At 40.9% G+C, this 64,700-nt stretch overlaps 1 protein-coding gene across 1 annotated transcript; it reads left to right on the plus strand.

Annotated features, from left to right (window-relative positions):
* The first annotated feature begins 8,718 nt into the window (after positions 1–8,718).
* Positions 8,719–60,701, plus strand: GRHL2 (grainyhead like transcription factor 2). The gene is made up of 16 exons (XM_041412548.1): positions 8,719–8,735; positions 12,572–12,761; positions 15,693–15,760; positions 17,290–17,674; positions 20,154–20,206; positions 23,425–23,581; positions 25,668–25,779; positions 30,801–30,895; positions 39,613–39,771; positions 45,261–45,348; positions 45,435–45,574; positions 47,578–47,609; positions 48,724–48,818; positions 53,863–53,948; positions 59,196–59,260; positions 60,471–60,701. The coding sequence occupies exons 1-16, from the start codon at positions 8,719–8,721 to the stop codon at positions 60,583–60,585; spliced, it is 1,857 nt and encodes a 618-aa protein (XP_041268482.1). The 3' UTR covers positions 60,586–60,701.
* Positions 60,702–64,700: the final 3,999 nt, after the last annotated feature.

Consider the following 64,700-nt stretch of genomic DNA (forward strand, 5'->3'; position numbering starts at 1 on the left):
GGGAGAGAGTTCATTGGATCAAACATGTCACAAGAGACGGACAAGTAAGTGATCGCAGGCACGCCGCTGCGCCCGCTGCGCGGGGCGGCCCGCCGGGCTGGCCGTGCTCCCCTTCGCCGGTGGCGGACGCGGACCCGCCGGGACGGCGCTTCTCCCTCTTCTCCCTCCTACAGCGACGCCGGAGCGGGCGCACAGACTCTCCGGAGAGCCCGCGGACGAGGCTGCGGCTCGCGGTCCCGCACCTCGCTCTCCGCCTGGCCGTGGGGCTGCGCGATTTTTTGTTTAACTCCCCTTTTAGTTTAGGGGTTTTGTTTTGGTTTTTTTGTTTGTTTGTTTATTTGTTTGTGTTGTTTTGTTTTTTTCCCCCCTCACCTCGAGGGTCGCTTTTCGTGAGAGAGAGCTCCTCGCCCTGGAAGAGCGGAGCGGCCTCCGCCCGCCGAAGGCCTCGGACGTAAAGAGCTTCTTGGCTTTTGTGTTGGCGCAACAAAGGGCTTTTATCCCCAAAGGGCCGGGGACGGCCATCTTCCTCCCCTGGGCTGGGGCCGGCGGGGCAGGGGGCCCGGGCGGCGGGAGGAAGGCCCTGCCTCGGCCCAGGTGCTCCCCGGCCGTTCCATGCGGCGCCTTCTGCCTCGCCGTCCTGACCTTGTTTTCCCGGCGGGACGCCCGGGCGGGCCCGCGGCTGCCCGGAGACCGGCGGGGTTAAAAAGTAACTTTCCCAGTAGCGGGGCCGAAGGAGAAGGATGAAGAAGAGAGGGAAGCCTCCCGCTCCTGCCGGCCCCGGGCCCGCCGCAGCCCCTCTCCCGCCCGGCCTGGCGGTAGCGAGGCCGGGACAGAGGGGCGGTGCAGGGGTACTCCCGTTGTCTCCCGGGGCCCCCAGCCGTGGTTCTGGGTCCCCCCCGAGACCCGCAGGACCGCGGTGGGCTCGGTGTCCCCGGGACCGGGAGCACCGCCAGGAGCCGTCGGTGGGCGCGGAGGCCGCGGCGTGCGCCGCTGCTGCCGCTCCGGCAGCGCCCGGTGCCCAGCGGCCCAGGCCGGGGGTGGGTTACTGAGCCCCGGTACATAACTGGCACAGGCCGTGCCGCGCTCCCGCCATGGCGGCGGGTGGCTCGGCCTGGCGCCCAGAGCCGCCGTGAGGCAGCCAGGCGGGAAGGCCATTTTCCCTGCTCGGGTGATTAGTGTTTCTGCAGGAGGCGGCTGGCGAGAGTTACGGGCTAAGGAAGATGGAGGGCGGGAGGTGGCTGTTTTGTTTTACTGCTGCCCTGGTGCAGGTAGGAGTGCCCCAAACACGGGTGTGAGCTCGGCTACCTTTGGTGTTGCTCAGGTGCTAGCCCTGGTTGGGCTGCCCAGAGCCTTTGTGCCAAAGGAGGTGGAGAGGAGGAGCCTGATGTTGGAGGGAGGCTTGGTGACAACCTGCCTGTCAAAGAGTGAAAGAAGGAGATTACCCGACAAAAGAAAACAGCAGGGTTGGGTCCCCCGACAGGGAACAGACAGGATAGGACGGTTCAGAGGGAGAAGAGTAAACAAAAATATTAGGCCTGGCCTTTTCAAACATCAGCTGACAGTGGGATTGTACGAAGGTAGCTACTGACGTGAAATTGAACCGATTTGGGTAGGAGTTGAGAGTGGCATTTAGGAGTTCATTTGAGTTGGGATGGGAACTAATGCCTTAGGTGGCCGGATTAGAGCAGTAAATGATTAAAGTGCAAGGAAGGCAATAACGGCAGAGCCCTGAGGGGTGCGGGTGAGTGAAGGAGCAGCTGAAAGAGCAGTCCTTCAGTTGAGAGGGGAACCGAATTAGCTGTGGAAGAGCTGATAAGCAGTGATAGAGGGCATCCCAAAGCAATGGGCAGTTCCAGAACGGCGTGAAGGTGAAAGGGGCCTGTAAGTTACTTCCTGGCTAAGTCTAGTTGCCAGTAGTTCCAGCAGCCAGAAACTAGGCTGCGGCAGATCAAGAGCAGTTAATGGGAGTGGGAGGGGAATATGGAAAGCGGGGGGTCAGAAGAGCAACTTAGCACCATAGTCGGCTTTGGATCAGAAAAACAATGGAGAGGAAACCTAACTCATGTAAGAAACTAGGGCAAAAGTGGTTTCCCGCTGGGTCTGGGATGCTACTGAGATACTGGACTATCCTTCCTTTCCAACAGCAACAGTATGGCAAACGTGTAAACTACTGAGACTGGAGATTAATGCCCTTCATCCCCTGCTCTGTGTAGTGCTGCTGCTGTTACCACTGTGAGGAACTTAAGAGCAGTGCAGAGCACACCTCAAGTAACAGCACTTGCTCCATTGCAGGTATGCCTGTGATCTGTTTCTGGTTAAGGTGTTTGGAGAATTTATAGGTGATAGGTAAGGGTTTGAAAAGAAAATGAAGAGTAAAGAAATCCCCTGTGCTCTCTATAGACAAGTGTAACATGAGAAGACAAATACATTTGTTTCCAGAAGAGATGACCAGATGGAATGAGATAATAGACTGGTGTGAGGAGTTTGCATAGGAAGGTTTTTAGTGGTGTTTTTTTTTTTTTTTTCAGGTTCTAATTATATCCAATTAGAACCTAATCCAGAGAGTACATTATTCTCCTCCACATGGCCTTTCTTTTACTTAAAACCAGATCTTCCCTACAGGCAAGACTGGAGAGTGGAGCTCGTTATTTTGAAGTCAGTTAATTTGTCAGAGTCATTGGACATGTTTTTGTGGGGCTTGTGCTACTAAAGTGCTGGTGTAGAGGACTAAGCAAGGGTGGGGATATAAAGTGTGGAAAAATAGATTCTGTGGGACTTGCACCTTGCTGGAGAGGTGGTAGAGCCTTCTGTACCACTAGACAGAGCTGCCTGCAGTGTCTGTCTTTGGAGGGAGCAGTGGGGACAGGTTCTGTAGTGCTTTAGGGAGGAAGGTGGACAGTTAGGTGAAAATGCTAAAGTACCAGGTGTTTGATTCTAATGCTAATGAGGAGCTTCGAAGGGGAGATTATCCTTGAGATAGGTGTACTATCTCCCTGTCTTTCCCTTTAGTCTTTCTAGCTAAACTGGGTCTTTTCTGCTTGTTTCCACAAACTCTGGGGTCAGGAGAGATAAGGCATGATTGCACATGCATTTTTCAGAGGTAATATCGACTGAAGCAGGCTATGGCCACTTGTTTCTACCTCTGTTCCAACCTCTCAGCTGTGTCAGTAGAGCTGTTGTGCAGCTGGAGAACTGGCTCAGAGTTGGTGTTATTTTTGACATCCATTTTTCATTGGTCTAGGTTCATATGCAGCAGGGGTGAAAGCAAATGACAGGTGTTAAGAAAATAACTGTTCAAACTATGATCTCTCCGAAAGGAAATGGATGTCCCTCCCACTCTGAGTGTTTTCTGGGTCTGTGCTGCTTTCATTATTATCCAGTTTCCAGATCCTTTGAGGGGAACCGGGGCATTGATGAAGGATGAGGAACACGGGGTGGGAAGGATGGAGCATCCCCTTTGTAAGGTGAAAAGATTATTCTAGGGTGCACTTCTGCATTTATAGGCTAAAGTTGTTCTTTAGTAGCATACAAAAAAAGTGATCAACACAAAACTCCAGAGTCACTGCTCTAGTGCATTAGTGGAGCAAATCAGTGAGTTTGCTACTTGTGAGACTTAACTGGGTTTTAGAAATTGACAGCACTTCTGTGAATGAGGAGCAGCAATTGTACAACCATTTGGGATCTGTCTTGTAAATGCCACGGTTGTGTCCCTGCTGCTCCTGGAGTTGTGTGAAGGCCCAGCTGGGCTGGGATAGCGGTGGCAGGAAGGGCAGGCTGGCGGCAGGCCCCAGCACGCTGGCTGCCCGGGCTCTCTCTGCGGGCTGCCCCGGCTCTCTGCTGGCTGGGAGCTGCCTGCCTGCCCCCTGCCAGCCTCCCAAGAGCCCAGGCTGTGCAGAGCTGCTCAGGACACCAGGTAGCTGGGGCTGGGGCGTGCTCAGGCTGCCCACGCAAAGGAGGCTTTGGGGCAGCCTGGGTCTGCAGCAGAGCGTGTGCTTTAAGTAAATAACTGAGTGGAGAGCAAACCCGTAGGTGGGAATGGGTTCAGACCTGTTCCCATGTGTCAGTGGAGGCATGTTCGCATGCAGCTTGCTGCTTGGTAGTGTATGTGGCAGAAGTTGAAATTGGGCTCTTCACAGCGTAATTTTGATTTACTGTTTTCTCCTCGGTGTATAAATTTACTGCCTTCATCATATTTAACTTAAGCATCTAATGCTGTAACAGAAAGGGTGTTTGTCATTTACAATGTGATTCTGTGTTTTGTTCTTAGTTTTTTCTTTGAGAGTCAAACATGTTTTCCATCAGCAGATATTAAGTAGCAATTAGGTGACAAATCGATTATTTTTTTTTTCCCACAGCCAATTGTATGAATAGGGCATCCAGTGAGATATTAATTTTCCAAAGTGTTACTCATCTGGGAATGAATGGAGAAGCAGGAATTAGATGTGTTTAGTTCTTGTGCTTTTTGAATGCCAGACATACTGTCACAGATGTTCCCTAGAAAACCATTTCTGGGCAAGGAAGGTGAAAAATAGCACTTGCAACCATAAGCTTAGCTAAGAGAAGTAAGAGTATCAAATAGTTAGGACTTGCTGTTTACACTGCTGTCTCTCTGGCACTGGAGTGTGAGACCAGACTGAAGATCAAAGCCGAAGAGGAGGGAGGGGATTTTCCCAGGTCGCTTTAAGTTGATTGTAATGGTCACATAACGTCTTCCCTGTGGAAGGGTCATCAGGGACATCATTGTCCCTGTTTTGGCTGGGACATCTGAAGGGGAAATGATATTACACCAGTTGACATTTGTTGCCGAACATTTTCACAAATATTAATCCAGTGCAGTGGTTACCTTAAGTATTTTTTTATTAGGAAGCAGCCAATTAAGCTGCTGTTCTTTGTACACACACAAAATTGCACTTTCAAATGCTGATCTAGGAATTAATCCTGGGGTAAATCTTCATTAGCTTTTTGATCAGTTATTGGGACAGTACTAGCTAGTTACAAGAAGTAATTATTTCAGACATGTTAGTATGCAGGGATACTGTTCTGTTCTTCTACAGTGCTGACATAATAAAAAAAGACAATAGTTGCTTACAAAATATTTAACCAAGGGAAACATATTAAATACATCTGAACTGTGAAGTCAAATATTGCAATGTATCTATAGTTTGAAAGTATGTCTTGAACATCAAAGATTGCGTATATAGATTTCTTTTATATATATGTTTATCTATTTATAGCTATATATTTTTATATATAGATGTGTTAATTTTCCTGATTTGGGGAGGCAATGCTATATTCCATAATAATGTAATTAAGTGCTTCTATAAAGTATATTTTCAGGTTTGTATGCTTTTAAAAAATACTTGTGGGAAATCTTGACTCCCAGGTTTGCTTGTTGAATTCATGTTTTCCTTCTAGCTACATAAAAGGTTTAATATCCTGAAAAAACAGCAATCAGTGCTATCAGTGAAGTAACTATTCCATTTCCATTAACTCTGTGGAAGCAGTGAATGAACAAGGACCACGGGGCCAAGGGTCAGGTTAAATTGTAGGAGGTCTGGGCTGCCTTGTCATGACCTGTTCTTAATTTTATGCTTCTAGCTTCTTCAAGCCGGCTAAAACAACCTCGGGTGCTATGCACATGAAGTACTCTTCTTAGGAAAACAGTATGGCCTGCCATGAAGCTGCTAAATAATTGCTAATTCTGATCAACTCTGTCAGCTCCTGTAGAAATGCTGTGAGCTTTAGGTTTTCCTTGTTTTGATTTTTTTACAAATGTGCTGAAACTTGTCCTTTTTTTGAGACTCTTTGTTTTGATTACAAAAAAAAAAAAATAAAAGCAACAGCCTTAGTACACAAGTAACACAAAATTATCTGGTAGAAATAATATTTTATTACTAGTGAAACACAAAAAGTCTCTGAAATCATAGGTATAAAAAGTCTGTCCCAGAGTAATTGCCTATTTGAACTAGTCCTCAGTAGGCATTTATTGTATGTATTTAGTCTTTGTGTCAGATTTCTTTTTCATACTTCCGCTTTGACATAGTTAATAATAATTTTTTGTCAATGTTAATGAATCACCTATTTGTTTTAATCTCTTGATCACTGCTGCATGCTCAAGTTATTTTGGTTCAGAGTAAAAACAAATAAAAACTCCTACTAGGCATCTAATTGTTAAACTAGTCTGTTTTGCCATTCATTGTTGCTATTCTTAATATATTATTTTACTTCCTCTCAGACTGTTTAGTAATGGTAAAATAATTTCTTTTAATCATTTCACGTGTGTAATCTTGTTCAGATTCATCTTGTGCTCAAAAAGTATAATTGTCCCAAAATTGCAAGAGTCCCAAACTTGCCTTCATTAGAAGGCAAAATGACTCAGCCTCTTTAATGGGATTTTTTTCCTTGATATGGACTTGTGGGCCAGAGGGCATCTTACCTTTTTGTTTCCTGGTGGTCTAAATCCTTTTTTTTTTTCCTTCACTCTCAATTCATTTGTATATTTATATAGTCACTGGATTGGGTTAAGTACATTTTGGAGACCTGTTGTGCTTCTGGGAATGATGAGATTGTCAGCTGTGAAAGACAAAATGCTAAGACACATGGGCCGTAATTTTCCTGTTCGTTAAATATTTGTGCTCCTTTGTAGTTTTAACAGAACCCTATTGTCTAATTGAAACAACAGTATTGGAGACTGTTTAATTATACCTTTGGCAATAAATCCTGACGTGTCTCAAGTTGTGGGGTTTTTTTTAATCAAATAAATCAAAACTTGCAGTGAACCACACAAGTTGTGGGGGTTTTATTTGGTGGTATTTTGTTTGGTTGGTTTTTAAATTTTTTGGTTTTGTTTTGTATTTAACTTGATGTCAGGTAGGCAAAGTAATTTTCTGAAAGTAGTAAACTTGGGCCAAAACATTAGAATCTCTGAAAAAAATGGTTTCAAGTGTTAGGACTAGCTTTGATTTATACTTCTCTGTGTAATGAGCACAGGCAGACATTTATGATCTGGAATCTGAAGTTTAACTTATACGGCTGCTGTGGGATCTGTCCTGCATTTTAAATGGTCATAGTACTTCATTTTGTGCCTGTGAATTCATATGTATGTGCATTAATTTTAAGACAAACTGCATTAACATCTGTTCTAGATCTGTTTTATAGTTGTCTTAGAAGTGAACTAAGATTTGTGTAAGTGTAAAATAAACTTACAGAGGTTTTGAGAGCTACTGAAATGTTTGTACATGATCATACTCTGCCCTCCTTGGTTGTGTCAAAACTGAAGTGGGAACTTCTGCTCTATTTTCTGGTTCTTGGATGTGTCTGGAGCATGCTCCTGTTCCTTTTGTCACACCAAATGAAACATGGGTGTTCTACAAGTTCACCATTTCTGACTTTGCACTGGAGGAAAGACCAGAATGCACTGTGGTGTGTGATGTATGTCTGTGTGCAAGAGAAGTGGTCCCTTTGGCTAGAACCTTGTTTTAGAATTTGTGTTTCTCCCAGCATTTGCAGATTGGAGACAATTGCCCTGGTCACCTTCTTATCATGCAACTAACAAGGAGCTTATGATAAATATGTTATGACCTTGATGTGCTGGGCTGGAAACAAGGGTGATGTGAGTCTATCTTGCCTTTTCCAGTTATTTGACTAGTGCTAAAATTTCTGGGTGTTTTATAACAGCTGTATGGGCCAAAGCCCTGTGTCCCTCCCTTCTCTTGAAGGAAGAGTTTGCAGACGATGTGTGCAGAAGTGCCTGGTGCTTTTTATCTCACCTGTGTAAGAATGGGCAGGCTCAGGCCTGGGTTGAAACCTGGGAATTGGGACCTCTCCTGTTCATTCTCCTGCCTCACAAACATTACTTGTGTGTTCCCTTCTGGCATCTAGCCTTTGCAGGGAGGGGAAAGTCTTCCTGCATTGTCACAGGGTGAAGAATTCTGCAGGTATATTCATGGAACATCTTGATTGTAGCTGTTTTTTAAAAAACAAATGCAATGTCAACAAAAAAAAAAAAAAAAAAAAAAAAAAAAAAAAAAACCCAAAAAAAAAAAAAAAAAAAAAAAACCCCAAACAAACAAAACAACAAAAAAACCCAAAAAACAAAAAACCCCAAACCAACCAAAAACCCAAACAAAACAACACCCCACAGTTAAAAAATGGAAATGCCTGGGCTGGGTGCCCACCTTGGCAGTTTACACAATCTGCTTTGGATTTCAGGGTTGAATTTCCTGAGCAAGGCCAAAGATGTGGGGCAGGTAGGAAGAGGCTTTCTTTCCCACTAGTTCCAACTGGATCAGGATATAATGCTGAGCATACGATGCAGCAGGATGCAGATGTACTTGATGCAGCATGGCTGCCTCAGTCTGCTTTATGTTCAGTGGCAGATACAGCTGAGAAGTTGAGTGCTGCTTGAGCTTTCCAAATTAAAAAGAAAGCTCTTGAGCATCAAAATTGGATTTGAGAGACTGGCAGGCAGGACACCTTGTTTCTGAATAAAAAGGAAGCTCTGATCACCAAGCCTTTTACGACTGTTCATGAGTGTGTTAATGGGCAGTTCTGATTCATTGTGAGCTAATTCGAAAATTGCATCAAGTTGGGTGAGAATTTGCCTGTAGTAGGATTTTGTAGCCCCAAGGGCTGGCTCTTGTATGTTCATTATCTTTAATCTGAGGAAGAGCTTGAAAGGCTGGCCTTTTCCATTTAGCATTATTGATGTTAAGTACGATGTACCTCTCCAATTGGTTTGTATGAACAGGAAAATCTCTACTAAGCAGTGGAGAGAAAAAAAAAAAGATTTTGCAAAATAAAGGCCGTCTGAAGTTTTAGTTTTGACATAAATGCTCCCCTGCCAGAGCAATCTGGCTCCTAGCTAGACCATTGCCCAGAAAAGACCTTTCATTCTTCCACACTTACTACTGTTCGACATAATACAGTGGAAACATTTTGCATTCATGAGGAGCTCAAGTGGCAGCTTGAAAGGAAGCATTTACTTTTTAGATACAAAGTATCCTAATTCTTCATCTCTTCCTCCGCGCTAAAACGAGGATGTGCTTTCGGCTTGTGCAAGTGTGTCCCGCGCAGCTGTGTTCTTGTTAGCACATCCTGACTCCCAGATAGAGGGGTGGCGGGCTGGCCCGGGTGAGGAATGGGCACAGCAGGGGTTGCTCGTGTTCTCTGCTCTTTAGCAGGTTTTCAGGTGTGACTGGAGCTACAGCGGGTATTTGCTGGTGTTTCTGGTCAGGTTGAGTCTTGCAATCTTGGCCTGTTCCTGTCTTTTCTTCCTTAAGTGTGTGGTTCTTGGTGGATGTGGTCACTGATGGATTTTCAGCTTTTGATAAGATTCATAGATCCAGGGATCTGCTAATTGCAGGCTCCAAATTAGGCTTTTCTTTCAGCCGGGATGGTCAGGGCAGCTCTGTCGTGGGATTGCTGTTACTTGTAGGTGTCACGCTTTGTCTTGCACACAATCCAGGTACCACCAGAGTCGCTTCCCTCCCAGGCAGCTGCCAGCTGTCATCAGTTGCACAGCTGGAACAGCTGGGGCTGCCCTGGCGTGGAAGTATGATTGACAAGACCGAGGAGCTTGTCTGTGTGAAACCTCACTTAGGATGTTGGGGTTTCTTGGTGTATATTAAAATACAGTGTATTTATCTCCTCTGGTTATGCAGGACTCTGCTACCCCTCTGTCACATTTAGCTGAAATCGTCCAAGGAGGTTCAGCAGTTGTGCAAAAAGGAAGGGGAATGTGTGTGCATGCACAAGTCTCATTTCTTCAGAGAAACTCTCCCTCTCATCCAAACAGCCTTATTTAATAGAGAAGTTTCCTTTAAGTGAGCCCAATTGTTTTGGCTGACTACTTTGGCTGTAATCTTTGAAATTATTGACTATGTTAAGTCATGATAATTAGCTCTGACTATTAACCTCCCACAGAGCTGATTACAGGGATAGGGGTGATGAGGAAGTTTTTTATTTTTCTTAGTGCTATTGTTTCAGTCTGTTTGCAGAGTAAACACAACGAGTGTGGCAGTTGATTATGCTGCAGACCATCTCTCAAAGCAGAGGAGACAGATTGACTTCGTTGTCAAATGAGAAAACCTGAGTTTTAGAAAAAAACGTTCTGGAAAGATGTTGGGAAGGCTCTAGGTCTATGCACCTGTGCCATTCCAACCATCCCCACTGCTTACTTACTGAGTTGTTGTTTCTAGAGCATTTATCCCCTTTGCTGTGGCTTCTCCCCTGACAATCAGATATGCACCTCTGAGAGAGGGGCACTCTGGTCATTGCTCTAAGATCAACTTGACTAAGTTAGAGCAACAGAGATTGACTCCTCCCCTCCAGCGTTTTTACAGACAAGCACAGCCCAAGTCATAAAAGGTGTGTTTTAAAGGTATCTTGTTGTCTGACTGTAATGCTCATAAATCAGTTATGACTGTTGCATGGTGTGAGTGCTCCGAGAACAAAAGGCAGTTATTGATTTTAAGGGAAGATTGCTACAGGAGGAAGGGTGAGCGGGATTTTGTGCGCTGCAATGGGCAGCTGCCCATGCGGTGAAACAGCCCAGATTTAGCTGAAGGGGAGCTTTGTTGAGGAAAGGAGAATCCTTGCTTGGAATAATTGCCTCTGAGCCAGTGAGAATTGACTACTCCAGAGTGGAAACAGGCCTTCAGCTACCTCTGGCACAAACAGCAGGGCTGTTGCAAATCTGATTTGAGTTGCTAACAATAAGGGATTGAAAAGGCAGCAGACCTAGCAGGTGCCTCTGTATTTCCTTAGGCTCTTCATTTATGCTCAGCTACACTTGCTGAATCAAACCTGTAACAACACAAACATATATGTGAAAACAAGAGGGACAAAAATCTTCAGTAAAAGGCCAGGCAGAAGTGTTGTCAAAAACAAAAAAAAGCAAACAAAAAGGTAGTTTCCGAAATCCAGTTACTTTATATGAAAGGAAAATAGAACCGGTACTGTAATTTGCTGTATTTTCTGATATGAAGCTATGAAATGCTCTCTTCCCCCACAGAGGTCATAAAACTGTGCTCTGTGTACCAGATGGATTATTTTGTTTTTCATTAAATAAAGAAACTTGTAAACAGTGCTCTGTACCATAGAGATTATAATCTCCACCATCCCCCTCTTCTTCCTTAAGCACTGGAGCACTTTGCAGGTTGGGCTTGCAAACACAGTTCTGGTGATACCCCAGCCTTCTGCTGGTCACTGCAGCTTGGGAGCCAGGCAAGGCATGTTCCCAGCATCTGAGAGCATTTACTCTGTGGGTTCAGTTGTGCTTTTATCAAATCCTATTTCGGAAAACAAATAAAAGTCTTGTTTGCACAGTTTAAATGCCACTCTCTGTGCAACAGCAGCAGTTGGTTGGGTTAGATCTGTGGAGCTGGCACTGGTGCAGGTAAGGCAGAACAGAAAGAGGAGGCTGACTACTAAACTGGCTTTTATGTGGAAGATGGCAAAAAGTGTTTTATGAAGGTCACCAGGAGTAACTCCTAGTTTTAACAGTTAAGTTGGTATATTTAATTATACTACCATCTCTGCAACTTTCACATTTGTAAGTTGTAATGTGTTAAAAGTTTCGTCATAATTCTAAGTTGAGCCACAATTCTTGACAGTGCTCTTGTAACACCCATGAAGCAGCACACTCCTCACTCCACTATTTCCCTTGCCTAATATGTTTGCCTACTGTCTTATGTAATAGGCCTGCAACCTTTTTTTTTTCAATGCAGTTCTTTTATCAATAAATTTATTGAACAGTTTGCAAAAGCAAGTGCTATTATCTTCATTTATATTTCCATTATAGTGGAAATTTCAGCCGTAGCTGTTGTGCAGCAGCTTCTTATGCAGTGTACACAGGCACTGGTCAGTTTGTACCACTCTCAGGCTGGAGGAAACTGCTCTGGCTGCAAATGCCACTTACTGATGGTCTTGTGTGTGTTACCATGGGTTTATAATTAGATGTGGTGAGTGATAAAGTGTGCATTGAGACAAAAAAAAATATGTTTACTTCTGTTCCATCCACTGGACCTATTGCTCGTGATCTGTTACAAAAAACTTCTCTGAGATTACTGACAAGTTGCATTCTAAAAGCACAGAATAGCTTAATTTTAAGGTGTACCTACTTAATAAATACTGAACTATACTCTGTTTAGTTGAACCCTAGATTAGTATTAGATGCTTTTTCTTGTTTTTCATTCATGTCTTCTTATGTCAGTTAAATGTTGGATTTTTTTCCCTTATCAAGTGTACACATAGCAAGAATACTGGGGTAAAATATTCTTATATTGTTGCTTCATTTTTTTTCCAAATAGTTTAAAAATTTTTGTAGCTCTGTCTGTGTATTAGTTAAAATACATTTGAATTATTATCACAAGATCTGCACGCATTTGAATTTTTCTTAAAAACTGAAGATAGCTAATACTGATAAATATTTATGTCACCAAGTGTAACACAGAGATGCTTGCTTGATGTAATCATATAACTTTAATTTAGCTATTTGATGTTCTTTACCATGCCTTGTGAATAAAGTAGTCCCTTCTGGATCACAATTTTATTCTTCCTGTCTATGCAGTAACAAGCGACTTGTGGCCTTAGTGCCCAATGACACTTCATTCAACACCAGACGAGCCTACACCAGTGAAGATGAAGCCTGGAAGTCGTATTTGGAGAATCCCCTAACAGCAGCTACCAAGGCTATGATGAGCATAAATGGTGATGAGGACAGTGCTGCTGCTCTTGGCCTATTGTATGACTATTATAAAGTAGGTAATTCTGTCATTATCCCTCCCTGCTGCACTAGCAGGGACCACTCATGAGGCATCAAAAGAGCCAGTTTTCAAAGACAGAAGTCACTGCATCTTGTTTTCTCTCTAATGTTTCCATCATGCCCCCATTCTGTTATAGGAAGCCTGTCTGAAAGAGTTTTGATGTATTTAATTCTGGAGAGAAAGAAACAATCTCAGAATTCCCATATTAAATTTTATACCATGGTTGTTTTTTTTTTTTTTTTTTTTGAGCATAGTGTTCTTCCTTTGCAAGAACATTGGATGATACTTGAAATACTGAAGTGTAAAAGGGGAGGCCTTGTCCATCTGTACATTTGTCTGCTTTTCTGGTTCATTCCACACATGTTTTAGTTTGCTCTTTAACTGGGGTATCTCTCATCTGACAATTTCCCATGTTATTTTTGTTTGTATAATGATTGCAGTAGGCTGTATACAAACATACAGCGAGGGCCAGCCCTTGCACAGGCAGTTTGCAGGACAGAAATGAAGCTGGACAAAGCCAGAGATCTAAGTCAATTTACAGGAAAAGCACTGATGTAGTTTCAGTTTGTCATGTTCTAAACCCAGGGTTTAACTTACTATTTTGGTAACTTTTTTTTTTTTAAATATATATATTTCATAGTGTTTAAGTAAAGCTATGTTTGAGATTTTTGATGAAATCAGAGGAGAGTCCTAGAGAATGCATCTCTGTGTAATGCAAAAATGTCATTCTGAAACCCATGCTGACCCCTTGGTACTCTGCCTACAGAATCAGTGTTGTCTCCCAAGCACAACAGTATGAAATAGTGAAATGAGCAGTCTCCATTCCCCTGAAGTCAGCTATGGCTGCCTTGGACAGATTTCTGTGAAAGCCAGCATAGCAATGCCAGGTCCCCTTGTAATTAATGAAGCAGTAACAGGAATGGGAATTAAAAACCTGTGCTTTTAGTATTTATTAGCATAAATGCTTTTAATGAATGGACTCCTCTTTTTAATCTCTTTGCATTAATTGAGTGTTCAGGAGAAGGGGTTGTAGGGAAGATGCCATATACTGACTTTACGGTTAAATATTGTTTTAATTGTTTTGCTGATTGTATTCCTTGCTTTTGTGTGTTGTTGTCAGTAGAGAAAACTGTTCCCAGTGAGAAAGAAAAAAAGGTCCTTTTCTCTGCTTGACATAGTTACCACAGTGCCAGAGTCTGTGAAATTAATACGGATTGATAAAATTGAGGATGTGTATGGGTATCTGGAGTATTGGCTTCTGTCTTAGTAATACCTTTGTATGTAGCAGTTCATTAATCTGATGGATTTTAACAACAAAACCAGAAAATAGCCCTTTTCCTTCTCAAAACCACGTTCTAAAAGACATATCTGCTCCTTTTTCCAGGCAGTTGCTAAAGACTTGGGGTTCAGATGGAAGAAGGTGGGATTAACATCTCAAAACCATTTCCAGCATTCAGTGATATCTATTTTTGTCTTAGATAGGGATAAAATGATAACTCTTTTTGATACTCCCAAACACAAACTTAAAACTTAACCTCTATGCTGTAATGGGGAAGTGTAGAGGACTTCCAATGCACGAGACTCTTGAATTGTCCCTATTTATAATCTGGCTCCTTCATTCTGACATGCTGGATAACATTTTTTAATTACTTTGTCCAGTCAATAGGAATGATTTAAATTTAACGGTTTGGGTTTTGTTTTTTTTTTTAACTTTTCTTTTCCTTGTAGTGATATTTACCTAAACATAGAACATCATTCAGAGAAAAATATATAATCTTAAAAGGGGAACCAGCATATGTAAACTGTGGCTTTTATCCCAGTTCAAAAAATAAATGAAAGAAGTTCTTTAACCAGCAGGATGCTTAATAGGGAAAGGGGATGTCCCTAAAAGAAAGAGCGGCTCTGGATAGAACTCTTGACTGTGCTGCTGTCTTGCAGTTATTGTTGATGTTATCACTGGCTACTGGAGTGCACTGTAATACTGTTTTTCCTCTGAAGTCAGATATTTTTCCAACGTTTCTTTAAAATATTTAAAAGTAAAAAGCATGGCTTTAGCCCATTCTTAGTCTGTTCTTGCTCTTTAATACTGAGTTAATTGCTGGGATGGAGTGGATATGTCTTGTGCAAAATATAGATTAGAAGTTTGAGCTCCCAAATTAATGGCTCAGCAAGAAAAGAAAAATATGGTCATGGCGCAACTTTTCACTTGGTGATTTCATATCTGTGCTGGTGTCAGGACACTGGTGTGTAGGAATACAAGTCTTTAAAGTCACTTGGTGTCAATTCTGAGTCTGTCAAGGGGCCAGATTTGACTGGGTTTTTACCTCTGATAGCGTTTGATGCAATCAGCAAAGCAGAAGTAAGTGTTTCTGATGACATACCAGCATGCTCTGGCCTGTCCCCATACTAAGAAAGGGAAAGATCCACAAACTTTTTCAAAGTGTGAATCCTGCATTCTCCAAGCTTCTCTCTAACAGGAGGACTTACCTGGTTCTTAGGGTTTAATTGAAAAGCCTTTTCTGTCTGAGCTGAAATGGTCTCAGTGCAGAGCTCATCAAAGCATGGTATCTTCCTTCTTATCTTGTTTTATTCAGTGGAGAGTGTGTGTGTGTTTTTGGAATAATATGAGATTTGATTTTGAGATAGCTTGGCCTAGCTTGATATTCAAAAGATAGGACATAAAGAAGAGCACTTTGCTCCTAACTGGTGTGCTGAAGAACTGGAAAAGAAAACAATTCCTATGTTTTTTGTCTTTGGAAATTTTCTTTCTGTTCACAGTCTCCCAAAGAAAAACAGCTCCTGGCATCTGTGAACTAGACAACACTGATAGAGTTACATTTTTCTAGCTGTTGCAGTAGAGCAGTCTGAAGCTGCAAGTGCCTGACAGTTGCATTTACCTGACCCCATGCCTGGTGTTGTTCTCAGGTTCCCAGAGATAAAAGGCTGTTGTCTGTTAACAAAGTGAGTGATAATCAAGAAGACCAAGATAAAAGGTACAGTATTATTCAAAATCATACACCCAGCTACTGAAAGTGTTGATCGGTTGTGAACTGTGAGAGCCTCAGGGGTTTATGATTTTCTTTCAAAAGTTAAAAGAATGAAGGCTGTTTTGGGAAGCACATTTTACTCCTTTTTACTTTCAATTGATAAGAAAAAATGGATAGTATTCTCAAACATGCAGTTTGGGAGGTAGCTGAGAGTTTCACTCCTTGTTTGTGTTTGGTGGTGTTTTGCTGCTGCTGCTGAGATTAGTAAAATCAGATTATCTTGACAGTTGTTGACTTGGCTGTTTTTCTTTATTTTCCTGTTGTAGGGCAAAAAGTGAGTAGCTTGGCCTCAGTAATCTCATTTATAGAGTCCTATTTAACATAATTTAGGAACTGCCCAGCAAATAAAGTAACTCTTAAAGTCATTTGCCTAGAATGTTTTTCTCCTCTCAGATTTCAGCTTTTCTCTGTAGGCTAAAAGTTACTTGAGTCAAAGGAAGCTGCCTCCAACTATTAAGAGCTGCAGAAAAGAAAGAGTGTATATTTTTGTGGAAACAAAGGAGTTTTTACATACTGGAAGGTATCTCCATATAAAATTATGACAGAGATGAGCTATGCAAGGTTTGTTTCAATGTAGCTAATTTGTGACAGCCTTAGATGGTCTTCACTAGCTGTTCTTAAGGTGATTGTTTCAATAGGCAATTGTGTAAATTTACTGTTTCAAAATAGGCTACGAAATGTTTTTTGGACAGTTTTTCTTCTACGAACACCAGAGAAATTCCTGATGTTTGGTTCCTAAATTGAGTGTAATTGACAAATCTGGCTTCAGTGGAAAGCCAAGAGAGAGGAACTGGGCACTGGGTAGTGTCAGAGCATTTCTCCCGGGTTGAAAACAAAACAATGTTACGTCTACTAAAAGTTCTATGAGTTAACAATTTTGTGTCAGTGTAACTACTATCAGCAATCAGATTGCTTTCAACAGCAGCTGTGGGTAGATGTGGGAATGCTGCAGAGGTTACCTTGCAGCCACTATAGTTACTGATCTACTCTCCTACAATGGAATTCCTGGGCTTGCTCTTTTAGAGCAGCGTTGCTACCAGAGTTAAGCAAACAGTAGTGGCCTGTTAACAGTCTGAAAGAGCATGCCATCTGCATATGAATTTTGCTGTTGATATTCTGCCTATTTCATGTGCAAGATATCTACTGTGAGTAATCCATGCCCTGCCTTATTCTTGTGTCTAAAGGCTGTTGTACTGCTGAATTGATTTTGCATCCAAATTATACCCAGAATTTATTGTAACAAATAAAATCAAATGTATTATCTTTCCCCATTTGTTAAAGATGTTAAAGAGCTCTGCACCTCTCTGCTTGCCTCACAATTTCTTTTGCCTAATATTTGTTAATGTATTACTTCTTATGGCAGTGGCTTATCGGAATGGAACAATCTTCTTCCTTGACATCTAAGACCATTAAGCTATTTAAAGAGATTTCCTCTATCAGGACAGTTCATAATATTTTTTGGTTTTGTCTCACAGAAATTGTCTTAATACCACAGAAGCTCAGAATAACATAAGTGGGGGAGAGAACCGTGTGCAAGTCCTGAAGACAGTGCCAGTTAACCTTTCCTTGAACCAGGATCCTTTGGAGTCATCCAAAAGGGAATACAACACAAATGTGTCTGGGAGCTCAACACCCATCACAGGGTCTGCAGTGACTGTGGTTAAAGCAGAAGAATTCACCCCTGTTTTTATGACCCCACAAACACACTATGCAAGAGGAGAAAATGAGGAGCACCGAGGTGTTATCTTTGAACCATATGAAGTGTCCAACATTGCTCCCCACACAAATTATCTTAAAGATGATCAGCGCAGTACTCCTGACAGCACCTACAGTGACACCTTCAAAGATGGAGGAACAGAAGTAAGTTTTTCACCTCAAATTAGCATCTAAGAATGCAATAAAAAGCTGTAAACAAGATAAAGGTATTTGAGCTTGTAAACAAGATAAGGAGATTTGAATTGTCCACAAGAGCCATTAGAAGAATAGTGATGCTTGTTTCAACAAATTAATTTCTACTCCTTGCTGTGTTTCCATCAGTCTGTGCTCTGATTAAAGGGGAGCATCATGAGGCATTTCAGAAGACAATTTTAAAGATGTTATTGAAAATTCTGAGAATAATAAATACTGATTTTTTTTTTTTGTCTTTGGGGATATTGTGTCAAGTAGAAGATAGTTGTTATTCTGAAAGAAGATTTATTTACCATTAACAAGATCTGCCTTCAGAATAGTAAGAAATAGCTACTTTGTAACAGGGAAATTCTAGACGTCCTTTTGAAAATGCAAATGAGTAGCAACAGCCTCTGCTGCTGGATAAGCCCAAGCAATTTATTCAGAAGCTGTTTGTTGCACTAAGCTCTATTCTGCAACACAAGCAAGTGAGAAAAAGTAGCAAAATTAGACTAATAGAGGGGAACAGAGAATTTAACAGACAAGGAACAACTGCGTGTGTATGTACAGGAACGAGGAGGAAAAAAGGCAAGGAGAGCTCCTTCTAACTATTTTACAGTTATGCTACAGTCAAAGTAATTTTACAGTCAGGTAAAGTATGGTGAGTACCCTCTGGCTGCTTTTGCCTGCTGCAGAATAAGGCAAACAAGCTGGAATTGTAGAAAGGTGAAGACAATTTAAAGCTGACAGTACCTCTGAAAATAATTAGAGATATTAGATGGTAAAGCTCCCCTAGGGTTTTTCTCCTCCCAACTCTACAAAATTGTAAACATAACAAAAGTACAAGGCAAGCTACATTAGGGCTGAACTGTCCTGATTTAGTATATGAGAAATTTACTGTGTGTTTGTGTATTATAGAAAAGTACATTGTCTCCATGAGCAACACAGATCCAGGATGTCTGGAGGTGAAATCCGTTTTCAGATATAGAACACATGTAGGTCAACTAAATGAATAAATAATGAAGAAATCTAGCTTCCCATTGTAAAATCAGTAGGATCAAACCTTGAATTAGAAACACTGCTCTGCATTATCAAGTAATATTAGTTTGGCAGTTTTTATGTCACTGGTAAATGGTTCTTATGCTACCATACTCATGGCTTTCCCTGGAGTGCTGTAGCAGAGTGATTCCATTCTATTGGTTTGTTCTGGGATATGCTGCTGAATGGTTCCCAAACAGTCCATCTGCCCTGTGCAGAGAGCTGTCAAACATGCAAACTTGTTAAATTTGGACATAAAAAAGAACTTTACATCTATACGTTGGCTTTGCATCCCAAATTCTGTGTTATAGTAACTTTGTTACATGTTTTTGTAATATATTGTTACATGTTTTTAAAATGATTGGTTAATAATAGGGTGCAGTACTTGCCATCTAGGATTTCTGTGCAGTCTGCGGAGACAGAATCCGTTCAAATCCGCTTGCCAAAAGTGGATGGAGTGGTTTTCTAAGTGCACTCACTCCTCTCCATCTTCCCTTCCCCTATTAATTCTACAAGGGAGACTGGACAATTAACTTTATGACCCCTGCCATAGTTGTTAGGGGAGATGTGTGCCACTGTTTTGGTGGCCTTCTAGCCCCAAGTGTTCACATGCATGTGACATGGGAGCAGTCAGAGCTTTGCCACCCTGCTGCAGCCTCACTCAGCACTGAGCCTGTCCCTTTGCTGCCCAAACCCCAGGATGTGCTTAGCCTGGCTGTGCTCTGGCTGCTCCTCCAGCCACTGTTGTGTAGGTGCAGCTGGATGGAGCAGGTGTGGGGAAACGATAAGGTAAAATGTCAAAACATAACGAAAGAAACTTAGGGAAAGTTAGTGTTTAGAAGTGTGAAGGCAGTTGTTCTTACTAATTTTCATAAGTGCTTGCAAAGTATTTCCTAAGTACTGGTGAGAATGACTGGATTTGGATTTGTTCTAATACTTACTCAGTTTTCAAACACATTATAAATACAAATTTAGGAATGGTTTCAAAGCATTTATGAAGTGACTTAGTTGTGTTGTACTGAAGGAGTGCTGAGTTTTTATAGATCCCTCTAGTAGTGGACACTGGTCAATTGCTTGCTGTGTTCTTTGGTTACAGTTTTAACAATTACAAATACCCTGTTCTCATCTCTTTAATTTTTATTTTTGTTTAGCTGTGCTTAGTTTGTTTGCTCTTTATAGTATAAACAAATTCTTTGAGGTTAGGTAAGTAAATTGTATGTTTTTTACAATGTCAATCTCTAACCTTCATATAAAATGTGACTAGCTTATTAATATCCACTCCAGTTTTTAGGTATTTTGAGTTTTAAATGGTTGATGTTTTTTCTGAGTTATCTTTAAATAAACATAGCTGCACTTTTGTTGGTATTTGCATTTTGATTTTATCAAACAGTATTTAATTGGTCTTATTTTTCAGAAGTATCGGAGTGTGTCAGTGGGGGCTGAAGAATATATTTATGAACAAACAAGGTATGGCATAAGCTTTGCAGCATGTTGACTGGCATCAGGCAGGAATGTATTGAGGAGCAGCTGCCTGTGCCCACTTCCCACCCTTCCTTTCTTCCCCCTGGGGTACCTGCAGGGTTCCCTTGATGCTGCCAAGCATCATTCTCCCTGTACTCTCCGGCTCATGTTAGCTCTTGGATCTGACCGGTTTATATCTTCATCTGTTGCCTTCCCTCAGCATTGCTTTAAACTCATAATTCCTCTGAAGCTCCCCTGCCCAAGATATTCAAGATGAAATCTGTTGAGAAATTGGTTTCCCAGGTAAAAGAGTATAGCTTTGACAACCAGATCATGAAAAATCTTTTCAGGATGGCAGAATGCACAAGTCAAATGTCCAGGACAGTTGAAAAGATTCAAGAAAAAGCTTCAAAAATTAAAGTTTGAAAAGACTACTGTTCTGCCTAAGCACAGAAGGATGTGCATGTAGCATGGGCAAACACTGCAGGGTCCCTTTATCTAGGAAAGACTGTAATCACTAAAGATTTTAAACTGATGCTTTATGTCATACTTGTGAATGGTTCTGTTTATATCTGAGAGATTACTCTCACTTTAGAATCAGGAACATGCCTGCATAGTTTTAGTGGATTAGGCATATGGCTCTGACTGTGCTGAAGGTTCCTTACAGCTTGATATTTTTTCTGAAGAATGTTAAAACAATCATTAACTGCAGTGAGCTCAGAACGGTATCATTATATAGACAGAAGATATGAAACTGATATTTAGCAAAGGCTAGTCACTCACTATACTGAATATCTGTAAAATTGAATCCTGAAGCATTGGTATTGTTAACAATTCTCACACATTTAGGTCTTTCATGCTACGGCCCAGGTTACATTAAGAATGAAACCTCTGAATGCACATTAAGAAAACTCCCAGGAAAGATGTATTTAGTTTACCTGGAAGTGGAAGGCTCAGAAATGAGAATTTCAGATTGAAAAAAGAAGTGGTGAATATGCAAGTAACTGGAAGCTTGCTAGCAGATCTCTTTGTGACTACACAGGGGTTTAGTTGAGACTCGTGGTGAGGTTCATAATAGTATTATAATAATTGAGTGACTGCAATAAGTTTTAAGAGTGAGAGTAATTCTCCTGCTATAGGACATGGTTTTCTTGCCAACTGGAAACAAGAAGAGAAAACTGAAATGGTACTACACAGAGGCTCCAAAATTGGCCAAGTGCAATGTGTCTGGGATTTACATTTTTTGACTGAAACATGCAGAATGCCAAGGAACAGAAGACCAGCCCGTGGCAGACTGTAGGCAATTCTGTTAAGACATTGTGTGTGTCTGACTTTGATCATTCTAAGCTCTTCTCAGCACATATCCCTGTTAGTTCTTCTGTCTGATGTGAGGTTTTGAGGCACATCTCCCAGGACATTCAGTGTGCTTTGATGTGTGTCATGAAGTGGTCTTGAACACAAAATCTGCAGTCCCTACGTGTGATGCTAAATCAAGGCTGTGCCCCTACCTCTAATGGGTGGTCCATCTGTAGGACAAGTGGTGCAGCAGGATGGATGCTGGTTCTGCAGCACTGGTGGTATAGCTCTAATCCACTCAGACGGGTCCACACTTGCTAGTGTTGGCAGTGCCTCTGTTCCCCTTGCACACAGGACAGGGGGCTGTGCCAGCACACACCACAGCAGAGGGCACAGCAGTGCCTTTGTGCTGCCTTCCTGCTGTGTGCAAGAGCCTTCATGGTGGCAGCAGCTGCCTTGTGTGGAAGCACCAGTGCTGCCATCGCTGGTTGGGTAGGTATAGACGAGTGTTTGCTTGTTACCTTAGTTTTGGTTTGACTTGTAACTTTTAAGCAACTAGAAAAATGACTGGATTTCAATTTATAAGCTGAGAAGGAATAATAAGTTGTCTTCATTTGATTGAATGATTGCAACTAAACTGAATAATTGATACTGAGCTGTCTGAAGCTCCTTTTGGATGGAAAGACTGGATCTGTTGTTTTTTTCCTACCTTCTCTTTGAGTGGGGATTTAAATGTAATTATTAGTTACATGTTTTGTTGTGGTTTTTTTTTTCCCATTGGATAGTTAAAATGTCTTTTGTTTTCCGTTTATTTCTATATTGCTATGGCAGTACTATGATGATCTAGAGTATTTGCTTGAATTAGAAAGTTAGGGACACACTGTTGTTTTGGACTAATGTATTCCTCCTGTTGATTCTGCTCTGGCACTGCTTAAATACTTTGCTGAGTTAGAACCTTTGTGAAAATGCTTCCACTGTATCTTCAGTTCAGAAGGACTTTGCATGAAGGTTCCTGTGCAGTTTGAATTTTTTTTTTTTTTTACAAAATCAACATTATTTTAATGCAAGAGAATGTGAGGAGCTTCAGGCATAATTTTTATTGGATTATTGTTCAAGCCCATTATTGGAGGTGGTGGCTGAAGAGGCTCAGTGAGAATTGTTTCCAGCTAACAGTTCACTAGTTAATGGAGCCTTAACTTTTCATGGTTTGAGAAGTGCTTTGAAGTTGGAAAGTTCTTCTGTGAAGGAAGGTCTTTTTAAGATCTAAAATTTCAACACAACAGCTAACTGTTTTTCCCTGACATTTTTCTAAAGGGAGGTTACTTGATTGAAGATAAAGCTAAATGTAGGCACTTCATTCAGTGTGGCTAATTTTGAAAAGAAAGCTTATAAAAATGTTGATTTGCATGTAAACAAATGAACTTACTGTCCATTCTCTTTGTGTTCCTTGTTTGAACTGTGCTGAAAGTAGCAGCTGGACTTTCCATTCTCTGTGTCCATCTTTTGTAACATGTTTTATTCTGGTTGGGTTTTTAAAAAACCTATTTTATTTATCTTTCTGCAACTTTCTTCTAAGTTTAAATATCTGTGGAGTTGATGATTTCCTGCAAATCATACTGAATTCCCTCTTGGTAATTGACACTCTCATTGTGAGGTATGCAGTCTCCTAATTCATAATGGTTCCTTTCAGAGATAGTACAGATCTAGCCTTTGATCCAATAAACTTACAGTCCAGATAGTTTTACGCTTGACTGCGGGATCTGATGAAGTCAAAAAAAGAAAATTGCAATTTTAAATTGCCATGTGACAGTTTCCTGGAATTTTGTTATTAGCGTCTTATTCTTTACTCAATGCAATAATTACATAATAAAAGAGAAAAGGGGAAAGTGATATGGATTTTGTGGGTGTTTCTCTCCTTGTCTTTTCAGCAGCACTTTTCAATATACACTAGAAGCTACCAAGTCTCTGCGTCAAAAGCAAGGGGAAGGACCCATGACCTACTTGAACAAGGGACAGTTCTACGCCATCACCCTGAGTGAGACGGGTGACAACAAATGCTTCCGACATCCCATCAGCAAAGTCAGGGTATAGTCCCATTTCTTTCCTAGGTGGGAATGTAGCTCTGCAGATAGATATGGTTGTGGTTGATTAGCTTTTAATTTAATTTTTTTCTCACTGGAGCATTTAATCAGCTGCTTTCCGGTGCATTTCAGAGAAAACATGAAGAGTTGAATCCATCCTTTGTGACATAAATTTTAAATAATTTTCATTTCATAAGTGTGAGATTTCACTTGACATTCATCCAGAAGTGTAACAAAATTAATTGTTTGCATCTTAGATTCTGTGCGTAGAACTGTAGCTTGTGTATTCAGCAACATCTACCTGGTGAATGGGCCTCCTGATTTCCTTGGTAATGTTTCTGAGTTCATAAATCCTAACCCAGTAACCTTGGAATGAACAATGAGCCCTGTAAATTTTACCCTGAAGCTGGCAGTGCTGTATATGTATGAGGCTGCAAAAATGTTTCCATCCAAATACATGAAGCTCTCTAAAAATGTTGTGACTTTAGTCAAAGGAACCAATGAAAGTCAATGTGAATAGTGAAGCAGACAACAACCTATATATTTCTATCATACGTGAAGTTTAGAGAGACTCTTCCTAAACAGAGGCAATGATTTGGAATCCTGAATTAGCAGTTAATTTTTAGCCTGGTTTCCTTAGGACATTAAGCTGTTGCCTGAATCCAAAGTAAGACATCTCTGTTGCTGAACAATTTCTTTCCCTGCCACCCATTCCTTCCCATTTGTGGTTCCAGCTCTAGCACTTGTAGAGCTGAAACAGGAGTCAGAAGGTCACTGGTCTGACTGAAAACCAGTCCTCATGTACCTGGTTCAGTGCACTACCACATGAGTTTTGAAGCCGTGGAAGCAGAAGGGTGGAAATTATAAAGGAGAGGTGAGATTGCATCCTTCTGGAGGATGTAGTTGACAGAAGATTGTGAAACTGTGTGCAACTTTCACAATCATGTTCTGTTTGTCAGGGCTCTCCTCAAGTGGCTGTTGAATTTATTGCCAATTCCATCCAAAGCTAACAGAGGGGCAAGAGGTTTTGAAGGTATTAAACTTCTACAAGTTCCCTGTAAGTGGTTCATAAAAACATTAGTGGTGTCCTTGGTGGAAAAGCTAGTCTGCACGACCAGTTGTGGTTAGTGCATCAGCTGGCCAGCCACACACACCTGGTGCCACCCAGTACATACAGGCACAACCCAGGACTCCTCCACAGTGTGTACTGCCTCGTGTCCATGGAGAGGAAGATGTGGTGATGGTGTTCACCTTTTATAGGTGGAATGCAGAAGGTCACAGAGTGCATGCAGGGTTGTGTGGTGGTTTGTGGAGGGATGCAGATGATGAATCAATTGTAATCTACCTCCTTGGCTTATAAAGCAGCTTGATAGTGATTTTTTTTTGTGCTTAGTGTCTCAGGGTCAAAATAAAACAGAATATTTAAAAGTGAAGGGGTTTTTCCTCTGGTTTATTTTCACTTGATTTTAATTGTATGATCATTCTTCCATTGTTTTGTACTGTTTTGCTTGCCTACAGCAGGGCTTATTCAAAAAGCCTATATTGCTTGTGTAAAATATTGCATAAAATTCAATCTGTTTCCTTTGAATCATAATTTAACAAAATGAATTCAGAATGTGAATTGAAAACCTTAGCAAAAATCAGTAAATAGTTACACTGAATTTGTCATTAAACACATATATATATATATATATACAAGAGTCCTGCTCCCAAAAAGTGCATTTATGCACTGAATTTGTCATTAAACACATATATATATATATACACAAGAGTCCTGCTCCCAAAAAGTGTATTTATATATACTAAATTGAAAATATCTTTCCTTTAACCAATGAAGGTGACTGTTTAAAACTAAGAATATGATTAATTTTTATTTGGACTGTCAGTAACATAATCCTGGGCCTTGCATTATTTTACAACTGCATTTCTTTTGTCCTGAGTCTTTAAGTACACTGTAGTACTGGACTGATTAAAACCCAATCTTCTACAACCAAAGTACTGTGAGAGTGGCTGGATCAGAATTAGAGACATATGGATATTTTAATTTTTGTGTTCCTGACTATTAATTATTTTGGTGTTGTTTTTCATAGAGTGTGGTCATGGTTGTTTTCAGTGAGGATAAAAACAGAGATGAACAGCTGAAATATTGGAAGTACTGGCATTCCCGGCAGCACACAGCTAAACAGAGAGTCCTTGACATTGGTGAGTGTAAGAACATCTCCAGATGTTTCAGGGAAGATTTCAGATATGGAAAGCTCTGGTGCCTTGCACGGGAATATGGTGGGATATATTGACAATGGCTTCTTGGCTTGTACCAGAGTTTTTAGCAATGGCTCATTCCTGCTAGGACTATGGGGTCTATGGAGCTGGGTAGGGACCATGCAGAAAGAATGTTTTTCAGTATTTACACAGAAGAGCTGCCCCTTGCCATGTGTGTTTAGTGGTGTACCTCCTTCTGGGAAATCAAGGTCTGCACCTCCTCAGGTGTGGCAGAGTGTCTGTTCCCTTTATTTTTTCAAAGGGTGATCCAGTCTTTGATCCTGCAACAGTTATGTTAGCCAATTGATGTGGAATTGCAGCCTGAGAGTGCAGATGTCATCATTGTGGTGACTGCAAAGGAGCGTGCAGGATTCCTACACCCCTAGGGTTTGAGTCTTGTCAGTGTCAGCACTGAGGGAGAGGCAAACTGGTGTGCTATCCTGAGAGACCTGTTTACCGTTCATCCCATCTAAAGTGTTTACTAGCCCATTTCAGCCCCAGCTGTCCTATCTGCATGCTCGGGAGATTTCAGCGGAGGAAGAACACGTACTTGCTGCCAAGGAGCCTGAAACTGTAGTCAGTGGCAGTGTCTAGACATCAAGCGTTTCTCCCCTCCCACGTGCAGTTTACACATGCACCCATCTGCACGGATTCCAGTCAAAGGAGTCGGCAAGACCAAAGCAGACAAAGTCTATCTTGTTTTGACCGCCTGAGGGAACCAAACCATTGAATGGCAGGAATGAGAGGGGGCAGAGAGGGGGGCTAAACCAAAGCAGGGTTACTTTATAGAACACTGAGACACTTCAGGGGCGATTGAACTGGGTGATCAGGGAAGCTGTCCCCAAGCGGTCCTAATCACTGTGCTGCCTGTAGATTTTCAAATGCTGCAGTTTCCACTGAGGCCTGGTGTTATTTAAGGTCAAGTGTATTTTGTCCAAGCAGCTGTTCCAGAATGTCCTTTCTACCTCTTATCACCATTATTCTGTCTGAACTGTTTCATTAACTTCGTTCTTTTTCCCCTTGCCCCCGTTTTCTCTTCTTGCCCGTTCGGGTACCTAACTCAGTAAAACTGCTACCCCAGAACAAATTACTTTTATCATGACACCTTAAAAGAAGAAATAAGCCACGTCACAGCTTTTTCTGAAGGCTGCCTGTTTTTTTTTTTTATGCTAGTCCCTACAAGCTTGTGGTAGTAGTGCTCATACCTTTGAAAAGTATGTGCTGAGCAGCTCGCTGCACTGTAGTGCTAGCACCCTCTGACTCCACTGCACTTGTGGTGTCCTGGCACATTTCAGTTGCCTTACCCCAACAAGTTAACTTATTATACGTATTCTGAAAAATAGTGCTCTGCAAAGTAAGTGCTGTGCATGAGCTGCGTGTTTACCTGTGTTAAAGTGAATGTCTTTTAATTTTCCATTAGTTTGAGGTGAAATAGCTCTGCGCTGACTTTTGAGGCACTTTTGAATACTGAGGTGTGTATTCTTTATTTGCACTGCAAACATGAGCAAAGCACAGTGTAGTAAGACTTACTGATATAGCCCTTTTTGTCAGATATAAGAGCTGTAAGAGCATGGTTCACCTCAGTTTTCAGAAAAAAAAAAAAGACCTAAATGTTGCTCAGTAGAGTTTTCTTGAGAACAACTGAAATATAGCCTTTGCTCTTACAAGTATGGTATTTCTGAAGTACATTACATTTTCTTTGGCACGGCTAACTGGCTAATTAGGCCAGAATGGCTCCCAAGTATCAAGCTGCACTTAGCAAAATCTTCTAGTTTTATCATCAAATAATCTACCTGAGCAACTTAATCCAAATTTGAAGTTGGCCCTGCTTGAACTGATAACCTCCAGGGGTCCCTTCCATGCAAAATTATTTTGAATGACTCTATGAAGATTTCCCTTTACGGTAAAAATTCAGATCCCTGAAGGGATCACTTGGAGTTAATGTCCAGGTCCTGTGTAGTAAGAAAAGAAAATTAAGTGTCCAAAACTCTACATGACCTGTTCCACAGGTGTTGCTCTTATTTTAATTTGATGTTTGTAGCATGTTTAACATCTGTGAATCCTTTCTAATTGTTTATAAATGTACTTTTAATCTAGAGCATGATGTGGTCCTTAGCAGACAGAGGATCAAATTAATTTGGGATGCTCCAGTTCCAGCTGTTTAGATCTCACACAGACATGGGGACTATGCTTGTGCTGCTTTCCATTGTGGCAGGGATCTGTCTGTCTGCTTTCTGGCCCGCAGTTATATTCTGGACATCAGAGGAAATAATGGCTTGCTCCTTCACTCCAGACACACAGGGGTCACTGCTTTAATTTGTTTTGTGTACTGGCTGGTGCACCTCCTGGGAGGAAGGATGCTTCAGTGGATTAGGTGCAGTGACAGGTCTGAAGATGTGTTGATATTAATAAAGATAAGCATGTACTTACATGTATTCAAGTCCTTAGTGCTTGAGGAATAAAGCTGAGGGCTTGACACTTATTAAGCAAGAAGGTAAGGTATTTTCCAAAATTTAGGCTATGTACTGTAATGGATTTTTCTGAAGAAGGAGTAAGGTGCATATTTACTTTTTGTAGGAGGAATAAGGGGGCAGGGGGAAAACAACTTTATTTTCACAGTGCTGTGATACTGGGTCACTAACTTTTTCTTTTAAAATAATTTCAAATAAAGAATACAATACTTAATCACAGTGGATATTGATTATTTAAAATAAGTACAATAATTTGACATACTAGAACAGGTTCAAATATGAAGAGTAGGTGTGGAAGCTTTGTGCTCCATAGAAACTTGCCCTTGTTTTTTTCAGGATAGTTTGTATTATTTATGTGCACAATACAAAAGTACGCAATGACATGTAATGCATGATTAATGTTTAACATAAAAAATGTGCCATTGTTTAATATGCAATTTATGTAACAAAAGAGGAAATAATTCCTGTGCAGCCATTTTTTGCTTATTGAGCATGCTGATTTTCTCTTTCTGGTAACTCACAGCAGGAGAAGAGGAAAAGTTGTAGTCACTCTAACAGCTTTCAAATATTCTGAGGTGTAAATGGTTTCTTAATCAACGGAGGATCCTTCTTTAATTGCCTGTAAATTGAGGGGAATAGGATGCACTTCTCCTTTTTAACAGTGTCACATAGACACTCCATGAGATTTGTGTATAGCAATTAAAGGAGAGGCATGTGTTGAGAGAAGGGAAGGGTTGGTGGGATGTGAGGTTCTGACAGCCTTTTAAGACAAGAAAACAGGTGTCTTTACCAGACATCTTGTTCATGTCTTTCCAAAGTGCACCTACACAGCACGCCCATATGCAGCAGTCAGTTGCACGAGGCACTTTCTGGTGAATCATAAATTTAAGAGGTGGGTGGATGTGTGCACATGCATATTAAACTACTTATGTGTCTTCTAGTTCCTCTCATTTGCATCCCCACACTGAATTTAGATAGTGAAGCAAATGACTTCAGTTAAAAAGGAGATCTGCGTTCAAAGTGGGAATGAAAAGCCTGCCTGCCCTCTCAAACACTTTGTTAATTTGCTACATCACCAAATATCTCGTGCTGTTCCTGTGGTCTAAAGTGATTCTTTTTTACTGTATCCAAAATCATTCGTGTGTCCCAGGAACACAATTTTACTTGCCCAGTGAGATGCCAGCATTCTTGTGTTTCAAATGAGAGAAAAGTATACTGATTGCCAGTCTCAAACATGAAATAATTCTTCTTGTAGCAACGTTTTTTGTTATAAATTATGCTAAAGTAGTTATTATCTAAAATTTATTTTTTAGAGACCAACAGTTTAGGCAAAGGGAATGAACACTGGAATCATTTGTGTGTCACACAGAATACAAAAACATCCTCTTTCTATAACTGGTTAAAAGCTAAGAATCAGCATGTTTCTGAAGCACAGATTTGGGCAAACTTTAGATCAGGAGTGTAATCTCAGCCCTCTAGCACTGAGTCCAATTACAACCCTCGAGGAATTCTTAGGAAATGTTTGTCCCAGAGAGAGTTATTCCATTAGTGTGAACGATCTGGAAGTTCCTTTAATCAAGCAGCTATTACCTGGTATCTCTCTTAATCTGTCATCAAAAGGAATAAAAGGTGTTAAACTGTCCAGCAAAGTGAGAGAAAAGCAGTGCTTGTTCCTCTTGTTAATTATGAAGAGGACTTGGGAGTTGTCTGTTTGACATAGTTTTCCAGCCTTACTGTTTTGGGGGGGTGTAAGTAAACTTTTAAATCTTCCTTCCTTTTGCTTTGCATTCCTTCCAAGATGCTAGTTTATTGATGATAATAATAACAGCACGTGGGGAAGAAGTGAGAAGAAGGTGCAGAGTTTGTAGTCAGACAAATTAATTTTTTTTTCTTTTTCATTTGCTGTTTTAGTGGTGCACATACTTTGGAAAAAGGATCTTTGTGGTTTTGGTTCTTTGTGGGGGATTTGTCATGGTTTCGATTTTTGTGGGGGTTTTAATTTTGTTTTTAATAATATATAAATATTAATCCAGCTTCCAGTGCCGTAATTCCTGGGAAAGTTGGAATGCACACTGATGATTTCCTCCAGTCATAGCTCTTAGACTTTTAGAAAGCTTCTTTAGGATTTACTATGTCTTTTCTTAATATAAAGGTTTGAACAGTCCCTTTAAATGCTTCAGTAGTTTTCAGTTAATTTTCCAGTTTTGGTCATTCCTTGGCCAAGCTAATGAATGCACTGACTCATTGCCAGTAGAGTCACACTCCTTTTCGAGAGCCAACAATATTTTGCAAGAACATTAGCTAGTGATATACTATGCATAAGACTCAGGTTGCATTATATTACCTCTTTGCAATTAAGATTATTCATAATTAACTGTAAACAATACAAGAGGTGGTTTTGATGCACTAGACAACACAGCTTAAGAGGCAAAAAATCACTGACTTGTAAAACAGTTCAATTTTTTTCATGACTCTTGTTTTTTTTTCTTACAGCTGATTACAAGGAGAGTTTTAATACCATTGGGAATATTGAAGAAATTGCATTCAATGCTGTGTCCTTTACTTGGGATGTCAATGAGGAGGCAAAGGTGAGGAAAAGCCATGCAGACGGCATCCCTTTATAAGCACCATCCATCGTTAGGCACCGTTCCACTTCTCTCCTTTCTGACCAATAAGAGGGCTTGTTGGTAGGTGCCCAGCCTGAGAAACAGTGAAAGATTATTTTCGTATTTGCAAAGCCAGGTGTAAGACACAAGCTGAGTCTTTTCTTTCTCCAAGTTGTCAAGTTTCATTCTGCACTCTAAGCATCTCCCATAATCCATATTCTGTAAGTTAGACTATGCCTTCCCTTGTGTTGGTGCCATTATTTTTTTTTTTATATTGTTACACAGACCATTTTGCAATTTGGAATTAATGTATTTTTGAGGACTGAGCCTTTTTTTTAACTTTTTTTTTTTTTAATGGTCGAGTACCCTCAGGCATGGGGTTTTCCTTCAGGAATGTGACTCTTAAGTAGACCTATAAACCAGGACAGCAGAACACCTTAACTAGTTTCTTACAGATAAGGTTGTACAAAGGCTGTCAGAGTGCTTCAACTGCATGGACTAGTGTGGGAGAAATGAAAAACTGCCGGTAATTATAAGAAGAAGTTGGCCCCCGGAAAGCAAACAAGGGAAATAGGCTGTGTAAAATGAGTGGGGGTAATGCAGTACTCTTGGGGATGTAGAGTTAATAAACAGCAAACACTGAGCTCAGCAAACTCCTGATACTGTTTTCATGTTGAACACAAAATGTCCAGTTTTTAAGTAGAGCTGTGATTCTTTCAAATACAAAGACCTCTTCATGCACAATTGCCCGCTGCATTTCCAGCATTAGAGAGGCTGCATCCTCAGAGTGAGTCCTCTGAGAACTTGTATTGAACACGGAGTGGTAGCAATAACACTGACTGTCCTGACTGGAGGTGCTGTTTATAGTAACAGGGATTTTAATCTCTGATGCGCATCTTAAAAGAAAAGACAATAGTTCTGAAAATCACACAGCTCTTTTAAAAGCAGGCCTTGATAAACAGAGTTGTACTTGTCCCAGTTGCTAATGGTGCTGTATTTACTCATGCAGTGATTACATTTTCACCGCCCCAGATATTTCCCTATTATGTGTTTCCATTTCAAAAATACAGCAGTAGGTTGTCCTCTGTAGTCACAACAGGCGACTGTTGTGTGTGCGTGATCACTGCAAGCAAATACCATTTTGGGATCTCCAACACAGCAGTCTTCTTCGAGGACCTTTACAGAAGCACTACCAGGGCTAGAACGTGGCAGTCTTGTTCCAGGGCTGGCAGTTCTCTAAGACATTTGCATTTGCAGCCCCAAGCCAGACTCAGCAAGGCACCCGTGTTGATTTAGGAACAAGGAAGTCACATCCATTAATGTCAAGTATTAACCATGGACGTTTTTTTCTAATCTCACACCATTCACCTGGCTCTTGCCTTGGGTGCCAGAACATTATGAACACAACTTTTGCAATGATCACTGGAAACAAAACAAGCTAAAATTTTAAAATAAAGACTCCTTCTGGATTAAAAAAGTGCTAGGAGTGAGATTTAAGCTGCTTGTATTTCTGCAGGAAATAGTGATTAAAATGCAAATTGGCTTATGCATATTTATTTTGGGGTATTAAATATCTGATCTTTTAGGAGCTTGAACTGTAAATATATTGATAAAAGAGGATTCATAAAGTGCTTTAGTGTTTGGCTATCAGGTATAAATCAGATTGTACGTGAAAGCTTATCACCTTGTCTGCACTACAGTGTTTCCCTCCCCACACACAAGTATGTGTACATGCTTGCTCCTGTTGGAAAGTGTTACAATAACTGGTTGCACTGGGTCTGGGGATTCCCATAGGATGGCCCTGAGGTGTTGGAAAGCTGTGGGTTCTGAGGCACGTCACTGAAGGCTGTTTTTTCTCCAGCAATTACCTCATCCTTGGAAGATGAAGAATTTCAAGGCATAATTACAGACTCCCTTTTCCTAAGCTTTTTGAATGATGATCTTTCAACTGCCTCCATTGTTTCGGTTCAGTATTATTTTCCATTTTCACCACAATTTCAAGATTAAAACTTAACCCCTTCAGAGGCACAAAAGCCTTTTTTTTCCCCAAGTCAGACTATCACACAACAGTTCTTTTCAGGGCCTCTGAGTTGGGATGTGATGAAGCACTCTACTGGCCCTGGAAGAAGCAAAGAAAAACTTCTTGTTGGAAGTATACTGGGGAGTGATGTGGGAAATGAAACAGAAGTAGTAGAAATCACCTAACCAAATCTGCCTCTCCCTGCTGTGAAACTAAATCCCACATTTAGAAGATCTATCTTGAGCATCAGTTTTCTCACTTTCCTACTCCACCTGGATGGCAGCTAATTTAAAGCCATATTTCTTCTCATTTGAAGTCAGACTTTTCCTCTCTCACACAGACAGAGCAGGCCTTCCCCTCGCAGCCCTTCAGGAAGAAGGTGTAAGAGAATGGGTGTGGCAGTCAGAATCTGCCAGCTACCAGAAAGGCTGCTGAGGGCTGCTAAGGCAGCATCTCGTGTTGGGTCTTAGTGGAATAAACAGGAATCCAGAGGGTACAGGCAGAGGCCTCTCTGTGTTCTCCCAGTAATGTCAATGGAACTGGGCTGTTGGCTCCTATTCACCCCATGCTTGGTGCCTCATCTTCCAACTGCTGCTTGGCAGAACAAGTCAGTGGAAACAGAATCTTGTACAGTGCATGTCAAGAGGTGGAATAATCACACTATTGCTTTCTGTGAACTAAGGAAACAGCACCAAAGTCAGAAACACCACTCTGCTAGTGTTCTCTCTGCTGTGCCTGGTTGACAGCAGCAGTTCCCTTGCCTTCTGGCAGAGGAAAGTTAGTCCTGGCATATCCTTACCCTTTCCTAGAACAGCATCCTTTTCTGCTGGGACTGTTTTCTAGAGGTCACTGTGGGGCTTGTGGTTCAGAGCAGGATCCAGGGAAATGAGGGGAAGGCTCCATAGCTATGTCAAACTCAGTGCTTTCTTAAGACAAAAATATTGCTATAAAGGAGCAGGGGGGTAGGAAGAGAAGAACGGTTTTGTACAATCCCTCTTTTTTCCCCTCCCATATTTAATTCTATTATATACATGTAACATTTATGGGTAAGGTGATTATTTGTCTCCCTTTGGTTGAACACAAATGCTGTGTTTGGTACTTTTAAAGGAGTTCTTTTTTAAAGATTATGAAACAAACAACAATTAACAACAACTGGCTGACTTTTTAACTGTCTTTTAGAAGTGTCTTTATAATATGCTAGAAGATATGTAGTTGCCTTGCTGCTGCCCTATAGAAGATTTTGCTGCAGCATCTGGTGAGTGGACAAAGTTCTAGTGGAGGCTCTTGAACAGACTCAGCTTCATTTCTGATAGACATTCATCTGTCTGCTCGCAGTGTTAGCACTGGCAGAAGTTAGTTTGCAAGAAAGATAGTTAAAGAGACAGAATTCTCTTGGACAATGAATAATATATTTGTCATAAGCCATACTACCTCCTTGAGATATGACTTCTCTCTGGTAGGCACTTGGCGTATTTAAATTGGCTATGATGGTGTTACTTCTGAAACAATTGTATATTTTTATGGAAAGTATTTTTTAGCCTTAAAATCAAGGATATTACTTCAATGAGCAGCTGCTAACAAAAAATGTCACTTTAAAGAGACAAACAGTTTTCTGTGATATCAAGAGATTGCAGATTTCTGCTAAGCACTGCTACTTGGACATGCAATAAACAGACATGTTTGTGGCTGTGTTATTCAGGCAGGTGCTGGCAGATGAGTGAGATGATTTCAGTGAGTGCAGGAGTTGTGTGCTGAACAGTTGTTGTGTATACTTGCGTGCAATAACTGCCCTGCTATATTTAACTGAAATGTAGATCTTTAATCCAAAGTATGCTGAAGCCTCTGGGAACCTTTCCAGTTATTTAATGAGTTTTGGCATGGCTCATACAGTAATAAGCTGTTTTCAAAGAGTGACTGATTTGCAGGATTAGGTTCTTGGATATTGTGGGCCAAAGTGAGCTCCAATTCCAGTGGGTACAATAGTAAAGTCAAGTTTATAGAGCAGCACTATCTCTAGCAGTAATTTGTATTGTGGCAATCCATATTTCTTAAACATTGTTAGTGATACTTAGGAAGGCTTTGACTAGTATAAGATTTTTTTTTTCTTAATCGTGAATTTCCTTCTCAAGTTACATCAAATTTAATTTAATTAGGAAGGAAATTAACATCTTCTCTACTCTAAAAATGTAAAGGTTGAAGGAAAAGATGCTTCTTTTTGGGGAGTTAGTAGCAGAAATTATGTAGGATTAGACTTGGCAGCTACTTTAATAGACCATGTCTGTGTGTGCAAGTGTGCATATATATATATATATATATATATATGAGTGTATATATAGATGTGAGACATGCACACACACGTGTATATATTAGAGAAGAGTTAACCTGTGGTAGCACATAATGTTGAAATTCAGTGTATACAAATGGCTTGGTAAGTATGCATCTGGGATTCAAAGCAAATGGCATTTTTATGTAGTTGCCGGGGTGTGGTGTGGGTTGAGGAAGCTTCAAAAGAGTAGTGTAAACATTTGCTGGAGACATTTGTATTGAAATAAAACAAAGGTCTTACCTTTGTGTGGGATTTATAAGGTAACGGCTGGTAGGAGAAACTATAAACCCACACTTTCTGTGTATATGAGGAATGATAGGATTGATGTTAGTCATTTGAGAGACAAGTCAGTTAACTCTTTGTTGTTAGGGTCTGGAGGGAGGAACCTTTTAAAGCAGACTTTTAAGAGACCCGTCACCAGGGTTCTATGTATTGCCAGTATTCAGTAGAGAAATTGCTTTAAGTTTCTTATTTTGTGCCTCTCTTCTGCCCTTGGCAGTTTCTGAGACAATGGGAGCCAGAAATGTAAATAGTAATAAAAGGCTAATATTAGAAGTTTCTAGCTGCAGACCTTTAGTGTATAAGCTGTGAGACCACAGCAAGAGTCATGTTAGCTGAATTAAATGATAAAAAGGGAAATGCACTTCTGAGCCTTGCTTTCCCCTAGGGCAGCTTACTGTGTTTGTGTCTTGTACATCCCTAATTATGCTGCAGTATTTAACAAACAGTAGTTCTCGTAACAGCAGCTACACCGTGGAGGAGTAGTCCCCAAAAGATAGAGTGCTTTTTCTAGACGTGCTCTATAACAAATAGAAGAGCTGTCTTTATCTTGGGTCACTTGTGAAACTTTCTCAGCACCAAATGTTTCTCTAAATTAGTATTTAATTGCCAATGGCATGCCTGAGCTGGAGACTAGATGGGTGGAACTCTGCCATTAATTGCTTTAATCTAAGATATGCTGACATTAAAGAAAAAAAAAAGACATCACTATAATGACAATTATACAATGTGTTCCAGATAGCAAAACATTGCTAAAATCCAGTTTGCACAGGGAAAAAAAAAAAAAAAAAGTTGTATCTGAATTTGGGTACAATCATACTAACTTTTATTAATACAGTACAAAGACAAGTGTAGACAGGGCTTGGGAGGGAGACAGTGATTTCTCTTCCTGCTGCTGTAATTTCTACTTAACTCTACACTTTCTAACCATGTTAATTCTATTATGCAAAATACCAGAGCAAAGGAGATCTTAAATCTGGGTATCTTCTAAGAAAAGTAGAATAGCGCTCCATTTTGTGGCTGCCCATGGAGTTGTTTTGCCCCTTGTCTCATCAAGAGTGGGAGTACATGAATTATGAACAGGAGCTGGAAAGAGAGGGAAGGTGAGAGTTGCAAAGGGCAAAGCAGGATGTGTTTGGACAAATGGCTGAAATCAGTGCTGCTCAGAGCAGATCACTGCTTTAGAGAGGTAGTTTCTGGGCAGACCAGGGGAGAGAGAAGGGAACTGTCCAGATGTTTCTTCAGGTCCTCTTCACCATAGCAGCCTGCTGCACTGGTGCAAATCTTTAATCATACAAAGAAGAAAAACCCTAAAATAAATAACAGAACCTGTGCCCTCTTCCCCCTCTTCCCTTTCCCTCTGTACACCCCTTTGTTTTCCAAATCCAAAGTCGGTGTGTTGCTTTACAGGAAAGCTAACAGAAAATTGCATGGAGACAGAAAATTTCCCCGGTGTCAATGATCTGTGTTAATTTGAATCCATGTGTCTGTCTGTGAGGTGCAAATGATATGACAGAAAGTGTAGTACACGTCATGTGCATGAATGTACAGTCATTGCTCCTCAGAGAGAGCCTGATGTATTACAGTGTCAGGACAAGATATTGAGTCTTGCAGCATCTATCTATTATTCATGCTGAATAATCTGTTATTGCTGTATGGGGACTCTTGAAACCATGAAGTCTGTCTTCCCCAGCCGTTCCTACTCTGCTCTGTGATTGTGGAGTCAGTGAAAGAAACGATGCAGTGTGTGTAGTTGATTAAGGTGGGACAAAATCTTTTTTGCTTCTCAGCTGAGTGTTCAGGAAGGGTGGAAGAAGTACAAACTGCTAGGTAGATGCAAAGCCTGCATGTCTTCTCATATTTGAATGTACGTTTTAGAAAATTCCCTGTGTAGAAGTATGGGCTAAAATATAGAGAGACCAGATTCTGTTTTATGCTGGACTTCGTTCCACTACTGTGTGTTCACACACTTTAAACCATTGCCCTGACACTATAAATGATTCTGAAGGCAAATGAAAATTCAGGCTGTCATTTTTCAAAGGTGCATTTGCTGTGTCTACACTTATCTTTGGAGCTGGAGGAGATCAACTTGTAATTTGAAACAGAAATAACACTATCAGCTTCAAAATCAGAGTTTCACCTAGGGCCTTTCCCTGCCTCCCTCTTCTCTCCACAGTTAAAGTTCAACTATTTCATTTGTAAATGCAGCTCTGTGATACAATCAGAAGCAGAGAGGAGGGGCCATTAGCTCAGTCAGGCAAACAAGCTGCTCTGGCTCCATCATAAAGACCCTGACTGTAATGTTAACTTCTGCCAGGAGGGTAAAGTATCCCCCACCAGCCCTGCTGGAGCCCTTCTTTATTTTCAGCTGTCTTTCTTACGGATGTTGCATTCTTAGGGATGTTGCATTCTGGTTGCTCACACTGTTGGTTTATTTTCCCTGTTTGTGGAATGGAGGGGAAGGAGGGGGGATGTTCTTCATGCTCTTCCTTCAGGAATACTCCCAGACCCTGGGGGCCTGCTGCCCTCCCCTCTGCCCAGTGAGGTGTGCATCAGGTGTGTTTGAGAGACCAGTTTGAGATCTCTTCTTTCCTGAGTGTCCTTATTCTTCTGGAGCAGGTTTCACATCCTCCTGGTTCAGGAGTATGTACTGCTAGTGTTCTCAATCCTTTTCCTTGGTTCACACTTTTGGGGTTTTGTTTTGTTTTGGTGTTTTGTTGTTGCTTTTTAAACTAAGGGCAAGTGAAAAGTAGAATCAGGTTGATAGACAATTGCCCCAAGTTATTATGTAATGCACATATTCCTCATTGGGCTGCAAATTAGATTTTTAGTCTAGTTTATTCTCTTGAGTTTTATGAATGCCATCCTCACTGAAAGCTGTTGGTGGTATTTCAGTTCATAATGTTTGCTTTACATCAGAATAGTCCTTGGAAGACTTTTTTGGTGGGAGACCCTCCTCCCAGGTCCTGTACAGATCACACACACCTTGTCCCATGGTGCCAATTGAGTTAATGAGAGGGAGATGATTAGTGGCTATCAGGTTGTAAGTTTGTGTTGTAGAAGGAGAGCAAGGGATGGATTTCTGAAGCAGGCAAGCAGGGGACTTGCTAACTCAGTAGGTTAATGCCGAAGTTGTGGGTTCCATTCCTGGATGGGCCACTAAGAGCTGGGCTCGATGATGCTTCTGAGTCCCTTCCAGCTCAGACGACTCTGTGACTCTCTGAATGCAGTCAGGTTATGTGGATGCTGTGTAACAAACAGAACTTCTGAGAAGAGGAAGGGAGTAGTTTTTTAATATTTGAAAAATTCCTTCCCAGTTTGAAAGACAGGCTAAGATGCATCTTTAAAACTGAGGAAAGACGGTGAAGGGCCCTTAAAGTGAAACACAGGAGTATCTATTGATGGGATGGAGAAAGCAGTAGTGTCGATGAGAGTGTGAAGAAAATGTTTAAAATAGAAGAAAAGGAGTACAGTTTATCTTTGTCCCACTGAATTTGAATGAGCTGTCAGATGAACAGGCCATACCTAAGGCAGCTGGAAAGGGTGAAGCATGATGATCTGTATCAACAAATAGTGCAAACATGCAGAACAGGGTTGTAGAGTGGAACAAGTAAGGGCTAAAGACCTGACATCCACATAAGGCACGTTTTAGGAGGTTTTATCTCAGATTGTCTGTAGTTAGTTCCCATGAATTAAGCAACTGTGAGCAGCTGGAGGATCTGAGTACTCCTGGAATATATCTTTCATGGTCTGACTCTTCCAAAAAGAATCCAGTTCGTGTATTCTGAGCTCTGGTGTGAACTAAAGTAGGATAAGTTGGGAGAACCAAATGATTCACGTCAAATGTGAGCTTCTGATCCAACCTGAAACACCAATATATGGCTTTCAAGTTTGTTCTTCTCAGGGTGGAGTGTCTTTGCTGGACAGAAGTGGAGAATAAATGTGTGAATTGCCAGAGTGTGCATCATAGCTGAATTAAAACCTTTCTATTTTATTTTCCCATTTCTTGTCATGTATTTCTGGAAGTTTAGTTTTTTGCACCACATTTTAAAAAGTAATCTCTCTGGCACACAGATTTTCATCACAGTGAATTGCTTGAGCACAGACTTCTCCTCACAAAAAGGAGTAAAAGGGCTTCCTTTGATGATTCAGATCGATACTTACAGCTACAACAACCGCAGCAATAAACCTATCCACCGAGCCTACTGCCAGATCAAGGTTTTTTGTGACAAGGTAAGTGCAAAGCAACAGTTACCATGGATGAAGGAGGAATCTTGTTAGACAGTTTATTGTTGCTGTATTTTAGACCTAATTAAATGCTGGTTCTTTTCTTAAAGAATTGTATTTCATCATAGCATTTGGTCCGTGTGGTATCACAAATCAAACTGATTATAATGTAATTATTTTACTGCTTTGCAGTCTTTTTGGCCCTGATTCCTCAGCTTGTAAGCAATAGTTGGACTGTTTAAGGACAGCATGTTATAGGTCATGATTATGGAATGTCAAAAAAATAATAGAAAGTGCAAATGCTAATATATCTCTGTTTGGAGGGTCAGTGCTGATCACAGGCTCACTCACATAAGTGGCAGTCTGCTGATGTCATCCCTTCTAACTGACAGCCAGGATAGATAGCAGGTAAACTTCATGTCAGTTTCTCTGACAGAAAAAAATGCACTTTTCAGTGAGAATCTGCTAGGCTCCCTTTTATGATGCAGTGAAAACCAGCAAATTCCAGTGACACAGCTGATGTCCTTAGCCATTCCCTGATGGCTAAGGACCCTGATGTTCCTTAGCCATTCCCATTTTGTAATTCAGTAACTATTTTTTGTGTGTGTTCACACCCTCCTTAGCAAAATTTTGGGTTTTTGCTGTAGGTATGACTGCTCCTCTGTGGAGACTAGTAAGATGTTTCAGTGCCCAGACATAGGTCATGCCTGAATGAATTAGACAGTGTCATGGTCAGCAGTGTATATCACCAGGCAGAAACAGCTGCTCAGAAATGTCAGTGATGATTCTTCATAGAGAGTGCAACCACTTTTCAGCTGTGTTTAGCATCTGCCAGCTGATTACTTTCTCCATGCTGAGAAATATCTTTCATAGGGGAGCTGATGCCTGGATTCTAGTCAAGGTTCTGGGATTCAGGAGCCTACATCTATTTAAGTGACTTGGAAATTTATCCAAATTAGTCTTGCCATCCTACAAGTGGGAATAGAAAGACAAAAGGCCATGCCCCAGGCAAAACATAACATTAACTTTTTAATGGAAAGGGTAAGAGTTCAACTGTTTCAGGTCTCTATGTTGCTGCTCCTTCCCCCTTTTCAGTTCATTCCCTTGTTGCTGTTTTGACAACGACATCTTGAGGGCTAATCAGTCAGTTGTGTTAGTGGAGGAAAATCTTTGGAAGTAATGAATGTAAATGTATGCACTAACGTCTTCTTACAGCCAAAATGCTATGCTTTTAATTGTAACTTTGAATGTCAGATATTGAGAGATTTGAAGCTACAGCTGGATCTTAAAAGCTCAGTAAATATCAAAGTAACAAGTAGTTTTCATCTACCTGTTTCTGAAGAGCAATTAGAAAAATTTGAATTATTTTAAAAAAAGGAAGGCAATTCAGAGCACAAACTCATCAAGGGTGACCTCTAGATACAGCTGGTGGAGAATTTGAATAATACATGTTCATTGCATCTGTTGGCTTAATTGGAGCTTCAAATAGCCAGACCGAAAAGCAGGAAATGAATGTTGAGTCTATTAATCAAAACTGTCTCAAAGTAGAAGGAAAGATCACAGGGGTAGTTAAAGTGTTATACACATCAAAAATGTATTGGAAATGGGAACTGAAGGGCTCAAGGGTATTGATAATAGGCTATATGTGTGTTTAATATAAATGTATACACACATGTGGAGCTTTTTAAGTTAATGTGGGTGTGAAAGTGACTTGAGCAAATGAAAATTATCGAGGTCAATGCACATGACAGTTTGTGCTAATTGGCACTTGGTAAGAGACAAATTCTTGCTTCTCCCCAAACTTATGATGTCAGATCTTTACCAACATCCCTTTGTCACAGGGCTTTTGGAAGTAAATAAATATTTGGAGAATTTCCCCTTGCTGGTGGCACTGGGAAAATTCATTGTGCTCAGAGGAAGGTAGCTGGTGTGGCTGGGTATCCTCATCTTTCCAAGGTGTCAAAATAAACCCCTGGCTCTGGTTAAGGTGGTGCTAAATGGTTCAGTTTCTCTTGCTAGCCTGTGGCTCTCCCCCCAGTGACATGGACAAAGCTTGCTGCCTCCTTGGGAAAGGCCATGAAGCTGAGACTTATTTATTGCCCACCTCCTTGTCATGATGAATTGAAGAGGTACTATAGGAACATAAAAAAACCACCCAGCAGTCATGTAATGATCTTTATATATTCTGAAAGTGTGAACTGCACTGTTATGCCCAGTCTGACAGCCTCAAAGAGAAGCTGATGACAAAAGTACCTGATTTATTACAATCACCTGGCCTAGTGGAACTGCACAGTAAATTCCTTCTCCCTAAGTATGAAATGTTTCTCATTCTGGTACATGGAAGAAAAAATGTTTCTGTGCCTGAGGTGTTATTAAAAATGTTTCTTTCTGTAGTGGTGGTGCCTCTTTAGGACCAGTGAGTGTATTTGTATATTCACTTGGATAAATCACAGGTGGAGGTGTCCAGTTTTTAAGAACATTCACTGACAAATTAATGTCTTGTAGCTGCAACACAGCATAGCTGTTGTGGAAAGAGATATCTTTAAAGAAATAAAACTGCATTTAGTAAGTGGTACATATTATGTATATATCAGTATTTATTCTGGCAATTCCTTGATTTTAATATTAGTTTACATATAAGCTAGAGAGCAACACCAACTCATCCAGTATGTGCTTTGTGACATAAATGTATGGAGATAAATGCTGCAAAGGCTGTAAATGTTACTTAACAAATCTAACTTTACCATACTCCTTATTTGAGTCTATACTCCCTATTTGTCATCCAATCTTTTGTCCATGTTTGTTTTTCAGTAAGCAATCTTCAAAGCATTTGTTACAGTCCACATCTTGTTTTGTCAGTGGTAATTCTCTGCCTTGCAGTCATCAGTGCAGATCACTGATGCTGCATTATAAGAATATCTAATTTTTATCCCTTAAGTAGGTTGTCAGGGAAACTTGCTACCAGGCCTATTTATATTTATATATTGCACAGTGCTTTAGCCACTGTGTATGAAAGAACTGGGACTTCAGAGCTACTTGATTTTCTATATGTGATTATCTTTGCTGAAAAGAAACAGAACTTGACTTGGCAAATACCATAACATTGATCCAAAATAAAATGAATTCATCCAAATTTGTTTAACATTAAAAAATACATGTTTTTTGAAATATGTGCAGTTGTCACATCCTTGTTTTTGGTGTGGAACATCACAGAGAAAATGGACTATCATAGAGTATTAAGCAACTCTATTTGCCTATTAATCTTCAGCTTTGGAGAGAGCTTCTAGTTCCAGGCTGAAGCATTCCACATCTCATTGGGCAGGCACATTTACATCAGCCTATGTCTGTGTGCCTGCCCAACGAGATTTGGAACGCTTTAGCCTGGAACTAGAAGCAAGAGTACACATGAGCATCAGAGTGGTGCAAGACTTACGTTTAAATGAGTTGAAGGATTAGGAAGAAAATACTTTGAATCACCTGAAATTTGAAGGCTGCATTTTGTTAATGATTAATAGCAGAAGTACTCCTTGCATTTATACAAAGCCCAGATATCAATGAAAAAATTAAGAACTCCTTTCATTATTTCACTGGTCACAGCATAGTTTAGAGTCCCCAGTAGGAGGGTAATTTCTTCTGTCCTGAAGAGATGTGCAAACTGTGGTTTATTAGGTATGTGTCACATGGCTCAGCTGTCAAAACTATGCAGCAGAAATGCTCTAATATGCAAAAATAATTTTGTGGTCTCATCCTATAGGCTTGACTGGCCCCTGCCGTGTGCCATGTGGGCTGCTCCAAGCTCAAAGGGCTAGTAGGTAATTTTGTGGGTATTGCAGGTGCCACTTTGTGAAGTGGCTGTGGCACAAATAAACACTGGTGGATGGGAATGACTGCCCAGCTCAGGGATTGCCTGCACCCCAGAGATCTTGCGGTGTGTTGCCTTGAATGAATGAAGAGAAAGCTGTGAAAGTGTCACCAAGTTCATGGTTACAAGGAATATTACAGAAAATCAGTAAAACATGTATTTTTTATTATGCATAAAAGGCTGAATCCTCCTCAGTTTCTGCTTTCCTGAGAGGAAGCTCACTCTTGCTGCTGTGTATGAAATACTTTGGTGGTTCATCCCATTCCTTGTGAGCAGCAGAGTGGCAGCACTGAGTGGTAGGCAGGGCTGTGGTCACCTGGCAGAGCCCTTTGTGCAGCACAGGTTTCTCAGGATGTGCTTTTTGTGGAACAGTGGCTAGGATGTGTATTTTTGCTCCTTTCTTAGAAAGAACAGGTGGCTTTAAAGGCCACTTAAAATTTTGGTGAGTGCACAACTCTGAATCTCTTGGCTTCTGTGGTTGAGGTTGGTGAGTGACAGCTCGACTGGGATCTGATTTGGAGGCAGTGTTTCTGTTTGACACATTCATGTTTTCCTAAAGAGCTATTTCTTCCTCCAGCTCTTTCAGCCTCTGGAAATCTACTGATAGATCACAGCCAGGAGTACATCTTTCCTTGCACTCTTTCTAAACTTGGTTCATTGACTCATGTGTGAATTTTGCCATCTTGAGTGGGTGTTTTTTTGCTTTTCTTACCTCCCTCCTCTCCCCTTCTATTCAAGAAACTTCTAATTTTAATTTGGAAAAAAAATCTGTAATCTTGCATGCCAACTGTCTGAGAGCATATGGATCTTCATTACCCTTCACAATGTGATTGGTATTATTTTTAAAGTAAATTAGGAGAACTTCAGAGGAGGTGTTGCTGCTTTTTATGTCAATAACAAGTTTTATTTTTTAAACTTGTTGAGAGTGTATTTACATAACAGAAGCCTGCAACTTCCCAGGAGTTCCTGGTGCCTAATAGGGCAGTGCTACATTGCTTTCCTATTTCTGGAGAGCTTCTCCCAGTTTGAAATGCCTGTATTTTTCTGTAAGAACCCTTGCAATGTTGGCAAGCTGTCAGCACAGCCTTTTTGGGCTGTCAGTTCTCAAAGGCTCTGCACAGCTGGCTACAGTGCAGCAATGCTACCCCCAGACAAAGTGGGTGGAGGAGAGTTTAGGGAAGACCTCAGCACAGACATTATGTAAAATGATAGCAATCCTGCAGGTGTTTTATGTTTTATTTATTACATACACAAAATATTTGGCCTGAGCACTCTGTCCATTGCACAGACACTGGGCTTGGAATGCCCTTTGCACAAGCTGTGCTGGCATCAGTCCTGCTACGGACTGCATACTGCCTGTCCTGGCTCCTCCAAACCAACATGTGGATTTGCTCTCCTTGCTGTCTGCAGTCCTGGGAGCTACTGGATGTGCCAGCTGAGTCTCAGGCACAGGTGATCCTGCAAAGCCTGGTACCCTTCCCAACAGACTGGACAGAACTGTCTTCAATGAAATGACCAGTTTCTCTTTCAGCATTTCTGTGTGTCTGATGCTGTAGTTCCAGGCATTGCAGAGTACAGTGCTCATGGTGGTTCCTCTTTGGATAATACCTGTGGATTGTCTTTTTTGTATCAGGGAGCAGAAAGGAAAATCCGAGATGAAGAGAGAAAGCAGAACAGGAAGAAAGGCAAAGGCCAGGCATCCCAAACCTCGTGTAATAATGGTGAGTGAAGTGGGCCTTTCTGCTCTGGGGCTAAATCAGGCTTAACATGTCTTCTTTCACAACCCTGTGCTTTGTGATCCACCTAGCAGCTGAAGGGAAGTTGAGTGCACTCCCTCTGCAGAAAAAGAGTGATATCACCTTCTTCAAAACAATGGCTGACCTGGATTCCCAGCCTGTTCTCTTCATACCGGATGTTCACTTCGGAAACCTACAAAGAACTGGACAGGTAGGAAATGATGAGATGAGCAGGTGCCCACTTGCCACCTGGCTGCCTCTGCTCTGGGGCAGGTTTTAGGGAGATAAATAACTGTTCCTGGGGGCCACTTGTTTCAGCTCTCATTTTGGTAAATGCAGTTTTTGCACATCACTTATAGAGGACCTTACAAGAGACAAGTACCTTTCTGAGTTCTGGGTTCGAAGGAGTTTATACTTCTTTGACAACTGACTAGTTTGGTTTTGTTACAGTTCTGTCATTCTTTTGCTTTCAAGTATAAGGCTGATTTGTGACTGAAACACAATCTGGTTTTGAGTGCACTCTTTGGCTTGGTGAAATGAAGTGCCACCTTGTGGTAGCAGAGATCCCCCTCCCTGTCAGAGCTGAAAACAAAGACCAAGCTCTTATCCGTGTAGAAAGATCAAGAGTAGGGTCACTAAACACCACTACCCATTTTCTGTCGGCATCACCTAGAGATGTAGAAATTTCTTGAAAAAAATATTTTCACTCTTCCAAGTAAAACTCCATCATACTAATGTTAATACTCAGTATTGGCAGTTATTATCATTAGTAAACATGAGGAAGTCTTTCCTGACTTAGCTCTTTTCTAGTTTATCACCTGCTGGGTGAAAACCTGAACTGGAGGGTCAGCTCTGACAACTTTGTTACTATGAACATGTTATTAACATCTCAGGGAGTAGAATGAAACATTTATGCATATGTTTATAAAGACAAATAGTTGATGAGGAAATTTAATATGCATCTTGCTGGAAAATACTAAAATGACAAAGATTAAATGAAACTGAGTGTTGGAATTGTCAATTATTTTGAAGCAGTGAGAATTGTGGTTGAGCAAAGCACAAAGAGCACGGACGTTGTAATCACAGCTGTCACGGGCTTACTCTCCCAAACTGGAAAGCCACCCACTCACATATCAGTGCTGGGTACCTTCTGTCCTCATGGCTTTCAAACCAAAATGTGGATTTGTTTCAAAACAGGAGGTGGTGGAAACATTCCTTAGTATATATAATCCTGTAAATAATTTTCTAAACTGACTGGAAGATATCCCCTTTTCCTAGCTCTCAGGCAGTGTTCAGCCATGTTTTTTATTGCTGTAACCCATAGTTACAGCCCTCAGCTTTGCACACACACACCTCTGAGCTATTTTCATTGCACAGTTTCAGAAGTGAAGGCTCCCAGTGAGAGCTGAGTGTGCTCTGAGTGTCTTGCCAGCCCCAGTGCTGGAGGCCTGCCTGGGATGCCCTGCCCTGCCCAGCAGGAGCAGCTGCGGTGCCCTGTGCCCCCAGCCTGCGCTTGCACCGCAGCTCAGCAGCTGCAGGGCTGGTGCACTTGTTGGTGCAGACCTGCAGTGTGGGAATGTTGTGAGGAGTTTGGCTGACTGTTCTGTAAAGTGTTGGACAAGAGACTGTGATTTTATACCTCCCCTGCTACTGTCATCTGCATTTGCTGCTGTTGTAAATTCGGTCCTGGTGACTCTGAGCTACGTGGATTTACACAAAACTGGACTTGGGCTTCTGCCCACAGCCTGTGCAACAAATGTTCAGCTGTACCTTTAGTAATTGCATTTCCATTAGGCCTGAAGTTTAATCTTGTTCTTTATAGTTTAATTAGATTTTCAGACAGTATTAAATACATACAAAAGCTTTTGAGTGTTGTGGCTTAAACTGTATTAGGGTTTATTTAGGTGAGTAGCAATCTGGTTTAGAGGATTGTAAAATAATTGGGAAAATGATATAAAGCAGGGAAGAGGGTAATGTCTCTCAAATAAACTTTGATGTATTTCCAGTAGATGGTATTCAACAGCAGTTTCTCTAAGCCATGCTTCTTCCAGATAACAGTTAGAACTAGAGGTGTTTGTGCTTTTTAGGAGGAAAAGTATTTTTAACATATGACAAACTGCAAAACACTTGTTGTCTTTTCTCTCTTTTGAAGTTATTCTGTTAAGCAAGTGCCTGAGTTTTGGGAATAATTGGTTTTTATTTCCATCCTTCTAGGTTTACTATAATACAGATGACGAGAGAGAAGGGTAAGATATTTATTGTTTCACAAGCTTTGCAGTTAACAGTTTAAACTCAAAGAAAGTTGATACAAAATACGAAATCAGATAAAACTGACTCCTTTCTTCCCCTTCCCTCATGTTCTTCCATGTAAACTGCTTGCTTTTTATGTCTGTATTTTAATACATTTCCAAGTAAAAGAGTCCTAAGGTTTTGTACAGGGAGAGGACAATATATTTGACAATGAAGTGCCATCTATGTAGGCATGAGAGTTTTCAAATAATTAAAAAAACTGGAATTTTTTGTTGAAGCACTGAACTTCACTGCATTCCTGAAAGCTCTTTAGCAGTGCATACATGTGCAGGCAACAAATACAGGAACTGCAGAGAGAATGGCCAAGTGCCAGAAGAGAAAGGCAGAAAGAGAAGAGAGAACCTGGGAAGGACAAAGGTTGGAAATGGGAGTACCTCCTATCCCTATCTGACTTTGGAGGGACTGGAAGAACTGATGAAAGTCCCTCTAATACTTAGAGGTGCCATGAAATAAGGGTTTTAATATGGGCTGCTGAACTTCAGCCCACACTGTGTGCCAGTCCCATACTTTTGCAAGTTGCCTGAATCCCCAGGTGAACACCCTGAAGTCTGAGATTCTGGACTAACATAACTACACTCCCATAAATCTGCAAATCTAGTGACCTGTGCCAGGGAGTGGCCAAGCACCTGCAGTCAACACTGATTTGAAAACATGAGGCCCTTTTTATTTATTTTTGAAACTAATGATCTTCATAAGGCTTCCAGTGGAATTTGAGAAACACAGGGGTGTATTGCATCAAGCAATAACCACCCCCCTTCCCTCAATATTTAAACAGTTGAGGGCCTTTGGGGTTTTCAAATTAGTGTGTAACATCGGAACATATTTTCCTGTCACCTGTCCCAGCCAGTCAGTCTCGGCAATTTAAGAGGCCTGGATAGTTCAGATAAGCATCAAAAGCTAAATCCTTGCAGTTTCTGCTTTTGGGGCTACTTGAATAGCTAGTGGGTGTTTTTGCCAGAGTACAAAGTGAGTCATGACTGTTGCTGTTGTCTCCTCTTCTGCTGTGGGCACAGTTTTATTGTGACATGGTCCCTGTTTTGTGTATTCTAGTAGCAGTGTCCTGGTCAAAAGGATGTTCCGGCCTGTGGAGGAAGAGTTTGGTCCTTCCCCTTTGAAACAAATCAAAGAAGAAGGTCTGAAAAGAGGTAACAATCAATTCTTAGCAGTTAAAAATCATTCTGTGGGACTCAAACCCTCAAGCTGGGAAGGGCAGGTGTGGTTTGGACAAAGTCAGTTGTAGAATGCTAGTGCAAATAGGGGTAGATGGGAGAAGAGATCTTTGCATCTGCAGTCTATAAGGAGGCATTTTAACAAATGCTAAAAATTACTTAAAGAAAAAAAAAGGACTGTGCTTTCTCAAGAAGGCATCAGGACACAAGTGTGTAGAAAAAACTAAGAAAGTTTCTTGGCTCTTGGCCAAGCTACAAAGTTTATGAAAGTTCCAGTAACAAATCTGTTTAATTTTTGCTCATCTTTTCTGTTCTATCTGAAATCACAAGCAAATATGCAAGATGCATTGGGTCAAATACAGAGACATTAAACAGGCAAGCTCCTGCTGGCTGCAGACTTAGATTGGGTAGAATAAAATCAGAAATTTCCTACCCCATTAGAAATATAACACGGAGAGACATCTTCCAGCAGATGTAACTGAATTGTTTAAACGTTTGTTTCCCTTATCTGTTTTTGCTGCCCAGGTGGGTATTACTACAGTTGTAGTTGAACTTTATAGAAGTGACTTCCCACAAGCCCACATTTGCAGAGTTTCTCTGTTGGTTAGGGTGGTCTGCTTGAACCAGGGGAACCATAGAAGATTATAGGATGGAGACTGATATCTTCTTGAAATAAATGTGAATATATGATTCTTTTAATTAAATCTTAAATTAATTATGTGAGGTTAGCACTGACCATGGACTTGCATTTGGTTGACTCAAGACCTTGGCCAAATTCACTTTATCAGGGCTCTATCAAGCAGAAGATGACAGCCATGAGTGCTACATAAAGAACTATCATTTCCTACAATTTCTCCTGGGTTTCCCAGCTGGAAGCCTAGGAAGTTGCCTGCAAGGAGGTATTGGTTTGCTTTGATTATTCCTGTCCTTTGCTGCGGTTAGTTGTTTTGATATTATTCAGGACTTGCAAGCATTTCAAGGGTAAGATTAGAAAGAAAAAAAATTTAGCTGGTGGCAAAATTATGTAAAATTATTCAATCCAGGAGAGGCACAAATCAGAGAAACTGGAGGATGCTCTCTTCACATCCCCTTCCTGTTCAGTGTTTCTCTCATCTTGGACTGTGCTGGCTGGAGGCCAAGGCTTTTCCAGTGTGGCCTTTGCCCTGGTGAACTTCCTGCCATCCGGAGCCTTGCATCTGGGATCATGCTGATGGCGTGCAGCTCAGCTGAATCTACCCATTTGATCATGCTGTCTTTGCCAGTGGATTCACTGGGTAGTAAAATGTTTGTTTGGGGTTTTTTCCCCAGCGTTGCTGTATTAGAAGCTTTTTTTTCTCAAGATTTATTTGGTACAGCAGAATCAATAACTACTAGAGAGTAGGTGTAGATGGGGTGTAGGTGTAATGTTTGAGAGGGAGCAGGTCTGATATGTGAAAATATACATTGAAATATACATTAAAAGCAATGTAATCCCAAGGTGTCTTATTGGCAGAGCAGTGCAGGTAAATAGCAGCCAGTGAGGTATCCAAGCTCCACTGAAGAACTGAAGTGGAAGTGTGTGACCTCACCCCTGCCTTCTGGACCTAATTGTAACATTGTCTGGTGGAAGTAAAAATATTAAGAGGCAGCCCTCAAGACAACAGGTCTGAAGGGATTTGCAAGCAATGTTCATATTCTCACTCAGGTAGCTGCCTCTTTTTGAATTATTCTTTCATCTCCATGACCTCTAAGGGAAGTCCAAGTGCCCAACACAGAAATGTGAAGTATGTTAATCTGTACCAAATGTGCATCACAGCTAGTTACTTGGCTAGACTTGGCTTTTTCCTGTTTTGAGTTCTCAGTAAGTTTTAAATTCACTTTCCCTTTCAGATTTCATAGGGATTTTGCCGTTAATTATAAATCCAGCAGCCGAATTACAGATCAGGTGGATTTCCAGTCCTGTAGTTCTCAGTTTCAAGAAAGTAAATTCTTTGTGTAGCTTTTGTCTTTTAGGAAAGTCATGTTAAACTACTCTGAAACATTTTGGATTCATAGCAGTCAGGGGGTTGAGAGTCATCCAAGCGAATTTCTGCCTGGGCAATGACGAAAACTCCAGATGTGAGAAAGGAAAGCTAAATTACAGCTACCAGCCCTTCTTTCCTTGACTAATATGTACCACATCTTTATCCAGACACTACTTGACAGAGACTGTAGTCATTGTTCATAGGGTGCCAGTCACAGCACTGGTAGTGCTCAGGCCTTCCTAATGCCCCAAGTCTTACTGACTCATTGTGTCCTTAGTTTCATTTTTCCTCGTGTATGTTGTTGTTAACAATTCTAAAAGAGGTATCTAACATGGTTCTTCTGCATTCACACATAAACCCTCAATTTGGTGACCTGGCTTCCAGAAGTCTCACTAGTGCAACAACATCCCTTGCCTTGAGCAAAGGCTGTTTGCCCCTCTGCAATTTGGTGTGTTGGGGCTATTTCTTAAGTAACTGAAGACAAATTTATCTCCCCCCATCTTTTGCAATTCTTTTTAACATCTAAAGAATATTAAGGTCTGCAGTAGTTTTCAGTGCTGGCAAGAAGGTTAAGGACTAAGACTAGGGAGTAGATCAGACAAATCTGAATTTATCTTGTAGCTTTCAGGCAAAAATAGCTCATTACCTTGTACAAGATTTCCCCATTGTTCCCCTCCAAATCTTGTAATTTGTACTGTTTAGTGTGAGTCCATCTAGATGCTGTGAATGTGATGACAGTAGGATCAGAGGACATGAGTTGTGTTACATGGTCACAGTCATGCAGTGGCAATGGTGCTGCTGAGCCCAGTGGAGCCTTTGCAGCTCTCTTCCCTCCCCTCCGGCTGTGCCTCCTGCTGTGGCCATCTCTCTGCTGCTCTGCCAGCATGAAGGCTTGTGGGGCTGCATTGTACACGGAGGCAGGGATCTGATCTGTCTGAAGAATAACAACTCAAAAAAAGGGTTGTTTTTTCACTCACATCTGCTGTTTGAGAGAGTTTGTCATCCAGGAAAATTCGTTGAGACGAGCCAGAATAAGAGGGTGTAAGGGCAGGGATGAGACAGGGGCTTCCTAAGGTATCACTGTCACCACAAGTCATTTGTGGAAGAGTGCTCTACTGAATCAAAGCCAGGAGTTTCACACCTGTCAGGGTAAAGAAAAGCCTAACAACCCCCCTTGTGCTTACTAATCCTGTCTCTCTGTGTGTATAATGTTGCCTGGCACACCAAGCACAACAAAGATGTAAAGCTCAGCACCGGGATTGTGTAATGTACCCAAGTTTAACTTTGGGCCAAGTGATTATTTTTTTTTTTCTCCTTTCAGATATATTTGTCACTCTTAAGGCTGGTAGAGCTCCAGATGTTTGTAAAGCCAGGAGTTACAGGACAACCCTCTAGTCACAAGGAAAATGTTTACTAAGTTAATATAAGTGTTAGTACTGGTAAAATTAGTCCATTGAGTGAGAGCTTGTTCATGCAACTAAACATATCAGGCATGGTAAAATTTAACTCCACTGGTGTGGAAATTTTTAAAATTTTTTGTATTGACAGTTTAAGTTGTGACCCAAAGTTGTCTCTGCTTCTAACTCCATTAAAAAGATGTTCTCAGGCCAGGCCCCAAAGAGTTGCTAAAATATAGGTGAAAAGGATGTGGCTGTGCATGCTGTGGTTGCAGTTTCGTGGCTCATATTTTTGAATTGAAGATGCAAAAAATCCAACATTGTCCTGCATGTTTGGTTTTTAGACCAAGTGAGGGAACTGAACTACCCATTACTTTTTTCCAGTAATTTCAAAACTTGGGCAAAGAAGCTACAATTCTCCACAAGTGGGCCCGAGTGGGGTATTTCATCCTGCTAGAGTCTTGGCCTGAGAATTAACTTCTACACAATTACTTCTATATGAAAAATACCATCATATTTTTTGGTTCATCTGCTCGTCATCTATTGAGTTACGTGGTGAAGATATCTCTTGGACCATGAGAATTTGTAGTTTCAAAAGATGCCATTTTCTATCTACCCAAAAAAAAAAAAAGGGTTACCAGTGTAATTTGTCCACAGACATGACAGTGCATGTGTGTTTTTATTTCATGTGCAGCAGTGCTATTTGAAAAGTCAGTTCATTCAGGAAACAAAATATATTGCAGAACGTCTTATTCAACCTGTTACTTATCAGTCGTGTGAGATGATGTCTAAAATACTTTCCTAGTGTCTATGCTTATATGCTTTGCACCTGTCTGCTTTGCTTCTGCCATGTTATAGCAAGGTTCCTCCATTTACCTGTACAAGTGTGAAGAAAACAAAAGCTAAAGAGGGCAGGGCACTGTGCCTGTGGACAGCTAGCAGCTAACATCGGAGGGAGGAAGAGGAACAGAAATGGCATTTGGGTACCTAAGCAAGTGGGCACACTGGTAAATGCCTGCCTGCCAGCTCCTGAATGTCTCCCCTGTAAAGTCTCAAATTACTTTGAATTCATTTTTCTCAGTGTTTATTTTCATACTGATCAGGCCATTTGCAGTCATCTGCATGGTAATGTCAGAGACAATTATTTCTTTACCTTTTCTTTGATTTTGCTTTCAAAGGCACAGCTAAAGGCAACCCAGATTTGCCTTTTTTGAATGTGCTTTCCAAGCCTTTTAGATGAAACCTGGAGAGGTACAAGCCAAGACAGAGGTTTAAGAAGACCTAGATTGTGTGTTTTGTTCTATAACCAAAGGACAAGGCCCCAGTGCTTTTCAGTTTCTTTCTGTAAATGGAGATTTAGATTCTGGAAGACAGAGATTCTTCACATTAGATTAAATTTGCTGAATTAAATTTTCAATACTGTATTTTCAATGTGACTAGTATATGTTGTCCTTGTCTAGATCACTGATTATATTAATGGTACATTTTTTTAAGTGCAAACCATCTTCAGTGCTTAATTTTATCTGTCATGGATTAATATTTTTCTGCTCAGTGTGGGGTATTTCATCTGTGCAATTGACTGAACCTGCTCCAAGTTTGATTTTTTTTCCCCTATTTCAGTGCTTTTATATGTGAGGAAGGAGACAGATGAGGTGTTTGATGCCTTGATGCTGAAATCACCCACAGTGAAGGGGCTAATGGAAGCTGTAAGTATCCAATGTCCTCACATTATTTGTCTTTCTTGGCAAGAAATTCTTGAGGCTTTCCATGTATTATTGAGATAAACCATAATATAAAGATGAAGTTATTCTCAAGTGCATTTAAAACATTTCTTAAAGGCTTTCTGGAGCTGTGAAATGCTGGCGTTTTCCTAATTCAGTGTTATCAGCAGGTTACTGGGTTTAAACAGCATCACAGAGCTGATTATTGGAGACCTGAGCTTTGAGGAATTGCAGTAGTTAACCAGTGTTAGGGAAGGAGAGAGGTGCAAGCTTCATTTTCTGAAATGCTTCTTTCTGAACTGATGGTTCAGATCCTGTTGAATCTTTTCCTGTAATGCTTGTCAGTACATTCCCAGCCTGGTTTCCAAGAAGAGGCCCAAGGATGCACTGTTTCTGTGGGAATTTCATGTGGCCATTGTGCAATTGCTGTTCAGCAGGTGCTGAGCCAGTGCAGACTTGTCATTCATATGTTGTCTCAAATTACTTCTCTAGTCCTCACTTACGGCGTGACCTACCTAACACTTGCCTCTTGCTGCTTCTTTGAGTTTTTGCTTGTTACCCATTAGCTGTCATCATACGAGTTGCTGTTTCCATGTTTAATCTTGTTTATATGAGCTGATGGCTCATGAAATTTGGTAAGGGAAGAGTTAAAAAATAATCAGTGGAGGAATGTGAGATTGACATGTGGGATGCTGAGTTGATTTCCAGCCTTGTTTACGTGTAGGGGAGAAGACGGAAATGGATGAAAGTGCCCCTAGAGAGCTCAGCCAAGTGCTACATGTGTGTATATTTATACTCTCTTAAAACCGTCACAGTATCTTGTTGCATTTACTGGATGCTTTTAATGCAGTAAAGATTGAGTTATTTGGTCAATATTTGGCCAGTAGCAGAAGGCAGAAAAAGATTTATGGGTTAGTGAAGTTGCTTAAAGCATCTATTTAGATGAGGGTATCTCTGAGGAGAGTCAGTGGCACGCTGAGGATGTCCTAACTGTGCTTCTGCTGATGCTGGCTGTTAGCTGTGACTGCAGCTCAGCTGTCAGGCAGAGCACATGGATAACAAAAACCAGGCTTTGCTTGAAGAGGCAGCAGTCTGATTCATGGTAAACTGCAACAGGATTTCATCTTGTCTTTGTATGGAAGTTAAAAGTAGGTTATAATCCTTCTATAACTGTTCAAGCTAGCATGAATATTTTATCTCCAGTAGTCTGTGCCTCTCCATGCCTGTTCTCCAGCCACCATGTAACAAAAACAAAGCTGGTGCAGAAGCAGGAAGGGTTTCTGCATACCTCAGTCAGTGCAGCTGCTGACTCACTGGCATGTTTTCAGCACCAGAGAAATCTGATCTGTTGTAAAATGTCCCAGTTCACTGGAAGGAACACATTCAGAAAATTTTAATTCTCTTTGGTAGGATATTGTGGATAAAACAATGCCAAAAAGCTGTCAAACTGCATATTCTTAAATATTCTCTCTACAGTCATTGCAGCAAATCATGTAATTTTGTAATTGTGCATATCCTAAATGCGTCATTCTATTCTCAGTATTAAGAATTTAGGAACTGAGCCTCTGAGTATTACAGAGCCCCAGATCTGAAAGGGAGCTCCAATGATCCTAAGTCATAACCCTCCTTCTCTGTTTATGGATTTTGGTTTTTTTTCTTTTTGTTAGTTACTATTCCCGATCTTTGACTTTTCCCCTAACTTTCTGTTATTAATGATATGGTTTTCTCAGATACTATGTTAATTTTATTCTCACCTATACCCCCATTCCAAATTAACAATTAGATTCTTTTTCAGATGTCTTTCTTTTGGCAAATATCTAGGGGTTTTGGGTTTCAGAAGTGCAGCATGTCTCAGGAAGCGACTCAGATGTTTGATTTTTGCTAATCAGTCTTGATCAAGTGAAAATAGCAAATCATCACAAATATGTGGTGACTGACCAGCTCTACATCCTGATTTCAGCCTGATCCAAAGTCAGGATAACTGTGGATCTCAGTAGGTACCTCAGTCTTACATTGCGCAAAATTGCATATTTATTCAAATTACAGAAGGCAGTTCAAAAAAATTGGGAAATTCAAGCATCTCCCAAAGTCTTTCCGTAATTAAAAGCTAACAGCTGAGTTCAATAGAGCTAGCTTAGACTATTAGATACCTGCCTATATATGTGATCTTCCAGCCAGTGTAGGGCAACAGACCAGACCATTTAATAGAAATAAGCTGGCAAAGGTGTTTTCCTACATGCCTTGACCCACCCAGGTATTGCCCTTTCTGGTTTCCTGACTCCAGCAGAGAGCATTTCTGGTGACTTGTGCAATCAGACAAACTTGCCATGCCAGGGGACTGCAGTCCACAGGGACACCCAATATGCTATTTCAGTGCCACTCAGAAGGCTGTTGCACTGCTTCAGGCATCCTAACAGAAACAAATCTCTGCTCAGAAGACTGACAAATGGACAATTGAGATGATAAGGAAAAATATTCCTCCAAATAAGGACACCTTTTTAAAATTTAATGTAGCCTGCTTGGGTTCAGGTGAGAAATCCTGTTGTTTTGTATGGAAGTTGGCAATAAGTGGTGGTCCCCCTGTGCTGGCAGCAAACACTCTGAGAAGAGGGTGTTAAGTGAGATGCCCTAGCAGATGCTCACCCTATGCTTTCTCCAATTCTGCAGCAGGACTTAGCACATTTGTACTGGAGACTATGAGGGGGAGGTTCTCCCATACCCCCACTTTAAGCCTTGCTTCCACAGCTTGCTGTTTGGTATAATTGATTGAATCCCAGGGGTTCCTGAGAAATGTGCTTATTCAGTCAGCTGGAAGTCTTTTGCAAAGCTCAGTAATCCCTGCATGTTATATAAATCCTACACCTGTCATAGGCAGTGTGACAGGCAAGGCTTTCTCAGCCCAACCTCTCATAGTTTATGTAGGAAGTGATGTCCCAGAGTCCCAAAGTGCTTTGAGCAACATTTGGAATGCATGAGTGTTAGGTATGCCAAATATCCTGGGGAAGATTTATGCTGGAATGTGCAGAATGCTGTATATTAGCTGCTATTAAGCCTCCTTGGCAAGAAATGTTTTGCTCGGCTTGTTTATTTGCATGGAGTCAGTGAAAAGTGTCTTCAAGTGCTGATCTTTACAATATCACTGGGCTTCAGAGTTAACAACCCAGAGAGGGAGATAATTTCCTCATGTTCACACACTTGTGACACTTTCTGCAGTTTCAGGTTGCCAGTTTTTCTCCAATGCCTGTTACAAAGGATTTTTTTCAACTGTCTGATTAAATTGAGCCATTTTTATTATTGCTTTACACGAAAACTTAAAGTTAGGGGTACAACAGAAGCACAGATATAAAAATTCAACACCAGATTGTTTATCTGATGTCATTCTGTTCATGATAAGCAAAGCCAGAGGATAATAAAGAGTAAATGAACAGTGAAACCTGCTGGTGCAAGTGAAACTGAAGTAGCAGATACCACCCAAATTCAGTTTGTATTTTTTCACTGCTAGGTAGAAAACTTAGGGAGTGGATGGGTCTATTGTACTCCATCAGTTATTCCCCTTTCTCTTAGCCACTGATATATGCTAATAGTCAGAGGACACTGTTTTCAGTGTAAGAGAAGTTTTATTGGTTCTTCAGAGTCCTGGAGTTATGCTATAGAATGCCAGTCAAGCTGATAGCTTGTGTATTATTAGGGATAGTTTTTAGGTACAAAATTGCATCTGGGCTGAGATGACAATTATACTGTTTTAGGTGATATAGACAAGTATAGGCTAATTAATTCTCTCTTTCAGAGAATCTTGGCTGTCTGGATGGCAGCTGTGCTTGGTGTTCAACCTGTAGCTCTTTGAATCTGTCCTCAGTGCTGAGTTTATCCATTCCATTTTCTCTTTTGTGATAATTGCTTTAATGTACTTCCCTAAAATACCTTTTCTCAGCAGAACTCTGAATGCAAACACAAAGAAAGGATTTTACAGTGCCTGATGTGTGCCAGTCTTAAATGGATTTTTAATTATGCATTTCAGTTCTCTAATGCAGAAGATAAGCAGTCAGCTCTTTAGCTGCAACTTCATTTCAGTTGAAAAGCTGGAAACTTACTTTGCTTGGCAGTAGAACACCACAGAACATTAATCACTGGGGGAAAAAAATTCATTTTTCTGTAACTATTTTGCCTTTTGGGACAATCCACTTCTAAAGTGTGAACTGTGAGACCTGTTCCCTCAAAGAAGGATCATAATTTGGAAAGCAAACCTGGCTCAGATGAAGGGCCCAGGGACACCATCTTCATAAGCACACCACAGACTTACTGCAGAATAGACATCCAAAAAAGTTACAAGTACACTGCTGCAAAGCAATGCCAAAGCATCCCAGTGAAGTATTTGTTGGCATGGGTAATTTGTCAGCTAAGTAGTTCTTCCTTCTAAAGTTTTACTGTATTTTCTGCTTTATTGTTTTAATTGCTTTAGTACAAAGTTTATTTTAGAAGTCCTTTACCTTGATAACACACTTCTCTGTGAAATCTCATCTTGTTATCTATACACTCAGATGATGTTTTGTGAGCCAAATAGTGTTTTCAGTTTGCTACTCTATTAACTAGACTGAGTCACCTTCCCAACAATACAGAAGCTTCTTAGTCCTGTGTGTTTGATGTTGGTAGTCCTCCCACAATAAAAGGTACCTTGAAGAGACTTTTCAGACAGAAGTACCACCATGGAGAGTCCTGTTAGCTTAATAAAGCTTGAAATGTCTTTGAGAAATAGAAATGTGTATGTTTTTGTTGCTCCATTGGTCCATCAGCTCCTGTTGGGTTGCCATGTGTCTGCCTTCTGCCTGGTGGAGAAGCCTTTGCTTCCATGAGCCCAAGAAATCAGATTAAGGAACAATAGAAAGATCAGACAGAAATTCCCTGGTAAAATCTGAAGCTGGGAAGAGTACTGACTCCTTGAGCAGAGCACTAGGAGATGCTGGGGCAGTTCTGATGACTCACACCCTATAAAAACTATAGTATCTGAGCTTATGGGTAGAGACAATTGTTGGTTTTGATTAAGCTGTTCAGGATTGCTGCTCTCCAAGTCATCCTTAAATGAAAGCATGGTATGATTGTGACAGACTTTTCTGTATAGCTATCCTGTCAAAATTTGCAGAGATTTTGTTTTAATGTCTTACGTAAGGTAAGAGGTGATATTTTTATAATTTTCATTCATCTTTAGTAATATTTCTTTTCTTTTTATTATTTCAGATCTCTGAGAAATATGGGCTGCCAGTTGAAAAGATTGCAAAACTTTATAAGAAGAGTAAAAAGGGGTAAGTTAGTTACCTAACTAAAGATCTATTGCAGGATCCTTTAGAAGTACTCAGAGATCCCAATTATAGCTGGGGCCTCATGATGCTGGGCAGCACAAACTCTTCCAGGAGACATACCCATGTGCTTGAAATCTTCATGTCTATGGAGACTGTAAGGGATGGCAGAAGAGGAAACCTGGATCTCCAATCTGTGTCTGACCAGTATTCATAACCTCACTGTGAAGGAAGGGTTTGTGGATAAGACATCTGGATAAAGTCTGTTTTGTAGACAATATGCTTACTAACATCATGGAGGGCCAGCATGGGAGATGCTGCCTTTGCTGTGAATGCAGTGTGGAGTTTTCCCGCAGTGTTAGAAAGAAGTAGGCCACTGTCTTACTCTGAAAGACAGGCAGGCAATGTTTGCTGCAGGCATTTCAGCTGAATAAATTTAGACATGAACATCACAGCTGGACTTTTAGAATAGCTAGGCTTCTGCTCCTTGCCATAAAACTAAATCTCACCACTTCAACTGTTTGTTAAAGTTCTATTTAACCACAATATTGTAGCATTATAATTTTAAACCAGTCATTTATTTCCAGCTGTAACTAGCTTAGGGCATTGTTGTCTGGGGATTTCTTTAGCTTTTGAGAAGACAGGTGAAACTTCTCATGTTTTGCTTCTTTCTAAGTGACAGAAGAAACACTTGGAGGTAAAGAGTGAGGAAAACACTCATATACACTTGTAATAGTCATTGTTGATAGTCTCACATCCGAGCTGACTTCTAAGTCTGTGAGCTGTGTGCAAAGCACAAATTCCACTCCTTCCCCGTGTTAGCACTCACACCACAGAGGTGCAGCAGCTCACATGGTGTGCCTGAGGAGTGGCACAGATGTATCCCTGTGGGAGCCACTACCAGGCATGGGAAGCACCAGCCAGATGGGTCTGCCAGGGATCTGAAGTGCAGCTCATCTGTAGGTAGCCTAAGTGCGTTAACATCCCAGCACTGGCGTGTCCCTTAACGGCTCTGGCAAGGAGCAGCCTCTGATCCAAAGATTATAAGGGACTTACAGGGCAGATCTTGCTGATAATTCCTACTAGTGAGCCTGTACTGACACGTGCTGGAGTCTGGTTTTGTGTTGTAGAGAAGCAAGTACATGTGGCAGAGTGTATAGTTTTTCCTTTCATTGTCCTGGTACATGAAAACATTGATTTCTGCCTTTGTCACCAGCATCCTGGTAAACATGGATGACAACATTATTGAGCACTACTCCAATGAGGACACATTCATCCTGAACATGGAGAACATGGTTGAAGGCTTCAAGATCACACTGACAGAGATCTAGCCTCAGGCAGAGCCATTTTGTAAGGAACCACAGCATTTCATCCTTCTTGGAAAGCAGATTCCCCGTAAACTTGACAGACATTGATCAGAGAAACTGTTACAAGACTGCATTGAAAATACTGTCCATTCTGCACCTGTGCACCCACTGCAGACAGACTTGGGTTTGTCAAACACAAGGCCATTCACAGTAACCTGGTCCCTTATTTATTGTTCCTCACTCTCTAGTGTACAAGCAGTTACCAGCCCCCAGATTTGTAACCGGATGACCCACTGCAAATGTGAAATGCAGCATTTTAATCCATACTTCAGTGTGGATAAGCTTATTCTAAAACACATTCAGTAACTATGCTGGTCTAATTTCAGAAATCTGGTATAAATCACTTCACCAGTAGTTGTCTCTGTCATTGCTAAAAATCTGTTGCAGTGCTAAAGATGAGCAAAGTGGCTGACAGTTCACTTGCTCAGACTGTTTCGTATCTCTCTATACTGTATAGTCTTGCCAAATACCTCTGGTAGTTCTCAGCACGTAGCAATGAGGACTTGTAAGTAAGGCATTCAGCTACAAATGTCACAAATGTAAGTAAATGGTAAAGAAACCATTTTAACCTTGTATATAATGTTTATAATATGCAATAATATATTTTAACTACTGTATGTGGGCATGTTTACTGCCACTATGTTTTTGTATGTATTTGGTTTAGGGTTTAATAGAATCTTTCCTAGAGGATTAAATTGCTGCAATCTGTCAAGAAGTGTGTACTGAGAAGCTGATAACTGGATCTGTACTCATATGCTCCATCCTTGCTCACACAATTGTATATTGAAATATTAGAGCAGACTCTGCTACTGGGTCTTCGATGCTCTGGCACAATGGGACCCACCTTCGGTGTCCAAGTCCAGCTGTAGATACCTGAGTCTCCCATCCAGCTGTAACAGAATCCAAGAGATACCATGTGGCTGCTCCCTGGTTTGCCAAGAGGTCCAGAAGGGAATTCTTCCTGGTCATCTTCCTTTGATGAAGCAGAGGCTCCTAAAGTGGTCTTTTCTCAAACATGTGGTGGGAAGGTTCTTTCTGCAGCATCCTGTGCATCGAAGCATTCCTCTAGACTGTAAGGAACAGGACTTCAAACTCTTCCTTTTAAGTGTATTTTGCTCTTGTATTTCCATTGAATGATTCTGTTGTGATTCCTAGGACACTTGGAAGTATCCAAGCCTGGGCTTGATGTAAATATTTTATCAAAACTGGAACAATTTTTCCACTGGAGATTGAGTATCCCACAACTGAGGAGTGGAGATTGGTCTCTCTCTCAAGGGCTGCATCTGAACCCAAGTTGAACATCAAATTCCACGCCTGCCTTACAGATTCTGTGAAGAGATAAAGCTGTGCAGGCTAAAATCATACCAGGAAAGGGGTTCAAGACCTGAATATCCCTATGACATCCAAACCCATCATCTCTGTCTCCATTCCAGCTCCCCTGGCTGTTGTGAAGAGCTCCTCACCTAGCATATAATTCCATGGGTTTCCGTTGCATTTTATTCTCTATGTGCTGTACATGGATCCTGTGTGACAGACAGAAGTGGGGGTCCTTTCCTACATGCAGCTTTTAGAGTTTATTCTTTTCCTTCTAAAACCTTTTCTCGTTTGGTCACACAACCTTCATTATTTGGTGGTTAATGGCAGAAAGAAACACTGCCATGTTTAACAGGGCTCATGTAGTGTTTTGAGTTGTGTGGAGCTATTCACATTCAAGCAAAGTAGCTGGGATGACTGACCAGTCTGATTTGGCCACATCTGCATTAATTGTCCTGTAAGTTCACACTTTCTTAACTTCATTAGCAGTAGCATCCCATTAAAATCTCTTTCTTTAATAGAAATGTTAAGTACATGTCAAGGTTTCTGTGGGATCAGAGACTATAAAAGGTTCAGGCTGGTAGCATCAGCACTAACATACCCAGAATTCACATAATGCCTGTAAAGTGCAGTGTGTATTCTGTCTTTCTCCTGCCCTTTTCTTTTGTCATGCACTCTTTCCCCTTCTAATGCAGAGTTCTGTTGTAATTTCCTTAACTTTAAATAAAAATGCACTCCAGCAAAGATGCTCTTGCTATGCTGCTCAAGAGCAAACAATCTGGGAATACAAGAGATTTATGATGGTTCAGTTTGTTTCTATTTGGCTCAGACTGAGATAAAAAGTCTATGCTGACTTATCCCAGATATTTTTTTCTTAAAGAAAAAAAGAGGACAGTTGGTACAGGAGGCTTTAGGAACTGGGGCCAGCACACAGGACTGGTGAGCAATGTCATTAGTTCTTGTATTTCTTTGTTGGTGTTTGAAATCCTCAGAATATAATCTGGGATCTCAGCTGGTCAAGATGTTTGGGCAGAAGCTGCAGGTAAAGCAAAGGAGTAAATGTATGCAGAAGTTGAGCCCTAGTTCTGCCCCCAACAAACCTGATGTCCAAGGGAATACTTGGGGCTGGCCTGGGTTGGAATGTGCTGCATTAAGAAAGGCCAGTGAGAATTTAGGGATCACAGAGAAGGACAGGCAGTCCTGGCAGCACCAGCACTCAGGTTATTGGGATGGTTTTGTCTTACATTTGTGTCGAGATGAGTTGAGATCTGTTGGGTGCTGCAGCATCCTGTGATGAGGAGCAGTGTAGGATCAGAGAAGTGCAATGCTCCAGGAATACTGGGGTTTAAGGAGCTTTCCATTGTCAATTTAGGAGCTTTCAGTCAGCCATTGTCCAGAAAAGGAAAGTTGCTTCCAAGATTAACTGAAAGCTATTTTAAATATATCTTAAGGTGTGCAAATTCCTAATAGTAGAAAGCTAATGCTCCTACCTTTAGTTCCTTCTTACAGTCTCAATGAAGTTATCAGGAAGGTACCTAGATTGGTGGTAAGATTATTTTAAAACAACAGCTAGAGCTAGGTAAGGATGATCAGCCTTTACTTTACCTGCCAGGGTCTGAGGACTTTGTTTCTCTGCTCCAGATGCAGGTGCATCACAAGCACTAAGACTGAATATCCATGCTGCACCCCTTCAGTTGTAGTTACAGCATCAGCTGCTGGAGGAGCCCTGAACCTTGGATGCTGGTTGTGGCAAGCTGCAAGCTCTCAGGGTTCACCTCGTTGGTCCAAATCAGCCCATCAGAGTGGTGGGAAAGGGGCAAGAGTGGTATGAGTAATGCAAACTTCTGAAGCAGTGGCTGCCTTGTGCCCTGCTTGACTCAGACATCCTGAGGCGTACACAGTGCTTACATGTATATTGTTTAAAATATGCATGTTGCTTTTGTTTGATCAAAAATATTGATTAATGCTGGATCTTCCAAATATTATGAGTTAAATGGAAGTAAGGTTTGGCTACTGTTCAGCAGGGGACAGGAATACCTGTCTTGCCTCCTTTTGTCTCTTTGTGGCACTGCTGTGGTTGTTTATTTAAAGGAACAAAATTCTCCTTTCCTCTCTTCTTCAAGACAGCAATCTTGAATCTTAACTAGTGCAGCCTGAAGAGTGGCTTGCTGCTCAGTGCATTTTCCCTGTGAAGAGTTGTAGCAATGCAGTGTCTGTAGATGTTAATTTTGAAAGACTCTAGACAGAGAAGTACAAAAGGAGAACAGTTTTCTAATTTTGGTTCCTGCTGCAGATTTGGCACTTTGTCCGTCCATTTGATGTTTTATCATGAAATCCCATTCAAATTCTCAAATTATAGTTCTTTCTTACAGTCAGGTGCTGATATTCCCAAAATAAAGTGCATCCCTTGAGTGAAGCTTTGTGGATGTACGATGATCACTCCAGCAAGGCATTTTGGAGGATTTCTGACACTGAGTGTAAACTACAAAGAAAAGAATGGTTTTTTTCATGTGTGTCCTCTCTCACAAAGTTTTTGGTCAATGGAATTCAGAGATCAAATGTCTTTCTTATATATTTTTTCTTTTGTTCTATGAATTGTTTAAATGTAAATTAATTCAAACAATTAGTAAAATCTAAACTCTCTAGCTGTCAGAGATGCTGTATATTGATCGAAGTGGAACTGGAAAGGAGTATCTTATGACTTATAAAATGTAAAGCTTATTAAATGTTTATATGCTCTTCCATTTCCTATTAATTGAGACAAG

Source organism: Onychostruthus taczanowskii, unplaced genomic scaffold, assembly GCF_017590055.1.
Source record: "Onychostruthus taczanowskii isolate IOZ18803 unplaced genomic scaffold, ASM1759005v1 scaffold4, whole genome shotgun sequence".
NCBI classification, from domain to species: Eukaryota; Metazoa; Chordata; class Aves; order Passeriformes; family Passeridae; genus Onychostruthus; species Onychostruthus taczanowskii.

Excerpts from the sequence above, each read along its gene's own strand:
- GRHL2 (XM_041412548.1), top strand. Across the intron at positions 47,610-48,723 it reads ACAGATGACGAGAGAGAAGG|TAGCAGTGTCCTGGTCAAAA; the intron begins GTAAGATATTTA and ends TGTGTATTCTAG. Across the intron at positions 53,949-59,195 it reads TGAAGGGGCTAATGGAAGCT|ATCTCTGAGAAATATGGGCT; the intron begins GTAAGTATCCAA and ends TTATTATTTCAG.